This window comes from Carcharhinus amblyrhynchos, chromosome 8, assembly GCF_965287045.1.
Source record: "Carcharhinus amblyrhynchos chromosome 8, sCarAmb.v2.hapA, whole genome shotgun sequence".
In the NCBI taxonomy this organism is placed as follows: Eukaryota; Metazoa; Chordata; class Chondrichthyes; order Carcharhiniformes; family Carcharhinidae; genus Carcharhinus; species Carcharhinus amblyrhynchos.
The window spans coordinates 21,585,303-21,657,391 of NC_137331.1; the positions used below are offsets into that span (position 1 = coordinate 21,585,303).

General features: G+C 44.0%; 1 protein-coding gene across 1 annotated transcript; it reads right to left on the reverse strand.

The window, feature by feature from the left end:
* Positions 1 to 2,234: 2,234 nt before the first annotated feature.
* Positions 2,235 to 35,818, reverse strand: LOC145346467 (uncharacterized). Its single transcript, XM_080193771.1, has 8 exons — positions 35,642 to 35,818; positions 27,672 to 27,778; positions 22,455 to 22,599; positions 18,929 to 19,033; positions 13,832 to 13,976; positions 9,767 to 9,915; positions 5,426 to 5,565; positions 2,235 to 2,877 (listed from the first exon to the last, which is right to left on the reverse strand). Exons 2-8 carry the CDS (start codon positions 27,760 to 27,762, stop codon positions 2,777 to 2,779), a joined length of 876 nt encoding a protein of 291 aa, XP_080049897.1. The 5' UTR covers positions 27,763 to 27,778; positions 35,642 to 35,818; the 3' UTR covers positions 2,235 to 2,776.
* Between the last annotated feature and the right edge of the window lie 36,271 nt (positions 35,819 to 72,089).

A 72,089-nucleotide genomic window follows, 5' to 3' on the forward strand; every position in this document is an offset into this window, starting at 1 on the left:
ATTTCCGATGGCACATTCCCCTTCTGGTCTGCTTCCTCTGAGTCACACACATCTGCAATGACAGTCTGTCATTGTCAAGGTAATGTACAAAGCACGGTGCGTTGCCCGCACATGTAAAAACCAGCCACTGAGACGTTATGACACACTCACTAAGTGCAGAGTGCTGGGACCTGTTGAAGCTGCCAGGATGCTGCGATCTGCATGGCTGGGTTTTATGGAGCTTAACTTTCTGTTGTGTGGTCCCTCATTAAACAAGGTTAATTGGCAACATTAACCTCTATAGTTTCTTATGGAAGGACCATGATCTCTTCCAGAGCAACTAATCAGTTGATTAACAATTTCAATTACAGGACGGCCCTTTACATTGAGCTCGAGGTGTGATTTCCCCCCCCCTCCCAATTATCAGGGCCCACCTCCCCCTCTGATCTGATTCTGGGTTCAGAGCGGAGCCCGATGGCCAAGGATGAATGATCACACCATGGGCTTGACATAAAGGGCACCCCGCACATTGTTGATCATGCCTCTGACACCCACTGGAATGAAAGTGCACAAAGAAGAGCAGGTCTGCCCAAGTCAACGAATCTCCTGATTCAGCTACTGGCCTTGATAGTGGAATTCCGGCCCTCGGCATAAATGACATACACTGAACAACTGTCCGTGGATAGTAAGGTCTGCAGAGTGATTTGGAGGTTCCATTACAGTGCACAGTAATATCAAGATCATTAGGAGGATCTAATGAGCTCAATTTACTGAGCTAAACTACTCAGGAGACGTTTCAATTTCCCCACAAGCATCATTATTGTAATGAATGGGTTTTCCAGTAGGACTTACTGACAGTTGGACGAACAAAGGACCAATGCAATGACACCAAGCAGGCCAGGCTGCACTGGAGGAGGTCTGTGCCCACTTGCCAGCAAACGTCCATTCTTGCAACCGCTTGCTAGTTTACTTGTTATATGATCACTGTCTGCATTAGATCCTATTCTCAAAGGGAGTCTGTGAGTAACAGAATCAAGGCCACAGATATGAATTAAAGTCTGATTAACAGAGAAAGCTGTCTGGACACATTCCAATTCTGTCATGCTTTCAACGATAGTGAACAGAAGAAGTTAGGCTGGAGCGATTACCACAAACTAAACACAGAATGCCTACAATGCAGAAATCAGCCATCTGGCCCATTGACTCTCCAGAAGAGTATTCCTCCCCATTGCCTTATCCCCGTGCATTTTCCATGGCTAATTGCCTGAACCTACACATCTTTGGACACTGACAGGCAATTTAGCACGGCCAATCCACCTAACCTACATATCTTTGGATTGTGGGAGGAAACTGGAACACCCGGAGGAAACCCACACAGACAGGGGGAGAGCGTGCAAACTCCACGCAGTCACCCAAGGCTGGAACTGAACCAAGGTTTCTGGGGCTGTGAGGCAGCAGTGCTAATCACTGCCCCATTGTGCCTCACATTTACTATTCTTCGAATCATAGAATCCCTACAGTGCAGAAGGAGGCCATTTGACCCATCATGTCTGCACCCACAACAATCCCACCCGGGCCCTATCCTCTTTATGAGGATTTTGAGTTCGGTAAAGATTGTATATTACTGTATGCTACACAGCAGTGCAATCAGATACGTAAAAATATGTGAAGAATGTAAGCATTTTGATTTGGAGAGGGAAGCAATGAACTGCTGGGAACAGGAAAATCCTACCGGAAACAGGGGGAAGGGGGGTCGGTTTACCAGAGTCTGAAATGGATTGCAATTCTTAGTTCTTCTGTGCCCTTCCATTTTCTGTTTCACTTTCAGATTTCCAGGATTCATGATTTCATTTCTTTGTTTTTAATCAAAATAAAGCTATTGGTTCTGAAGGCAGATCATCCCAATACTATTTATAGCCCCAGTGAACCACAACCCCACTGAACAAATGGCCTTATGTGTTTCTGCCTTCGGAAATATGTACCCCGGGCACCAAGCAACACTCACAGGTATTTTACGGAGTGAAAATGTTGGAAGTGCGCAGCAAGACTGGCTGCATCTCTGAAAAGAGAAACAGAGTTAAAATCTTTGACCTGAAACGCTAACTCTGTTTCTCTCTCCCACGCCAGACTTAGTGGTTGGCATTTTACAGTTGCGCTCCCACCAAAGCTGGAAAATCTGACTTGAGGTCAATGCATCTTTGTACAGTCTGTGTCTCAGCCACCACAATTCCCATGGTGGCGGGTGGGGTGGGGTGGGGTGGGTGGAATTTCTACTCAATGAGTATTTCCAGCATTTAATCTTTTCATTTCAGATTTGCAGCAGCTGCCGTATTTTGCTTTTGTTTTTGCAGATGTTCATTTGGCTGCCATCAAAAGGGTTCAGTCACTGATCGGCTGCAGAGAACAATTCATTATCAACCGCCTGCAGCAAAGTGTCGGGCCCAAATGTACAAATGCCCTCAAGCTTCAATTAACCTGACTGCCAGAACTGAATTATTCCCTCTTCGTTGATGGGAACCATTTCAGTGGGTGAAGTGGGGACAAGCTATCATGGATAAAGTGAGGAGTCTGGCTGAGTATGAATGTACATCATCAGGGCCACACTGCAATGGACAGCAGGGTAAGTAGCACAAACCTTTGAATGTGTGAGTTTAAATAAGCAACGATCCTGTCACTGTCCGAACATGTTTGCCTTTAATCGGTTACTGCTTGGATTTCCTGGTGCAACTTTACTTTTTTGAAGGGAACTCTTTGTTTTCGATATGCTCATTATTGCTTTTCCAGAGGTAAAAAACCTTCAATTCTCACTCTCCTGACAGAGAGGGCGTTTGAAATGTCTCCAAGTAACTATAGCAACGCGCGCTGCAAAGGCAGTGCAGGCAGCAGCCAGGAGCACAGCTGGGAAAGAAACAAAACCATCAGGGTTAATACTTTGTATTTCAACTGCACAATGGATACAATGTCGAGCGAGGAGAACATGATTACACTACAAAGAGATCATTGTTTTAATTCTATGGCTATTCGTGTGGTGGTGGGAGACATGATAAACTCATCGTTTTTTTGGAATGTTTTCATTTGAGAATAGGATGGGCAAGTATGGAGTTGAGGTCAAAGATCAGGCATCCTCTTATTGAGTGGTGAGGAAGGCTTCAGGGGTTGCTTTCCAATTCCTTATGTTCTTTTTCGCACCAGACAAATCCTAAAAGCAAGCAGTTCATCCTAATTGACTTTTCAGAGGTTGATTTGTGTGTGTGTGTGTGTGTGTGTGTGTGCACGCACATCAGTCAGCTTTTTCCTGATCTAGAGCCAGGAAGATGAGTGGCTTCATTGACTTACTGGGCAAACTGCGTTCATGCATCTGCCACTAATGGTTTTACTAGTGTCATGTTCAGCTGCAGATCATCCTTCAGTTAACTCCTGCCGGAAATGGCCTCCAATTCTCCATTTTCTCTCTCTCTCATTTTATTTTGAGGAGATCAAAAACATCAACTCAGAGGTCTTGGAACGTGTTAATTCCATCAGCATACACTCATGCTGGGCCAACAACATTTGCGCTGGCTTGGTTACACACAAAGACTTTTGGCATGGTGATATGGCCATGATCTCTTGGGCATCCATACCTCTATCATAAGGCCACCTTCAAGCAAGATATAAAGATGGCAGACAACTGGGGGACAGTCACCGACAGCCGTGACCTCTGGAGGGTCATTGTTTGGAAGGGCATTGAAAAAGGTGAGCAGCCACAAAAAGTAGTTGAGAAGAAGGCCCAGAGAAAACAGTGAATCCATGCACCTTCTCAGACCACTGTCTTCCACTGCAGCAAATGTGGCAAAAACTGCCATATGAAGATAATAGAGATGTTGATCTAACAGTGCTTTTCATCCCTTCTTCTATCATATAACCATGGATTAGTGAGGTGGAAATGCATTTTCTTGGAACTCAGCCAAGCATTTATAATGCGGGATATCTTTTTCCTTCGTGAAAACCTGAGCAATTTTGCTAGATAGAGTCATTATGAATGCCTGCTGAGCTCCAAGAATGACTAACAGACTCAGTATGGTGGGGAGTTGTTTATACACTATTATAAAGGAGACTGCTAGTTTTGTTTGAGTAACAGTTTTATAGGCTCGTCATAAATTTATTTTTCCTTGAAGTGATTTTTCAATGCTTTGTGTGCTTCATTGTTTGAGATTAGAAGGTTTTAAGAGGATGAAACGTTTCTTCAAAGAGACTTTCACTGGCTGTGTTTGACAGTTTTATGAGAATGAAAGAATGGCGGTTTTTTTCAAAGAAAATGTTGAATGCCTGATTTCTTTTTGTAAATTCCATGAAAATTTTGAAAACTTGCCAGTGTTATTATATAGCTGATGAGTTATGAGCCGAGTACATGGGCATGGAGGATGCATGGTTGGTTATAAAGAGGCAGAGGGGATGCACGAGAGATGATGACCTAACAGCCATGAACTGAACTGGACCGATGTCCCAGTAAACAGAGGCAGCCTTCTAACCTGCTAACCTCACTATCCGCTCGCCTCCATTACTGTGTCAGGAGGCAAAAGGCCCGACCCCAGCCCTCACCCAACACTCAGAGACCAAAGTACTGGGTGAGTGGGCTGGGTTTTCAAAGTTCAGACTGTGGCATCAGGAAATCCTATGACTCGTGGTTCCTGAACTAAAGATGAAAATCCAGCCCATAAAGTCTGAGGCCTAATAATGTAAGGCATGATGGTTGTGCATGAAACCCCTGAAGAAGCACAGATTCATGCACAATTGGGCCTTGGATGTTTTTCCACTTTACCAGGAACATGAGAGGAGCACCATCTCATTTATTTAGTTTGTACTAACTGATAAAAGAGCTACAGAGGAAGAGGTTCTCCGTCTGCGAAATGTGGTGCAATTATTACACACTATTTGGCTTATAGTAGCAAAGTGGGGTGTGAGAGAAGAATACATATAAATGTTATAGTGAGGGTTTTACCAGGATGGGACTGCAAAGTAATGGTTCAAACAAGGTCCCAAAATATTTCCATCTGCTGTGAGCCAACTTGCCCTGTGCCTAATATTGGAAATAAAATTGCCTGAGGGAAATTTTTACACCGCAGCACCAAGTACTGACCTAATTTTCTCAATATTCTTGAGCAATTCTTCAGGGAAGAATATTAAACACTTGTTCCATTTCAGCTGTTGCCACTTTGGTCTGACATGATTCATACATACTGGTGACAAGAAAATGATCTCTGACTTCTTCTGTACATTATCTTTTAGGATTCTTGGATATTCTGACTGGGATAAATTCCTGCATGCAGTACTTTCCATCATTCATTTAACAAGTGGAAGTGCACACACACACAAATTTACCCGAAAGCACTAACTAGTCCAATGAAAATGGCATGCAGAAGAAAGTGAAGGCCACTTTACCAATAATTATTTTGTCCGTAACACTCACCAATGTAAATGTTGTTTCTGGTTGGAGATAAAGGATTGTAATTTTGGTCTAACGCTCCTGACAATGCAACAATGATGACTGGATAGACTGTAAGTGTGTAGCGCACATACTTATCAAGCAAAAGATTTTCTAAACAGAACCTGTGGGCAAAAATAAAAATTAATAATTTATTAGGCAATACAGCAGTGAGGTATGATACATTATATGCATTATTGCTATAGTTAATCTGACACAAGTATAGTGGCATGAAGCATGAAACAGATCAAATTATACTGTAGCTCTACTGTACCCTGTAATAAAGGAAAAGAATAGCTTTGTTCATGATACTATCTATGCAACGTTATTCTAATTGTTATCCACTATCTGTGAATCTTTTAATGCAGTTCTTCCATCTGTACACTCCCTCCCCAGCATCGGTTCCCTCCATGGTATGGGTACAGCTCACCATTTACTACCATCCCATTCTTCCAATAATAAATCAAATTAATAATAAATATATGACCCTCGGCAGTGAGTAACGATAGACTAGGCAATAGAGGCATAGAGGTTTACAGCACGGAAACAAGGCCCTTTGGCCCAACTTGTCCATGCTGCCCTTTATTTTTAAACCCCAAAATTAGTCTCAATTGCCTGCATTTGATCCATATCCCTCTATACCCATCTTACCATGTAACTGTCTAACTGCTTTTTAAAAGACAAAACTATACCTGCCTCTACTACTACCTCTGGCAGCTTGTTCCAGATACTCACCACCCTCTGTATGAAAAAATTGCCCCTCTGGACACTTTTGTATCTCTCCCCTCTCACCTTAATCCTATGTTCTCTAGCTCTAGACTTCCCTCGGCTAGTCTAGTCTAGGATAGGCTAATCTAACTCCAACATCCACATGACATGGATTACACAGAGGGTGGAAAGCAGAATTCTTGGTCAATTTCACCACCAATTGTTTTGGGTTAGTTCCAACTGATCCTTCAGCTAAAATCAGTTTGGATAAAATTGAACATTGAATAAAGATACTGGACCTGATTTTACCATTTTGATTCTAAGTGCTGAATCTGGGCCTGATTCAGATCCAGCTTGTAAACCCCGTTCTCAGGCGCTCCCATACGCACTCAACCTTAATAAAAAGCAGCGGTTTTGAATTGCGCTGCACAAGCCTGTGGGTGGGGCTTATCGCGCCCGAAACGCTGCTTCTCAGATTGGAGCCTTCAACTGCGCATGTGCAGTAAAAAATCATTTGAAAAACGCTCCCCTGCCACATCAACTGTGGGGGCCATCTGTGGCCACAAAATAACTGACCCCTATTTCTACCCAGCCTCCTGGGCTACCCAGACAAATCATGACCCCCTGCCCCACATCCCCCCCACCGATCGCCCACAGAGTGGCAGCGGACCCCCCCGTGGCCTGCCCAGCTGCCTCCCCCACCACCGGAGATCCATCTGACCCGCCTCCGTCTTCTTCCTCCCTCCACCAGAGAACGATCGGGCCTCCCTCTTCCTCCTCCCCTCCCACCAGAGAATCATCAGGCTTCCCTCCTCCTGCACCCCCCCCCTCAATCGGGTCTCTCTCATTTTCCCCACCCGTTCCCCCACCAGAGAACAATCTGACCCACCTCTCGCCTCCTTCCCCGAACCAGAGAACAATCTGACCCACCTCCCTCCTCCTCCCCCGAACCAGAGAACAATCTGACCCACCTCCCTCCTCCTCCCCCGAACCAGAGAACAATCTGACCCACCTCCCTCCTCCTCCCCCGAACCAGAGAACAATCTGACCCACCTCCCTCCTCCTCCCCCGAACCAGAGAACAATCTGACCCACCTCCCTCCTCCTTCCCCGAACCAGAGAACAACCTGACCCATCTCGCTCCTCCTCCCCCGAACCAGAGAACAATCTGACCCACCTCCCTCCTCCTCCCCCGAACCAGAGAACAATCTGACCCACCTCCCTCCTCCTCCCCCGAACCAGAGAACAATCTGACCCACCTCCCGCCTCCTCCCCCGAACCAGAGAACAATCTGACCCATCTCCCGCCTCCTCCCCCGAACCAGAGAACAATCTGACCCACCTCCCCCGAACCAGAGAACAATCTGGCCCACCTCCCTCCTCCTCCCCCGAACCAGAGAACAATCTGACCCACCTCCCTCCTCCTTCCCCGAACCAGAGAACAATCTGACCCACCTCCCTCCTCCTTCCCCGAACCAGAGAACAATCTGACCCATCTCCCTCCTCCTCCCCCGAACCAGAGAACAATCTGACCCACCTCCCCCGAACCAGAGAACAATCTGACCCACCTCCCCCGAACCAGAGAACAATCTGGCCTGCCTCCTCCCCCTCCCCACCAATGAACAATCAGACCTCTCTACCCCCCCCCACCCCCCAACTAGAGAACAATCTGGCCACTTCCACCTCCCTCCTACAACCACTACCCCAGCCCCCCCACCCCAGAGATCCATCTGGCCGGTTTCCCTCCTTGTCCTACTATCCCCGCACCCCCCCCCCCCCCCCCCCGCCACCCCACCACCGATCTGAGTTAGAGAGCCGCTGAACTTATGTCTTCAGAAGCTGGAGCACTCAAAGCAGACTTTTGCCGAGCATGTTTGTTCTGCGCTGAATCTGGATGGGGAAATACTGATAAGTTTGGGTGTCCAGCCCAGTAAGTCAATCTAAATGCACACAAATGCATTTAAATTGCCATCGCGCCTGTTTCAGGCGTGGTCCCGATTGCGTCCATTTTCAGGCCTTGGTACAGGCAGAATTGGCACAGGCGCGGATCACGTTATTTGCCTCGCGTCCGACTTTACCAGGTTTTCATGCCCGAAAACGGCCGCAACGTAATGGTAAAATCAGGCCCACTGGCTAAAATGTAGCAGTCCAGTGGCATTGGTTAAAAGAGTGAGAGCAAGGACTAAGAGTAGTACTCGAGGGATCTGTGTTGGGCCAATTACCCTGATTAATGACTTGGATTCTGGAATTCAATACAAATTGGTTAAATTTCAGGATTATACCCAAACTAGGCGGGATAGTGGAATTCAGAAGCATCTCAGAAATGAGAATGAACAGAACAAGATATGTGAATATTTGAACAGTGGCAGATTACATTTATAGCAGATATATTACACATGGCATAAAAACTGAACACACATATTTCATGAATGATGTTGAAGTAACCAAGGATGAAACTGGAAGAGACTGGAGAACCTAAGAAGACTCATTGCTGAACATGTGAAGTCAGGATAGCGCAGCAGTCAGCTAAACTGATAGGATGATGAATTATAGAACCAGACTGTAGAACATAAGCTAGAGGAAGTCATGTCCAAATTATGCAGTACTCTGGTCAGACCACATCTTAAATACTGTGCCCATTTCTCATCATCATGGAGAGTTAGGCTTTCGGTTCGGAAGAAGTGGGGCGAGATTATCTGGCCTTCCAGCCGCATGTTCCCCATTGGTGGGAGGTGGCACATTGCTTGTTCGCAGTGAGATTCCCTGGTCCCACTGCTGTCAATGGGAATTCCCGTTGATGTCACTCCATGCAGGCAGGAAACCCGCAGGTGAAGGTGCACTGCCAGCGGGACTGGAGAATCCCACCAGCGTGAACAGCCGGAGGATTCTGGCTGTGATCTTACAGATGTATAAAAAATAGTAAATGACTTGTAAACGTTTACTCCAGAATATTATTTAAAATCAAACTATGGGAATAGGTCGTGGTTCAAAACTAGTAAAGGCAATCTTAGGATGGATAACAGTTTGTTTTTCTTGCAGGGAGTGAGCAGCATGTGGAATGAGCTTCTGATGTAGCAGAGGTAAAATTTCCAGAATCGTTGATTACAGAATTACTGTAGTGATGGGGCAGGAGGGAGATTGGAGGGTTGTTCTAGATGGACAGTCAAAATGGGCTGAATGGCTTTCATTATTAGTAAGTATCTTGTGGTTTTGCAAATTGAGCAAAGGTTGCATTTTACGCAGGATGATATTGAAAATCATCTCGGCTTTGATCTAAGTGCCTGACAAAGATTAGCTAGCTAGGCCATTAGGAAAGCTCTTCACTGTTATCAAGTCATTAAAACCCAATCTTTTAAACTTCTTAAATCTCAACATTAAACTAATAGTCAAAAACCCTGCCTATATTTCCCCTCCCCATTTCAACAGCACTGAAGCTAGTAGTGTGTCCCAATGGTGATCAGTGGACATGACAGACAGAAAACCAATCCTAGGGGCCTTCGGCTTTCTCAGAGTTAGAGTCACACATTATGATCCATTCACTTACAAAAACGGAGAACTCTAGTAATGAAGGTTTTACTACCAGATAATTGATAAATAATAATCATCAAAATTGCACATACCATAAAACGACTTCAAAGGCCAGGATGGAAAGTGAAACTGTACCAGATGTTACAGTTGTAATACTTCCACTGTAAGTTAGTACAATAGCAAAGTTAAGTAGTGTCGCTATGGTTGTCCACGTTGCATAAACTGCCACTCCATTCTGTATCTACAAAATATGCAGCACAGTAGCAGTAAGGAGACAGTCTTTCTCAGTAAAGTATTTGCATTTGTACAGTAACAATTTTTTTTTGCTGCTGCTTTGCAGAATAGCAGAAGAAGCAGAAAAGCAATTTTAATATCCTGAGAAGTTAAAACGTTCCATGACACAACTGAGATTTTTGATCTGTGTGTAGATACGTCTTACATTTCCCAAGCATCATAACAGCCTAGAAATGAACTGTTGACCGTACCAGCAGAGGGGTGCTTTAGATGCATTTAAACCATCTCTCTGTCCCCTATTAAATGAGAACATCATTCAAACGAAACAGGTTAATGGTCACGTTACAGTCATGAACAGCAGGATTTCATACAGATGTGTTCAGCATTAGACCATTAATACTTGCAGCAGAAGTTAACAGGTCGTCAGAACGTCATGAAACTATTTCTTCCTTGAAGAGGACCAAGGCTGTTGCTGGAAATCCCTCGCATGAACATTAAAGCAGTTCTGTAGTTAAATTCTGTAACATATTCGGGAAATGAGTTTTCCGGATTTCCTGACCTCACAAGAGCAGTTCCTCACCCACATCCAGGCCCAGGTTTCTGTCAAGGTGTGCTCTATTTTAATGATTATTGGTCATCATTCTGTCACATGCCCCATTTTAACTATTGCTTCCAGGTTCCCGAGTCTATGCTTTAAAAATTCATATATAAAAAGGTTGTACTTTATTACCTATCATGGTCATTTTTTAAGAAGTATTTCCTTCACTATCTCCTAACTGTCCTAAGGCCCACAAAACCCCAGCTGGATATTTTAATCTTTGCTTAATATCTTAGACACTTTCACTGTTCTTAACCCCTGCCCAGTATGGAATCATAAAATAGTGACATATCCCGAAATTTAACCCACCCCCTGAATCAATTGCCCCAAATCTCTTGGATTACTCCTGGTGCACTCCCACTGTTAAAATTATTCGTTCCTGGGGTATCACTGGGCATCAGTGGGCACGCTAGCATTATTGCCCATCCCCAACAACAGTGCTGTGGAGTCACATGTAGACCAGACCAGGTAAGTATAATAGATTTCCTTTCCTGAAGAAAATTAATGAACCAGATTGATAATGGTTTCATACTCATCATTAGACATTTTTTTAATTCCAGCTTTTTACTGAATGCAAATTTCACCATCTACCTTGGTGGGATTCAACCCAGGTCCCTGGAGAACTACCCTAGCTCTCTGGATTATTATCCAGTGAAAATAGCATTACACCACTGTTTCCCCGCCTGTGACAGGAGTGATGATCAGACACCTCGAGAGCTAATACAGCCAGTGACAAAAAGCCTTTTTCTTTGGGTGGATCTCTGAAAAATCCGGCTTTGTTTTTTAAAAATACCTGCAACTCTCTTAAAAAGGGAGAGGAAGCCACAGAGTTCGCAGCTTTCCAAGGTGGAATAGTTTGGTTTACATAATACACTGAAAATGTGGAATACGAGACTCAGCTGTATCCCAGGGGATGTGGGTACCTGTGATCCACTCCTAGTGGATTGGACTTCTGCCAACATCATATAAAACAGATGCATTCCCTGTGCCCTCACATGTTCTTGCAATCAGTAAGCTTAAGGTTCATCCAAAACTCTGCTGCCTGCATCCTTACTCACACCAAGTCCCATTCATCAAGCATACTTGTGCTCCCAGACCTACATTTGGCTCTTCTAACTCTGGCCCCTTGAACATCTCTGATTTTAATTGTCCCACCAATCATTGTTGGCCATGCTTTCAGGTCCCTAGGCCCCAAGTTCTGGAAATCAATCCATTTACCTTTCCGCCAAAGTCTCTTTTCCCTTCAACTGCCTCCTTAAAACATAACTCTGACCAAGCTTTTAACCATCTGCCCTGTTATCTCCAATGTGGCACTTTCAACTGTTGCTGTATAGCATTTCTGTGAAGTGCCTCCTATGCCCATTCTCCTGAGCCTGTGGTTTACCTGGACACACCACAGAAGTTGTGGTGTGTTGCATGTGTTGTGTGATGCAATATGAATTGGGTCCTCACAAAGCCGAGACCTGGGGAAATAAGGCATGATGATGCTACTCACATCTAATTTATTTACTATTACCATCCTCACCCCTCAACCAGGTAATGGGCTCCTCTCTCCCTGCTCTACCCTGGTTCTCCTCTCTGTCAACCACTGGAAGCCCCTAATTAATTCCAAAAAAGCTTAAATGGGTGTGATAGATCCAGTTTTCCTCACTTTTGCATCCAGAGAAGAGTGTTCCCTAGGTGGACATCATTAAAAACTGACTCTTGTTATTCCACAGCACCAAGTTAAATTCCAACAGGTTTTTTTGGTAGCACAAGCTACCAGCTTTTGGAGCGCTGCTCCTTCATCAGGTGAGTGAGATTTCAGTTCACAAACACGGCATATAAAGACACAAACTCAATTTACAAAATAATGGTTGGAATGCAAGTCTTTACAGGTAATGAAGTCTTAAAGGTACAGACAATGTGAGTGGAGAAAGGGTTAAGCACAGGTTAAAGAGATGTGTATTGCCTCCAGCCCAGACAGTTAGTAAGATGTTGCAAGCCCAGGCAAGTCGTGGGGGTTACAGATAGTGTGACATGAACCCAAGATCCCGGTTGAGACTCTCAGTCTCTGCTCAGCGACTCTGCGTTGTTGAGTGTTGTGAAGGCCGCCTTGGAGAATATCAGGGGCCAAATGCCCGCGACGGCTGAAATGTTCCCCAACTGGAAGAGAATATTCTTGCCCGGTGATTGTCGAGCGGTCTTCATTCATCGGTTGCCGTTTCGTCTGCATGATCTCCCCAATGTACCATGCCTTGGGACATTCTTTCCTGCAGCGTATCAGGTAGACAACGTTGGGCGAGTTGCAAGTGAATGTACCATGTACTTGATGGATGGTGTTCTCACATGAGCTAATGGCATCTGTGTCGATAATCCGGCATGTCTTGCAGAGGTTGTTGTGACAGGGTTGTGTGGCGTTGTGGTCACTGTTCCCCTGAAGGCTGGGTAGTTTGCTGCGGACAATGGTCTGTTTGAGGTTATACGGTTGTTTGAAGGCAAGAATTGGGGGTGTGGGGATGTCCTTGGCGAGATGTTCGTCTTCATGAAGGCTCCGGAGAAGATGTTGTAGCTTCTCTGCGCTGGGAAAGTACTGGACGACGAAAGGTACTCTGTCCGCCATGTCCCGTGTTTGTCTTCTGAGGCTGGAGACAATACACGTCTCTTTAACCTGTACTTAACCCTATCTCCATTCACATTGTTTGTACCTTTAAGACTTGATTACCTGTAAAGACTCGCATTCCAACCATTATTTTGTAAATTGAGTTTATGTCTTTATAAGCCAAGTTTGTGAACTGAAATCCCACTCACCTGATGAAGGAGCAGTGCTCTGAAAGTTAGTGGCTTGTGCTACCAAATAAATCTGTTGGATTTTAACCTGGTGTTGTGAGACTTCTTACTGTGTTTACCCCGGCATCTCCACATCTTGTTATTCCCCCAGTAACATGCTAAACCAATAATAAATCTTTTTCCATCCCTTAAGCATAGAATCATAGAATCCCAACAGTGCAGGAGGAGGTCATTTAGCCCATTGAGTCTGCACCAACTACAATCCCACCCAGGCCCTATTCCCATAAGCCCACACATTTATCCTGCTAATTCCCTAACACGAGGGTCAATCTACCATGGCCAGTCAAACTAACATGCACATCTTTGGAGTGTGGGAGGAAACTGGAGCACCCGGAAGAAATCCATACAGACACAGAGAGAACATGCAAACTCCACACAGACAGTGACCCGAGGCTGGAATTGAACCCAGTTCCCTCGCATTGTGAGGTTGCGGTGTTAACCAACGTGCCATCAAGTGTTAAGCGGGACAGTTTTATGATATTCTGGAAACACTTACCAGTATTCTGACAAGCCACAAATCAACCTTTCTGTACTTTTGCATCCAGAGGTGCTGAGTATGTAGGGCACGGTAGGAAAGGAATAAAACTACGTAATTGGTGAATGCAATTAAAGCCAGAAAAATGAGTGCAGGGATAATGTATCTGAAATGAAAAAAAATTCAGATCAAACACAAGGCTGATGATAGTGGAACTCAATGGTTGTTGGGAGATCTGAATGATTGACAACAATTTTCAGGAGCAGGAACACATTTATCCTGTTCACTTACCTAGAAATACGCTTACATTTATCAGAAGCTTCCTTCTATTTACAGTTGAGTTTCATCTATCCTGCTTCATGTTGCAGAAAATAAAAGACTCTCTCTGTCTTGTCAATACGGTTGAACATTAACTTTCTGAAACCATCTAGCTATAAATAGCAATTCAATTTCAACCCATGCCATCATAATATTTAACTGAGCGATGAGTTAGAAGTATATGTGAAAAGGATGCTCAACAAAAATGAAATTTATATTAGAGTAACCTGCATTGTTTTGTGCATGCAAAATATATTAGTAGCTCACTCAGAGTTATTCCAAATTATCACAGAATCCCTACAGTGCAGAAGGAGGCTATGTGATCCATCACAGAATCCCTACAGCACAGAAAGAGGCCATTTGGATCATCGAGTTTGCACCGACCACAATCCCACCCAAGCCCTACCCCCATATATTTTACCCACTAATTCCTCTAACCTACACATCTCAGAACACTCATGGACAATTCTAGCCTGGCCAATCAACCTAACCTGCACATTTTTGGACTGTGGGAGGAAACCAGAACACCCGGAGGAAACCCATGCAGATACAAGAAGAATGTGCAAACTCCACACAGACAGTGACCCAAGCCAGGAATCGAACCCAGGTCCCTGAAGCTGTGAAGCAGCAGTGCTAACCACTGTGCTTCCCATGCCACCCATCGAGTCTGAACTGACCACAATCCCATCCAGGGTCTATCCCCATAACCCCACTTTTTTACCCTGCCAGTCCCCCGACACTACAGAGTAATTTATCATGACCAATCCACCTAACCCACACATCTTTGGACTGTGGGAGGAAACTGGAGCATCCGGAAGAAACCCACGCAGACACGGGGAGAAAGTAAATTCCACACAGCCACCCGAGGCTGGAATTCAACGCGGGTCCCTGGCACTGTGAGGCTGCAGTGCTAACCACTGTGCCACCGTGCCGCCCATTTCCTTTCTGAAGACTCTGCTCCATAATTCCACAAGATTTGTTTACCTGTTACCTCAGCTGAGGTCAGACCTCAGCTTGGGTACTGAGTCCATTTCTGGGCACTGCACATAATGAAGGAAACCTAAACCTCAGAAAGCGTGTAGGAGATATTTACTGGAATATTACCAGGGATGAGAATCTTACACAGAGAGACCAAAGCTGAGTTTAATTGTCTCTGTTCCAAGAAAGACAAAAAAAACTTAATAAGGATGTTCAACATGTTCTGGGATTTTGATCGAGTTTATGGAGACAAATGACTCCCACTGGCAAGTGGGTTGGTAACCAAAGGATTCATAAAAAGAAATTGGCAAATGAACCAGAGGGAAGAAAGATAGATTTTTTTCCTCCCCTCACTAAATTATTACTGTTAACAATCTCATCAGAAAGATGGTCACTTTCCAGTGCACTGGGATGTCAACCTTTATGTTTTTGAACTCAACCCACAACCTTCTGACTCAGAGGCAAGAGTGCTACCAAACAGCCAAAGTTAGCACACATCCAGGACAAAATAAATCAAGATAAAGGGAGTGGTGTTAGGGCATTGAACCAGAATCCCAAGTTATATTAGGAAGCCAGACCCCTACACAGAAATCTCTGCAAGACGTGCCAGATCATCAACACGGATGCCATCATCTCAAGTGAGAACACCATTCACCATGGTACGTACTCTTGCGATTCGGCCAACATTATCTACCTGATACACTGCAGGAAAGGATGTCCCGAGGCAGTGTACATTGGCGAGACCATGCAGATGCGATGACAATGGATGAATGGACATTGCTCAACAATCACTAGGGAGGAGTGCTCTCTTCCTGGCGGGGAACACTTCAGCAGTCAAGGGCATTCAGCCTCTGTTCTTCGTGTAAGCGTTCTCCAAGGTGGCCTTCACGACATATCACAATGCAGAATCGCCGAGCAAAAACTGATAACAAAGTTCTGCACACATGAGGACGGCCTCAACCGGGATCTTGGGTTCATGTTGCATTATCTGACTTGCCTGGGTTTGGAAATTCTCACTAACTGTCCTGGTTTAAGACAATTTACACCTCTTTAACCTGTGCTTAACCCTCTCTCCACTAGCATTGTTTGCACCTGTAAAGACCCGATTATCTGTTACGATTCGCATTCCACCCATTATCTTGTAAATTGAGTCTGTGCCTATATATACCCTGTTTGGGAACCTATCTCTTCACTTACTTGAAGAAGGAGCAGCACTCCGAAAGCTTGTGCTACTGAATGAACCTGTTGGGCTTTAACCTGGTATTGTGAGATTTCTTACTGTGCCTATGTCCAGTCCTATGTACTGTGTCCAATGCTAGCATCTCCACACCAAAGAGAAAAGTAAGAATTTAAAACTTGACGTATTTTAAAATCTCCAGCATCTGACCATCTGCAGGAATAAGATTGAACGGTTTAAATTGTTCCCACTTTTCAGCCAGAGATTGCTTGAATTATCATGTAGTTAAATTATAACCCATAACTTTGTGTGGTGATTTTAATGGAAAATGTGCAAATCCAGCAAGTTTGTAAACGTAATAGGGAAGCTAAGGACACGATTCTGGTTGTGTGAGGCAAACTGCATAACATAAAGTAAGCAGGAAGTTAAGGAGATTCTTGAATCATAGTGTAGCTCTTGATCTTCTGAGACTGCTGATTGAAATGTGTAATAATAAGGCTGTGTTAGTAATATGCCAATATTTATAGCAGGAACAGAATTAGCAGGGAAGTGGCTCCAATGATGAAGACAGTAACACTTGCCACAGACAGGAGTGATGAATTAAATTACAAAATAAGATTCACAGACAATCACTATGGCTGCAGATCAACAATAAGAAAGGGATTGTTATATTGGTGTGGTTGGACTTCAGAGGGAAGGTACTGCAAAAGGAAATCTATAAACATGTCTTTGGATTAATAGGACATGAAATATTAAATTCAGCCTGGACACCACATCTCACGAAGGAAATGTTCACCATTTAATTAGATCATGGTTGATCTCTATTTCAACTCCATTTACCCAGCTTAATCCAATCCCCTTGTTACCCCTGCCTAACAATAAAACTATGTCTCTCTCTCTATCTTAAACTACCCAATTGTCTGAGCATATACAGCATGTTAGGACAAAGAATTGCAGACTTCAACCACCAGTTGCGTTGATGTGGCACTTTCACAGCTGACCCACTGAATTTTCAATCTGCTACGTCAGGGAATGCTGATTATTTGCATTGGCCTTATTCCTGCAGATCAGCCAGTTGGCCAGACTAAGTTAGTGATCAGGATTTGTTGGATGAAGAGGAGACTGCAAAGGGATCAACCTGCTACAAAATACATTGGAGACATTATTTTTTCGTAGAGGATAGAGTAATTAAAAACTTCAGGCTCAATCTTGAGTCTGATCAACTATTCTGATAACGTTACTAATAGGTACGTCACATACAATTCAATTGACTTCTCTATGGGTGACTTTCTTCCCTTTTCCCAACACGAGATAAATGGGAAAAAGAAGGCAGAGGTTAACTTTCTAGAGAACACCCATACTTTGAGATGTTCCTTTGTGCTTCGACTTTTGCTTTACAGCACAGTCAATTACTTCATTTTGCTATCAAGCTTTCTGCATGTATAACTTGAGATAAGACCATAATGCATAAGAACATCAGAACTAGGAGCAGGAGTAGCCATCTGGCCCCTCGCACTTGCTCCACCATTCAATAAGATCATGGCTAATCTTTTTGTGGACTCAGCTCCACTTACCCGCCTGCTCCACCATAACACTTAATTCCTTTACTGTTCAAAAATCTATCTATCCTTGCCTTAAAAACATTCGATGAGGCAGCCTCAACTGCTTCACTGGGCAGGGAATTCCACAGATTCACAACCCTTTGTGTGAAGAAGTTCCTTCTCAACTCAATCCCAAATCTGCTTCCCGTTATTTTGAGGCAATGTCCCCTAGTTCTAGTTGCAGAATTAGGCCACTCGGCCCATCAAATCTTCTCCACCATTCAATCATGGCTGACACTTCTCTCATCCCCAATTTCCTGCCTTTTCTCCATAACCGCTGATTCCCTTATTAATCAAGAACCTATTTATCTCTGACTTAAAGACACTCAATGACCCGGCCTCCACACGCTTCTGCGGCAAAGAGTTCCACAGATTCACCACTCTCTGGCTGACAAAATTCTTCATCTCTGTTTTAAAGGATTGTCTCTTCAGTCTGAGGTTGTGCCTTCTGGTCCCAGTTTTTCATACTAGTGGAAACATCGCTCCATGTCCACTCTATCCAGGCCTCACAGTATCCTGTAAGATGCAATACGGTTCCCCCCTCATTCTTCTAAACTCCCATGAATACAGACTGAGAGATAAATAACATTGGGCGGGATTTTCTGGTCGTGCTCACTCCAATGCCGGAAAATCCTGCCCGAGGTCAACAGACCTTTGCATGAGCCGTGTCCCACCCACTACAATTCCCGTGGCGGCTGGGACAGGAACATTCCGGTCATTCTGTTTGCTTCCATTGTTAGGACCATAATATGACTCCATCATTGTTGAATGGTCTACTTTCCATTTGGGAGTAGTCTTTCCCTCACCCATCCTGATGTAAGTCTTTTGAGTGACAGCAAAGTTGTGCAGAACAAAATGCTTCAGTAGAAATGCAAGTCTTATTTCCTGAGAAGCCTGCTAAAATTGATGAAGAAAGTAATCGTGTAAGCTCAAGCATTTTGGTAGAGTACTAACATGCAATGCTGTAATCCAAGCAACCACATTTTCTGCAAGAACAATCAAGATCATCTTATTGGATTTGGTGGAATAGCTTCCTGTACTTACTCTCTATCCCAGAGGAAAATCCAACCTATGTTCAAAAGATTGTTTATAATCCAAACTAAATAAAATGAACAGGGTAGTACAGAAGGCATCCATGTGAGGGCATCCCTGTGTGAACAAACATCAAAAAGAAACAGGATATTAATGGTGCTTTACTTTGTAAAACAAGGAAATTTGTATATATTAAGGAACACATTGTATTTACATAGCACCTTATCATAACAATCACTTTGCAATGGAGACAAATATTAATTTTAGTTGGAATAAATAATTACTCAAACTTCCTTATCCAATAATCTGTTAGATAGGTTCAATTCGTTGACTTATGAACCCAATTCAACTTCGACTGAAAGGTGTAGATAAACTCTCCAGAATTATGCTTTTTTACCTCAATCCCCAGCATCTCAGCAGCCAACATCCATCAGTCATTTCTTAACATGAGCTACAGCCCCATATCAATCATCTGTCATACAGCATTATATAAGATCCTGTAAACTCCATTTCAGCCTTACTTTTGCATTACTTTTGAATGCTCCTTCCTATATTCAATGTTCCTAAAGGACTTACCAGGTTACTTTCAATATTTTCCCTCATCTTTTTAAAAGCTGTATCATTGTACAATTAAACCATTGTATCTCAATGGTTTAACACATTACTTGTTGTACAGCAGAGGTAGAATTTGGGAGCATGCTTACAGATCCAACCAGATGGTGAATTCTTGATATTAAACTGTTAGTCTTTTTGGATATTTTTGGTCCTTTTCAGAGCACTATTTTTTGTATTTTATATCACTCTGATGGGCAAACCTTAAGATCGATGGTCTGAATTTTAGGTTTGGGGTGTGCTTGAAGTCAATGCGATAGAAGCGGATCTAAAACCCACTCTTGGCCAAGAACATGTTGTAACATTATGCTGGGTGTCCAATTAAGGCCTCCCAAATGTGTAATGTGTCTACCAGCTAAGCTAAAGTGATGGAACAGGTTAGCGACAGAGCTATCAAGCAGTACCTGCTCAGTGACGCCCAGTTTGGGTTTCACCAGGGTCACTCAGTTCCTGAGTTCATTACAGCCTTGATTCAAACATGGACAAAAGAGCTGAATTCCAGAGATGAGGCTACCAGAAGGATGTGGAGGCTTTGGAGACAGTACAGAAAAGACTTAACAGGATGTTGCTGGTATGGAGGGCATTAGTTATGAGGAGGGGTTGAAGAAACTTGGTTTGTTCTCACTGGAAAGACGAAAGTTAAGGGGTGGGGGGGGTGGTCTTTCGGGTGAAAGTTAAAGGGCGACCTGATAGAAGTCTACAAGATTATGAGAGGCATGGATAAAGTGGATAGTCAGAAGCTTTTTCCCAGGGTGGAAGAGTCAATTACTAGGGGGCACAGGTTTAAGGTACGAGGGGCAAGGTCTAAAGGAAATGTACAAGGCAGATTTTTTACAAAGAGGGTGGTGGGTGCCTGGAACTCGTTGCCGGGAGTAGTGGAAACAGATACAGTAGTGACTTTTAAGAGGTGTCTTGACAAAAACATGAATAGGATAGGAATAGAGGGATATGGTCCCCAGAAGGGTAGGAGGTTTTAGTTAAGTCAGGCAGCATAGTCGCTGCAGGCTTGGAAGGCCAAAGGGCCTGTTCCTGTGCTGTAAGTTTTTTTGTTGTTTGTACTTGAAAGGGCAACTTGGAAGTGGGATCTGAATGTGTTGAGGCACAGGTTACAAATGGCCTGGACAGGGGGCAAGGATAACACAGATGCCAGTTCACTGGAAGGTGAGGTCACACACAATGTCTGGTGCAGAAGACTCAGATGAGGATTCTAATGAGGTGACAAACAGAGGAAATGTGATGGGTATGCACAATGATGGTACATATCAGACTTGTCAGATAGTCTGTATGTAACATCAAGGGTCATGGAGGAGTCTAGCAGTAACTTGGCCGAGCGGCTTGTACAGAGCTTGGAGGCCAATCTTTCAAGGGGGAGGTGATGACTAATACCATTAATACGCTTGAGGAGCCAACTGTGCTGCATTGCAAGACTGTTGATGCTTCAGTTTTCATTGCAGTGCTGGAAGCCTCAAAGTTACAGATAGTGTGATATGATCTTGGATTCATGTCACAGTATCTGCAACCCCCACAACTTGCCTGGACTTGCAAAATCTCACTAACTGTCCTGTCTGGAGACAATACACATTTCTTTAACCTGTGCTTAGTACTCTCTCCATTTACATTGTCTGTACCTTTAAGCCTTGATTAGCTGTAAAGACTTGCATTTCAATCATTGTTCTGTAAATTTGTGAACAGATCTCCCACTCACCTGACGAAGGAGCTGTGCTCCGAAAGCTAGTGGCTTTTGCTACCAAATAAACCTGTTGGATTTTAACCTGGTGTTGTGAGACTTCTTACTGTGTGAACTCCCCTGTAGCCAGTGAGGATGCAAAGATTTCTCTCAAGGCCCCAATAATTTCCTTCATTGCCTCTCTCAGCAATCTTGGGTATATCCCATCAGGCCCTGGGGATTTGTCTACCTTAATGTTTCTCAAGAGCCCCAATACCTCCTCCTTTTTGATCTCAACGTGACTCAATCTATCTACACATCCTTTCCCAGACTCATCATCTAACAAGTCCTTCTCTTTGGTGAATATTGACTCAAAATACTTATTTAATACCTCACCCATTTCCTCTGGCTCCACACATAGATTTCCTTCCTTGTTCTTGTCCTCTCCCTGGCTACCCTCTTGCACTTAGTTAGTAGTTAGAAATGAATAGATAAGCAGCTTTTTAACATTCATTCATGGGCTGTGTGTAGTAAAGGCAAGATTAGCATTTATTGTCCATCTCTAATTGTCTATAACAACTGAATGGCTTGCTAGATCATTTAGTGGGCAGTTACTAGTCATCCACATTAGTGTAGATTTGAAGCATAGTTAGAGACCAGGCCTGATAAGAATGGCAGATCTCTTTCCCCAGAGAATATTCATTAGCAAGATGGGTTTTAATGACAATCCAGTGGCTTTATGGTTAGTTGTTTTAGCCATGCATTTGATTTTGAAAGAAACACTAAGGTGAAGTTTAAACTTTGGACTCTATTGATAATACCAGCACAAATCACACTGAAAATATTCTACATTATGGAATGTGACCAGCTAGGAAATTACCATTTTTTAAAGAGATAAGTCCCTCCCCTGTCATTGGGACCTCAATTATGCCTCAAGAATAAAGATTTTACACCAACAAGAACATAGCATTTATATTTACAGTCAATCTTACTTGCTTGTCTTTCCTTTCTCTCGTTTCCATTCATTTCTTAGAAAGGTAGAGGTTGCAGGTCACTGAGTAACTTGGCAACCTACATTACGCTGAAGTAAAATAGCAGTTATAGTTCCCTCAACCTGACTTTATAGCTCAAATTGTTTGACACTCATCTATTGCATCGCTGTTCTTTTGGGCATATGTTGAACAAGAACAGATGATATTCAAAGAGTGATCTTAATTCAGCAGAATAGAGATATGTACATCACTTGTAGCACACTATTACCTTCGGCATAATCCGATGCATGCATAGAGAAGCCATACAGCTTGCCAGAAATAAATGACTCCCCAGATAGAGAAGGTCCATCCTGCAGGGGTGATTTCAGTGTTGTATTTCTTCGATATATTTCCAACAGACTGTAGAAAAGGACCTAGTAAATTGACAAATATTATTACCGTAAGCTGCGTTAACACAGTCTTGTCATCTGAAGCAATACACTGACATTTTAAATCTAAACAGAAAGAAAATTGTTACTGTGCAGAAAAGATGCCATTTGGCCCATCATGTCTGTACAGGCTCTCGGAATGGGTAAATCACCTGTGCCATTCTCTATTTTTCTCCCCATATAACCCTGTATATTTCTCCTTTTTGGAAAACAGCCTAATTGCCTCTTCAATGCCTTGATTGAACCCATTTCCACCACAATCTCAGGCAGTGCATTGCTGTGAGAAAAGGTTTCTCCTCATGTCGCTTTTGCCTGTCTTACCAATTACATTAAATCTATGCCCTGTGGTTCTCATTGCTTTCACAAGTGGGAACAGTTACTCCTTACCTACTCTGTATTCATGATTTGGAATGCATCTATCGAACCTTCCCTCAGTTTTCTGTTCTCTGCAGGGGTTACTAATACTTGAGCCAACTGGTGCAGGACTTTTGAATGGATAAAATCAACTTAATTTAATTTTAATTAAAGGAATTCAGGATATTTATTCATACTTGGGTCTTTTCACAGTCAGAATGCCAGTGCTGGCTCTAGTAGACCTTCTCATAGATTTGGGAGAATCTGAGACAAAGACTGGCAGGAGAGCAAATGTGCTATTCGACAGGACTTTATGCTTCTCAGGAACTGGCTTGGCAGCTGGACAGGGATGTAAATAATGCCATGGGTGCCATTCCCCAACACCTACACATCCACCTTTGACCTCGCTGCAATATTACGCGCACCAAGGCAGGCCATCAGGTGAGCCACCTGTTAGTGGGCTAATTGAAGCCCTCTTGTGGCCCTCTCCCTGGCCTGGCCCAATTTTTCCATAATGGATGAGACAGAGGGAGCCGGGTATGAACCCTGCCAGGTACCATGCCTGGGGGTACTGTCAGGAAAAGCTGGGGGAGGGTTGGGTTTCCTCACATGCCTACTAGGTACAGTGAGGACTTTGTCGATAGTGGAGGATATTTTCAAGTTGAAATGGTTGAGTTGAAAACTGAAACTGAGCAAGGACGGATGCTGGAACTAAGCAACGATGGTGGTGATAAGAGACCTGAACTTGGTGTGGGTGACCCTGAGATTACTCAACACTGATTCTACAACAATGGGAAGTCTCATGACATCAAATTAAACATGGCCTGCAACAGGTGGTGAGAGAACTAACACGCGGAAAAAGTGACTTGACTTCACCCTCACCAATCTAGGTGTGGCAGAGGCATCTGCCCATGAATGAGGAATTCAGGAGAGCATAGTGAATCTACAACACAGGACTACATGCACGTCAACAGCAGAAACTGCATGTGACGTACAGAACTAAGTGATCACATCAAAGCTCTGCCACATCCAGTTATAAATAGTGCTGAACAATTACATCGCTTATGGGAGGAGAAAGCACCATGAACAATCGCATCTTCAATGATGGAGAAGTACAGTGTGTCAGTACAGGTGAAGGCTGAAGCATTTGCAGCCATTTTCAGGGCCAATTTGATTCAACCCTATGCAATGTCAAGAAACAGCTTAATGTGTTGGAGCCAACAAAAGCTATTGGCGCTGGCAACATCCCAGCTATTGTACTGAAGACTTGTCCTCCAGATCTAGTGACACTCCTGGCCTAACTGTCCCAGTATAGCTGCAATTCTGACATCAACCCGAAACTGTGGGAAATTCCTCTGATATATTCTTTTCTCAAAAAGCAGGACAAATTTAATCAACCACTTACTACTTCGTCAGTCTACTCCCATTTATCGGCAATGTGATGGAAGCTGTCATTCTCAGTGCAGTTATTCAGTAATAACCAGCTTACCAATGCTCAGTTTGAGTTCTTCAGGGGCAGTTGCCTCTAGACTATATTGTTTAAATGTTAGCCAAAGAGCTGAATTCAAGAGGTGAGGTGGGAGCAACAAGGCAACATTTGACTGTCTATGGCATCAAGGAGGCCTAGCAAAGCTGAATTCAATGAGGATAGAGCGGGGTCTCACCATTGAACAGAATCTTAATTGGGCCAGCAACATAAATAACACAAACACTGTGGCTACTGGAACATGATGTAGAAATGCCGGCGTTGGACTGGGGTAAACACAGTAAAAAGTCTGACAACACCAGGTTTAAGTCCAACCGATTTATTTGATAGTAAACTCACAAACTTCGGGGTTTGTCCCTTCCATTCACCTGACGAAGGGACAAACCCCGAAAGCTTGTGAGTTTACTATCAAATAAATTGGTTGGACTTAAACCTAGTGTTGTCAGACTTTTTACTGTGCTACTAGAACAGGTCAGAGCTTGGGAAATCGTTGGAAGTGTCTCACCCCCTGACTACCCAAAGCTAGTATGATATACTCTCCACCTGGCTGCCGGATGATTGGAAAACGGCTAATGTTACGCTGTTGTTTAAGAAGGGTGCCAGGCAAAAGGAGGGGAATTATAGGCCGGTTAGTTTAACGTCTGTTGTAGGTAAAATGTTAGAATCTGTCATTAAGGAGGAAATTGCGAGGCATCTTGAAGGGAATTGCTTGATAGAGCAGACGCAGCACGGTTTCATTAAAGGGAAGTCGTGTCTGACAAATTTACTGGAGTTCTATGAGGATGTGTCTAGGGCGGTGGATAGAGGAGAGCCGGTGGATGTGGTCTTTCTAGATTTTCAGAAGGCGTTTGACAAAGTACCTCACAAGAGGTTATTGCAGAAGGTCGAGGGACATGGAGTTGGGGGTAGGGTGTTAGCGTGGATAGAGGATTGGTTGTCAAATAGGAGGCAGAGAGTGGGGGTCAACGGGTGCTATTCGGATTGGCGGATGGTGACTAGTGGAGTGCCCCAGGGGTCGGTGCTGGGGCCTCAGCTTTTTACCATTTATATAGATGATCTGGAGGAGGGAACCGAGTGTAGAGTGTCGAAGTTTGCTGATGACACCAAGATTGGTGGAACGGCAAATTGTGCGGAGGGTGCGGAGAGTCTGCAGAAGGATCTAGACAGGCTGGGCGAATGGGCCAGGAAATGGCAAATGGAATTTAATGTTGGCAAGTGTGAGGTGGTCCACTTTGGTAGGAAGAATGGTAGGAAGGACTATTACTTACGGGGCGAAAAACTGCAGCAGGCGACGGTGCAGAGGGACCTCGGGGTCCTTGTGCATGAGTCGCAAAAACCCAGCTTGCAGGTGCAGCAGGTGGTCAGGAAGGCAAATGGGATGCTGGCCTTCATAGCGAGGGGATTGAATATAAAAGTAGGGAGGTCTTGCTGCAGCTGTATAGGGCATTGGTGAGGCTGCAGCTGGAGTACTGTGTGCAGTTTTGGGCGCCGCACCTGCGCAAAGATATTTTGGCCTTGGAGGGAGTGCAGAGGAGGTTTACTAGGCTGATTCCGGAGATGAGGGGGTTGAGCTATGAGGAGAGGCTGAATAAACTGGGCTTGTACTCGTTAGAGTTTAGAAGAATGAGGGGAGATCTCTTTGAGACGTATAAGATGATGAATGGGATGGATAGGATAGAGGTGGAGAGACTCTTCCCGCTCAAAAAAGACAGTAGGACTAGGGGGCACAGCCTCAAGATAAAAGGGGGGCGGTTTAGAACGGAGTTGAGGAGGAACTTCTTCACTCAAAGGGTGGTGAATCTCTGGAATTCTCTGCCCGTTGAAGTGGTGGAGGCTGCCTCGCTAAGTATTTTTAAGACGCGGGTTGATGGGTTTTTGATAAGAGAGGCGATTAAGGGTTATGGGGAGAAAGCGGGAAAGTGGAACTGAGCAGCGACAGATCAGCCATGATCTTATTGAATGGCGGGGCAGGCTCGAAGGGCTAGATGGCCTACTCCTGCTCCTATTTCTTATGTTCTTATGTTCTTATGAGTACAACTCCAACAAAGCTCAATATCATCCAGGACAAAGCAGTCCACTTGATTAGAACCACATCCATCAGCTTAAGTATTAATTATGTCCACAATTGACACACACTAGAGGTAGTATATACCATCTACAAGATGCACTGCAGCAACTTATCAGCCTCCCTCAACAGTACCTTCCAAATCTGTGACCTCCACCAACAAGAAGAACAAGGACATGAGCATGCATCGCCTGCAAGTTCCCCTGTTAGTCACACAATATCCAGACATGCAACTATACCACCGAGTCAAAATTCAGGAATCTCCTCTTTCCCGAACAGCACTGTGAGTGTGCCGACACCACACAGATTGCAGTGGTTCAAGAGCCAGCTCACCATCACATTCTCAAGAGGACTTAGGCATGGACAATAAATGCTAGCCCTGTCAATGATGCCTTTATCCCACGAATGAATATATATTTTAAAAATCTTAATATAGATGCTATAATGGGAAAAGATTACAACAATTTATGCTTTGGGTGGTGTTAACATGTTCCCAATTTGGCTGTGGTAAAGCAAACAGGGCCTTGTTGCGTGCAACTCGTGGAAGTTTAGCTATTAAGTTTAGCTATTGCAGTTGATGTCGGGTTTATCACAAAAGATTAAGGTTTTAAGTTGCAGCGTCAATCTGCCGCCTTTGAGAAATCTGATTTTATGTCATAGAAATATTGGAACACAGTACTGAGTTCTTAAAAGAAAGGTTGGAAAAGTAGACTGCATTGGAATACCAGTGAACTTGTATAATGTTTGAAATGATACTTGAAACTTGTACATCTGATGTGCTAAGTGTAATTTTACAAGATGTAAATTTTAAATTTAAACTTTGTTAATGTCTTTGTACTCAAAAGTTCCAGCTTAATTTTTGGAGCCTCCTCAAAAATCTCCAATTGAGGACAATGGTGATTAATTTAACCTGGGGGATGCAGCCAATTGTGTGAGCAAGAACAGTTTACAGGAAGATTTTCTTTTAAAAACCAGAGCTGTTGAGTCAGTATGGGTTGTGTCAGAGAAACCAGCGCAATTGATTGGCAGCTCCAGAACAAAATGCTTTAATTCTACTAATGAAATTGCTTTAAGTGACCTCGGATGCATCTAGATCATTTGCTCAGGTGTTCTCAAGCTTCAGACACTTGAACCACTTTTTGTATTCCTTACCTGATCTTCTCCCTGCAAGACCATTCAGTACCACAGTGGCGATGTAGACAATTAAGGCAAGGACCACAAGGAAATTCTTACAGAAGCCCATCTTCGATTGGGGTATCCTAATTGAACATTTTCATTAAATGGGAAGGAAAGACAGAAATACACAAGAAAAAACATTTGTGATTAACTGTGTTCTTCTGTATTATAAAGCACCAATATAAGTTAATTTTCAAGCATAGATTACATAGTGTACTATTTATTTATTAGTCTCACAAGTAGGCTTACATTAACTCTGTAATGAAGTTACTGTGAAAATCCCCTAGTTGCCACACTCCAGCGCCTGTTCGGGTACACTGAGGGGGAATTTAGTATGGCCAGTGCACCTAACCAGCATGTCTTTAGACTGTGGGAGGAAACTGGAACATCTGGAGGAAACCCATGCACACACAGGGAGAACGTGCAGACCCTGCATAGTGACCCAAGCCAGGAATTGAATCTGGGTCAATGGCACTCTGCGGCAGCAGTGTTAACCACTGCACTACTGTGCCACCAGTATGCTGAGGCTGAAACACAATTTATTAAATAGTGATAGTTCATTCTCGTATTTTTGCCATTCTCATACGTTTTCACATTTTTGCCATGCTATTATGAGGATAGGTACTGTGCAGAGCCTTGTTATTGTATCATAGCTCTGCACAGGGAATGTCGGATTGGAAGTCACTGTTCGAGTAGGATGGTGAGCCTACCGATGCTCATCATCTTTTCTGACAATAGATTGCCTACATACTCTTTTTGCTTTGAAAATTATCCCTGATATCCTGTGAAATCACTGACTCCTGGTTATGTTAGGTTCCACACACGAAGTTTCTTTCCAGTGTTCATTATTTATGTGTGCGTTCATTAAGTACAATAATCTAGGTTTTATCTTTAGTCAATGGTCACTGACATGTAATTCCAACAAGTGCTGGTGGTTGGTGGTTGGCAGTAAGAATTTCTTCTACATTATCCAACAATCCCACCTTTTCTATCTCTAACCTGGTTAAGATCAACTAAGAGCTGATTAATTTTGGAACTTGGGACCTCAATGGCACTGCTACTCACTTAGTAAACTTACTGTATTCCATTCACTTAAACATAAAGGATGCAAAAAGGGGAAGGTAAGAAGGTATTTTAAAATGTAGTTATTAGTGCCTACAATGGCTAACTGGTTTAGTACAAAATATATTGTGCTACTTAGCGATCAAGACCAGATAAACTGGTGCTGTTGATTTTCGCTGGGTCAATGGTGAGATACTAAAATTGATCTGTGTCCCAGACTAGGAAAGGGAGAATATTTTTTAAAAATCAGTTTAGTCCCTTACTTGATAACGATGCAGTGGAACATTAATGTATCATTATGTCAGGCAAGAAGGTCCCTTTTGATTGTGACACTCTCTAGGTTGAACAGACTACCAGCGAGCGATGTTTGAACTAACACAGGAAAATTATCTCATAGTATCATGGGGCACTATCCATTTTTTTAATGTATCTACACACACGCACGCACATACACAGACCATTGAGCCATATTATTGAATGTTCCTCTCCATGGTCAACAAACCCTGGCATTGAACTTAAACCAGCAGCTTATGCTCCAGAGGTAGGGACACTACCACTACACCACAAGATCTCCTACCACCATTGCCGCCATTGCTTTCAGTGAAGGGAGAAAAGGAAATTTATTTAATTGGGAATTCCCAATTTGTGTAGAAATTCAAGGTCTTTTCTGGATGGTGGGTCAGAGTACCCAGCAGCAGCATTGGAAGATCTGTTTCCAATCCATGGTCTTAAGGCATCAGGCTTCCTTGCAGGGAATAGTGGGCTAGGTTTTATTGAAACCACACCAGTGTGTGAACAATGTACATTGTTACTGATGTGTATGTGGGCCAGCAACTTGATTAATAAAGAGGTGTTGCATGAATTGTGAAACATCACAAGTTGCTGGTTGAATTGTATTATTACCTTTGCAAAAATGGCATTTCGGGCTTCACCTCAGTTATGTTCATCAAATTCCCAAATTAGTAAATTAATTGCCCATTAAACTCATGACAGAAAGATGTCTTGTAATTAATTAGGCAAGCAAACTTTTAATGACCTGATAATAGTTAATGATTACTAATTAACTTCTCACAAGTGAACAACTGCACCCATGTATACAGCTTTATTCTCATGAACTATGATAGCAGATATTAAAATGACCATAGAATTTTAAAAAATTCTTTGTGTTTTGTTCCCTCTTTGTCTTAGCCCAATCTTTCCTTCTGTACCTGACTTAACATTGAATTCACCCACCACACCCCTTTCTCCCAACCCTTTCCTCAGTCTTTCCTCTGTCTAGGTCTCAATCCCTAAATCTCTCTGTTTAAGAGGATACACCGTCTGTCTCATTCTTCACCTAGGTTACAGATGCCCTGTCACTCAGGCTGGGCCGTTATCAGCAAATTTTTAGTCAGAATATTTTAAAGTTTAAACTTAAATGGACAAGTCTGACTAATGGGGTGTGCCATGAGATGGCCTGCTCCAGCAAAATCTACAGTAACGTTACAGAAATAAATATTTACTCCAGTGCTACCATTCACACATATTTAGTTATTTCAGCAAATATCATCATTTTGAGAAAAAAAACTATTTATTGTTCAAATTGTAAAACTAAGGACCCAAAATTTGCAATTGGTGACTCTCCCCAATTTTTACAGATGCACCAAAGAAAGCATCCTTTCCTGATGTATCACAACTTGGTATGGCTCCTGCTCCATCCAAGATCGCAAGAAACCAAAAAGGGTTGTGAACGTGGTCCAATCCATCACACAAACCAGTCTCCCATCCAGTGACATTGTCTACATTTCCCGCTTCCTTGAGAAAGCAGCCAACATAATCAAGGACCCTACAGACATAGGACATACTCTCTTCTACCTTCATTCATCATGAAGAATATACAAAAGTCTGAAGACATGTAACAACCTACTGAAGAACAGTTTCTTCCCTGTTGCCATTAGACTTTTCAATCGACCTACCATAGATTAAGCTGATCTTTCTCTACACCATATCTGTAACACTTTATTCTGTATCCTCCTTTCCTTCTCCCCTATGTACTCTATGAACAGTATGTTTTGTCTCTATAGCATGCAAGAAACAAAGCTTTTCACTGTATGCCAATACGTGACAATAATAAATCAAATATCATTCGCTATGCTTACAGGTGACCACAGACTTTGTGAATTTTTGAGTGGTAACATATGGTATTTTGAGATCATTGTCAATGTGGCACCTTTTAGAGGGAATGTGTGTGCAGGACAAGCAACAGAGTGGCTCTTCAGCCAGAGTTAAGAATCCTTACTGAGCCAATAAGAATCTAGACTGGGAAGTATGAATTGTAATAGGTCATTCCATGTAAAATCATTTATAGGAAATGAAACAGAGTGAAAACAAAACAGGACTGAGATAAGGGATAGAAAAAAATCCTTAAAAATTACATACATTTTCATTTTTTTAATAACATTTTCAAGCATAATAAGATTCTGAAAGAATGTAAATCCATATTTATGAACATAGATTTTCAGGGCCAGAGAGGTTGGCTGTAATTAAGACTTAATAAGCCATTAAAAATTTACTTACACTTGACAGCACCAACAGTGACATTTTCTGGCATGTTTTCTGGGCAAATACAGTAACTTCAACCTGTATCTTAATCTCTCAAAAGGATTTTAGGGAGGATTGTGGCAAATTGGAGAGCACTTAACTGTGCATAAGCATTGTTAACCTCATCATTACTCTTTTCATAAAACCTGGGCTAATAGGTAGATAGTCTCTGATTACTGCTTCTGGGGAAATAACAAACCTTTTAAAAATACAGGAATTCTTTTTTACATTTAGGATGTAACTAACGTCTAGTGACCAGAAGGAATCCTCACCTCCCAGACATCTTCATTTCATTAACCCATTCAATACTAGTGAAAGCATTGCTTTAGAAAAGACTAAACTCAGCCACACCACCTCACTGCTGCTTCAGGTGTACTTTATGTCTAAAAGTCCACTGTCAATGATGAACTGTAAAGACATTACATCAACGGACTGTATTAACTCTTTGGCCAGTCCCCAAGAGTTTTTTGTTCTGTTCATCTTTTGGGAAGTTTGGCAGCACAGTTAATTGCTGGGAATCACTTGTTGTGGTCAGAGGAAGAGAGTACAGATAACGAAGGTCGTTTGGACTGTCTTAAGTCAGACAACCGAAAGCAGAAAACCAAAAGTCTACAAATAAAAGTTGGTATGTCAGATGAATTAATATATATGGCATTCCTCCATTTACTGCTCTTTCATGAAAATGTTAATCTGTTATAATATAAATAAAGAGGAACATCGTCTGACAGATAAGGCATTCATTTGCTGATATTGGCAACAGTAAATCTTTCCAATTTAGTGGCCCAGTATAGCATCTAACTGACCCTTGAACCATTCCAGGGTTTTCATGCAACTTGGGAGTGTATTCCAAGTGATCATTCTTTGTGTGAAGACATGCTCCCTGACGCCAAGCTCAGATTTATCTTTTTGTGGTTTGAGTCTGTTCCCATTTCTCTGAGATATCTTCAGTATTACATATTCACAATCTCGGTTGACAGTATTTGCTTCGTGATTAAGGGATCTTCTTTGATATTGCTCATAGTAATTCAGATAATATGCTGTTTCGGAACAACTGATACGTGGAGTAATTTAAGGTCATAATGTTTAATTGTCTTGAAATAAACCCAGTTTAAGGGTACTTAATTGGTGTCTGGTCAGGAAAGCTTTGCAGCTTAGAATGGGCTTCAACCTTTCAAGAGTATTTTACATCTTCCATGCTGCTGTGATTTCTGTGCATGCTGCACTTGCTATTACTTGTTGGTTTGCCATAGTGTGATGCATAAGATATAACAGATATGCTGTTATTGCTAATTTAGTGTTAAGAGGGTGTGAGAAAGTAATGTAATACTTTTTACAACATCCCAAACAGATTTGCAGTCAATTAAGTACTTTTCAAGTGTAATCATTTCTATTAGGGGAAACCTGTTGGTGAATTTGTGACAGCAATGTGATAATGTGATAATGACCCCTATGTTTCTTCAAAACAAGTGTATGACAATCTTTTACAATCATCTAAATTGGCATATATGGGGTTCTCTGTTTGAAAGATGGCACCTCCGAATATGCCACATCTCCTAAGTAATACACCAAAATATCAGCCTGCAGTTGGTCTTTAAACTGTACTTAAATCACAAGTTTCAGACTCAGATCAGATTACTTGCACCTGATGCACTACATTGTCAAATGCAGTTTTGGGCTGTTTAGCACTGAATTAATATAACTAAGGAAGAGATTAAGTTGGATATAAATGGTTACACTGGCGTCACAAGTAGGCTTACATTAACGCTGCAATTAAGTTACTGTGAAAATCCCCTAACTGCCTCACTTCAGACCCTGTTCAGCTACACCGAGGGAGAATTTAGCATGACCAATGCACCTAGCTAGCACGTCTTTCAGACTGTGGGTGGAAACCGGAGTACCCGTAGGAAACCCAAGCAGATACAGGGAGCACGTGTAGACTCCACATAGACAGTGATCCAAGCCAGAAACTGAACCTGGGTCCTTGGTGCAGTGAGGCAGCAGTGCTAACCATTGTGCCACCATGCCACATGGGTTTTGTGCTGTTTTGCAATTAATTGATATCATTTAGGAACAGATTAAGCTGGATATCAGTGGCTTGCTTTAAGAAAATCAATTGAAAATTACTGTGTAAACTTAATGCACAAGATGGAGATGATGTACAATATAGAATACAATTTGATATGTTAGCATGCAGTGAATAGTAGCTGTCTGGGGGCCATATGTTTCCTCATACTTGATCTGCTATGCATGCTGACTGTGAGGAAGGTTTTAGTAATTTGTATTCTGTTTTTGACTTTTCTTATGAAGAAGGCAATTGTCATTTGGGTAACCATGTGATGGTGGTAAACAAAATAAGAGAGGAGCAAGTCCTGAGCCGTGATTGTAAAGCTGAAAGTTCATTGCTTAAGCCACAAATCAGCAAAGAGCTGCAACAACTTCATGTAACCTGAAATTGTTGTTCTTCATTAACACAGTGTTTACCCCAGTCCAAAGCCAGCACATCCACACTAAAACCAGGTGTTGTCAGACTTTTTACTGTTCTTCATTAAAGCAGGAACAGTGGCCCATCCTGGAAGTTAAAACAAGCAGCGAGTGGAGAATGTGGTATAGTATCAGTGTGGAGAGGACAGGCATGGGAAGGGATATACTGGTCCTGCCAGTGGCAGGGATTGTCGCAGACGGGACAGGAGAGGTATACAGGACAGGGACATACGGAGAGAAAGGTGTGCGAGCTGGCACATGCACAGTGGGGTGTCAGAAAGCAGGAGCAAGCATTGGTGAAATTGAATGCTAGAAAGAATTAAAATGAGCTTTATTCTAGAAGGAGGCAAAAATATAAATTGCAAATCTATGATTGAGTGCAAAGTATCACACAACTTCTCTAGCAATAATAAATGTTTAATTAGTTACATACAAGTTGAGAAGAAAACCATGATATCTTCACACAATCAGCAGAATTTTCCACTCTTGCTGCCTTAGCAATGCTTCCATTGTATCTCTGATTAAGATCACAATGGCATTTTCATAATTAGATTGGTAAATGCACAAGTGTGGTTTCAGCTAGACACCAGGAACCCTGTTTCATCTTAATAGGTTAACAAAGCTGTTATATTACTTATAAATGAAAGCTTGATAATAGATTGGCTTTCAACACACAAAAGGAAAAGAAGGCTCTTAAGATTTAAAAGGTCATGGATTTACATGATGACAGAGAGGACAGATCACTGGAGAAACTTGACCTGATCTCTGTGATATATTACATCCACTCAGGAAAGATCTTGTTTTTAGGTCTCATCCAAAAGACAGCATTTCCAATAGTGCAGCCTCGCTGAGATGGTGAGATAGGGAGCGGAAATGCATGAAGTAAGTTGAAAACAAGGATAAGAATTTTAAAACTGAGGCGTTACTGGGCTGGTAGTGGAATGCAAGCAGAGGTGCGATGGATGAACAGAAGGTGGTGCGAATTAGAGTATCGGCGGAACAGTTTAGGATGATTCAAGTTTACAGAGGCTGCCAGGCAACAACTCTAACAAAACTGCCTCACTATTGCACTGGTATGTCAGCCTCATTTTTGTGTGCAAGTCTTTGGAATGGGATTTGACTCAATGGCGAGTGTGTGCTACCATAGAATCATGGAATCCCTAACACTGCAGAAGGAGGCTATTCGGCCCATCTGACTCTCCACCACAGCATCTTACCTATCCCCATAACCCCACATATTTACTCCACTACTCCCCCCACCCCCGAGGACACTTAGGGTCAATTTAGCATGGCCAATTCACCTAACCTGCACATCTTTGGACCACGGGAGGAAACTGGAGCATCCGAAGGAAACCCACGCAGACATGTGGAGAACACGCAGACCCCAAACAGACGGTCACCTAAGGGTGGAATTGAACCCAGGTCCCTGGCACTGTGCTGTTCAACTGAACCACAGCCGATAGATACACTTTCTAGACGCTAAAAACAAAGATTTTTCAGGGTACAAAGGCTATTTTTATTTTGGGGACGGGGAGAAGTAAACAGCTCAAATCATGTGACTCAAATATGGTTATAATTAAAAACAACAAAAAAGAGAAATTAGATTTTCAAATGGCCAAGTTTTAGTTTGGGTGTCACCAAAACATCCTCATTGCCCGGGCTTGTATCTGCTCTGAAGGTATCAAGAAATATGCTTAATAGTCAAGATTTAATAGATTCAGAATTGCCCACCTACGGTCGTGTAAACGACAGGGGACATCTGTATTCGGCGACACAGGCTCGGTTTACAGGTTTAAAGGTTTACAGCGAAAAGTAATACTCACACAAGTAAACACTGTAACTTTTCAGTGAAATGTCCTTTGGCCAAAGATTTTGCAGAAAGTGCGAACTGTTACCCCTTTTCGCAAAGAATCTGCGGGAATTAAAAAAAATCACTGCAGACGTTGCATAAGATTTTTGGAAATAAATTACTAGGTTTTATAACAGGCGAGAGAACGCCTCCAAGTAAGTTACGCAAGTCTGAGCGGGGCGGCTTCTGCAGCCTGTAACATGACGCCCAACTTTCACAAACATCACTCATTCAGCTAAGCATAATTTCCGCCGGGTGCCACTGAGAGGAGCATCACACCACTGCGTGACAGCACAGGGCAAAGCTCCATCAATATTCAAACCATCACTCAGTCAGACAAGTCCTGTCTACCACTCCTGACCCAGGCACACTCTCCCCGTCTTGAACGCAGCAGTGTGTGCAACACCGCTCCAATCCACACCCTGGCCGTCTGTGCAGCATGCCAGCATTGTACACGCCAGGTGATGGACCTTCCCCCCCACCCCCCCCCCATCCAAAACATCACTTCAACATTGCAGCTTGTGGATTACATAATGAAGGCAAACACCCTAAAAGGCTGATGAAACTGCAGTATGAGAGAAAAGGTAAAAATAAATAATTTTTAATATGTTATAGCTAACTTTTCTTCACAATTTCAATAAATTACAATGGGCGGCGCGGTATCACAGTGGTTAGCACTGCTGCTTCACAGCTCCAGGGACCTGGGTTCGATTCCCGGCTCAGGCCGGGAGTTTGCACATTCTCCTCATGTCTGCGTGGGTTTCCTCCAGGTGCTCCGGTTTCCTCCCACGGTCCAAAGATGTGCGGGTTAGGTTGATTGGCCGTGCTAAAATTGCCCCTTAGTGTCCTGGGATGCATAGATTAGCGGATAAATGTGTAGGGATATGGGGGTAGAGCCTGGGTGGGATTGTGGTCGGTGCAGACTCGATGGGCCGAAGGACCTCCTTCTGCACTGTAAGGTTCTATGATCTACAAGCTCTTGCAATCAATAAGTCAGTGAATTCACTACTGTGCATGATGTAGCGCTCAACAAAGCAGATCAGGAAATTCCTGCGTGCCAGGTATGTGCAGCAGGGAGTTGGTTGGAAATGGATGGATTACAGTTGGTCTCAGATTTGAGAGGAAAACCAAGCCAGGATTCCTGCTCTTTTAAAAAGTCTTTACCTTGCTGTCCAGCAGTCCTAATTTAACCTGAAGTGAATCCCCAATGTACCTTTTCGAGTTCACTGTGTCTCTTGCATATATTTAAGGGCCCCCCTTAAGGCAGCAAAGTCATCCAGGGCAAAATCCCACAGCAGCAATGTGAAAATAATCAGATCATCTATTTTAGTGGTTGAGAGATACATGAAGGCCAGGATCCTGCCAGAATGCCCTTGCAGCTCCTCCAAATAGACATTTTGCCGCCACCCAAGTGAGATAGGGCGATTGGTTTAATGTCTAATCTTGTAGTAGCATGGTCCCTTTAAGGTATGGGGATTCCCTAAAGGCCATGTGATCAGCTTGGACTCTATGGTTTGTTGAGGCAGGAAACTGAGCCAATTGAGTGAGAGGGCATGTATCCTTGGCTTGGGGAGGACCATTTTTGGAGCCAGCAAGGAGTAATGTACAGTTGCATAGTTATTCTGACTGATCCTATTTGTAAATATAGTTGATTACTGGTTGGCAATAAAGCCCCTTGTTCTTTAGCCTCATCGAGTCACCCTTGATTCGTTACACTGGCGACAAGGAAAAGCTTTAGGAGAAATGTTAATGGATTGTTCAGTCTCTGGCATAAACAGCCTAATTATACAAAAAAAGTGGGCAGCACAGTGGCACAATGGATAGCACTGCTGCCTCACAGTACCAGAGACCTGGGTTCGATTTCCAACTTGGGCCACTGTGTGGCATTTACATGATCTACCCCCCGTGTCTGCGTGGGTTTCATCCAGGTGCTCTGGTTTCCCCCCACACTCCAAAGATGTGTGGGTTAGGTTGATTGGCTATGCTAAATTGACCCTAGTTACATGAGGGGGGGAGCGGGGGGAGGAGGAGGGTGGTGGTTAGCAGGGTAAATCTGTGCTGTACAGGGATAGGGCCTGGGTGGGATTGTGGTTAGTTCAGAGTTGATGAGCTGAATGGCCTCATTCTGTACTGTAGGGATTCTATGATAAACTATTCACATTTCCACAAGCTTGTTTTTTCCATATATGAGAAAATGTCAGTGACATTCCAAAACAAAAATTACTAAAACTCTCATTTTCTTTACACATGTTTGTAATTATTTGTAAGACTTACAAGACACCGCCAGAACTATAAACAGGAGAGGGTGCTGCCAAAATAAGTGAACTGTTCCACTGCCTGTAGTTTCTGCCCTTCGATTGTGATTATGGGTTCTGTGTACGGTGCATGAGGAGCAGGCTGCATGACTTTGGTCTTTTTAATGTTGATGGTGAGTCCAAAGTTGTCACAAGCCGTGGAAAATTTGTCCATACTGACTTGCATCTCTGGCTCTGAGCCAGTATACAGGGCGCAGTCATCAGCAAAGAGAAAATCTCTCAGAACAGTCTCTTTCACTTTGGTAATAGCTTGAAGTCTCCTCAGGTTGAAGAGCTTCCCATCCACTCTGTACTTGAGGCTGATTCCAGCAACACTGTCCTGGAAGGCATCATTCAACATGGCAGTAAACATCATGCTGAATAGTGTGGGTGTGAGCACACAGCCCTGTTTGACACCATTGGTGACTAGGAATGCCTCAGAGGATTCTCCACCGTCTAGTACTCTGGCCATCATGCCACCATGGAACTGTCATACCATCTGAATGAATTTGGGGGGGCAGCCGAACTTTGACATGATCTTCCTCAGGCTTTGTTGGCTTACAATGTTGAAGACTTTCGCGAGGTCAACAAAAGTTGTGTAGAGCTCGCAATTCTGCTCCTGACACTTAGCGTCACTTAACTCCTAAAGTTAGCACGTGGCAAAAATCATGTCAATAGTCCCACAACCTTTGCGGAAGCCACACTGTGGCTCTGGAAGCAGGCCCAGCTCCAGATGAGTGACCAGACGATTTAGCAGGATTCTTGCGAGGGTTTTTCCTGTGACGGAGAGCTGTGAGATTCCTCGGTGGTTGTCGCATACTTGCTGATTGCCCTTCCTCTTGTAGAGGTGTACCATGGAAGCATCTTTAAGTTCCTGAGGAATGGATCCTTGCTTCCAAAAGGACTGGAACAACTCGGTGAGCCTCTCAATAAGTACAGGACCAGCAGCTTTATAGATCTCTGCGGGTATGGCATCTGCCCCTGGGTTTCACCACTGGATAGCTGGCTGACAGCTTTCGTGACTTCAACTACTACCTGTGGATCATCCATGGCGCTGTTGATATCAACCTGGGGAATGCTGTCTATTGCCTCATCGTTAATAGGCAACGGTCGGTTGAGGATGGCTTCAAAGTGTTCAGCCCATCTCTGCAGGATCTGAGCCTTCTCTGTAATGAGAGTTGTACCATCTGTACTCAGGAGGGGTGAACTCCTGAGAGATTGAGGCCCATAGAGAGTGTTGAGGGCTTCATAGAACCATTTCAAGTCATTTCTGTCAGCATATCCCTGTATTTCATCTGCCTTGGAGCTCAGCCAGGCATCCTGCAGTTTACGCAGTTTATTCTGGACTGTCCTGCGAGCACTGGTAAAAGCGTTTTTCTTGGCAGCTGATGATGGGTCGTTCTGACAGGCCCGATGAAGACGGTGCTTTTCAACAAGAAGAGCCTGCATCTCCTCATCATTCTCATCAAACCAATCGTGCTGCTTGTGGGTGGAGGGCCCGAGCATCTTCAGCGCAGATGTATGGATGGCACCCCTGAAGCGTTCCCAGTCATCCTCAGCGCAGCCTGTGAGGTGTAGGTCAGCAAGCTTGATTTTGAAGTCTTCAGCCAGTGCTGAAGCTATGCTGGGGTTCTTTAACTTGGCCGCATTGATTCTTTTCATAACTTTGCTTCCCTGTGGTTGCCTCTTGGGTCTGATGTGGGGCCTCATTTTGGAGACAATGAGCCTGTGATCTGTCCAGCAGTCAGCACCACACATGGCCTTGGTCACTCTGACATCCTGCCTGTCTTTTCTCCTGACAGTGACATAGTCGATAAGATGTCAATGCTTAGAGTGGGGGTACACCCAGGAGATCTTGTTATGGGTAGGCAGATGGAAGGTTGTGGTGGTGATGAGGAGGTCGTGTGCTACACAGGTAAGTTTGACTGGAAGAATCTGTGTGCATCTACTCCTCCGTTCATACACTGTTTCTTCCCCATGCTGATCAGGCTTATTAGCGAGCAGCATATATGGGAGAGAAATAGGGGATAATTGTTCCGGCTTGCCACGCTGATCAATCAGCATTGCGAACTGAGAAGATTACGGGCAAAGATTAAAGTATCCTATCCTTCTGACCCTGTTTTGCTGGCGAGATTGGCAACAGAGTGCAAACATAAATATAAGCTGACTTCCCTTCTCCTGCATGATCTCCCAGAATCTTCCTCCTTGTTAGCGAGATGTTACGCTGATGGGAATCAATACTTATCTACATCAGCAGAGACCAGTTGCCATGGTCACACCAGATGGATTGGAGGCCATTGAACTCCCTAAATGGTTGTGGGCAGAGTGGGCAGTGCTCACCTGGTGGTGGCCAATTGGCACTGTCTTGTTGGGTACCATAAGTGTGCCGGGGCAGTGCCAAGAGGTCAGGACTTGAATGGGGATCAGGCTATGATGGGGCCATATACACAAAGATGCAGGGGTTTATTCATTGTGGGGGGGGGGGGGGGGGTATTGCAAGGGGGGGTATGTTGGGGGGTGGATTCAGACAAGGAGATGATAGTCACAGGGGTGTGTGTGTGAGGTGGGAGTGTCATAGAGGGACCGCTGGGGAACTTATTGGAAGGGTCTTGATACCAGCAACCTGTGTTGATGTGTAGCAGTGACAATGCTGCCACTGATGCAGGGGTGGGTCCTGTGTCCATGGGAGAGCTGACAAGAGGTCTCTTGGTTCACTGGGTGATTGGGGTGCCCTGCGCAATGGTGCCTGAACACTCTGCAGCCAGCTTCACTGGCTTTACTTAGGCCAGTGTGGAATAGTCCTGTTTTCAGACATTTTTGATGCTTAGCATTTTTTTGGGAAAGTTGCCCCCCCCATAAACTATGATTGGAGGAGCAGTGAACACCAGCAGTGGTGCGCTCGGGCCCAGAGAGCAAATGTGCTTGGGAGCAAGGCCTACTAGTGTTTGGATCAGGAGTTGAGAGAGTGTTAGTCGGTAGAGAATAAGTCCATAAGTTTAGCTCTCTCCCTGTGTCTGGTTTCTCACACCCTCATGGGCACACACGACCATGCACTCTCACAATGGGTGAGGGTGACTGAGTAAGCACCTTTAGACTAGGAATGAGTCGAGCACAGACACTCTCACCCTATTTTATTCATGTTTATTCATTACTTATTGTGTTATTTTGCTCAGCAACTTGTCTATTTTCATACTTCAGGTTGTTTTTTTTTAAAATTCATGTTGAATATTCTGCCAAACTTCATCTCCAAAATTTGATCATCTACCTCTTGAGTGAGAGAGAATTGAAAAGAGGCTCTCAACGCAAGCCCTGATTCTTCAGTTATCAATCGACAGGTTTCCTAACTATTCAACTGTGACTTCTAGATAGTTTGTCACTCTTACTTAATTTGAAAACAATGTAGATTGTTTAAATGTAATTATATGTCGAGATAATTGAACAAATTTCAGGTAATAAAGGAATTCAATAGGACTTCACTTCAGTAGGAATGTGCCTTTAATTGTAAAACAAAGTGAAATGTAAGCAATTTTGGATTAAAGTTGTTGGTCACTATTCAGTAGATTTGTAATTGGTAATGCACCACTAGTCCATTCCACAGAATCCCTACAGTGCAGAAGGAGGCCATTTGGCCCATCGAACCTGCACTGACAACAATCCCATTCAGGCCCCATCCCCATAACCGTATATATTTACCCTGCTAATCCCCCTGACACTAAGGGACATTTTTTTTAGCATGCCCAATCCACCTTACTTGTACATCTTTGGAGTGTGGGAGGAAACCGGAGCACCTGGGGGAAACCCGTGCAGACACTGGAAGAGTATGCAAACTCCAGAGAGACAGAGGCTGGATTTGAAACTGGGTCCCTGGTGCTGTGAGGAAGCAGTGCTAACCACTGTGCCACCGCGTTGCCGCTAAATGAAAGGGGAGATCCATTTTGCCTGCGTAGAAATTATTTTATGACTTTCATACCTTCCATGTTTGGTGTTACAAGGAGATTTGTGGATTTGAGTACACATCACAAAAATAGGTAGCTACAGTATCACACAGAAATGATCTTTAATCATTAACAATGACACTGAGTAAATAAAAAGATGACACATGGCTGCCTGGCTGGATAAACTAATGATCATTCAGGCATTGGAAACATGTTATTCAATTTAGAACCCTTTGTCCTAGCTAACAACGGAAAAAAAAATTAGGCATTTTATTTGTTATTTTTGTTCTTGGTATTCCAATTTCTTTTGCAATTATCCCATTCATGTTAGATCTAAGATGGCCAGGTTATTAAGGATAGAATGCTTCTACAATTTTTTTTTGATCATAACAGATCACAAACACCAACAGCTATTCTTCCAGCCAGCTCTGATATATACAGTAGCACAGTTGATTTCCCCTTAAATATCCACCACCTGGTTACAATTAACCCCAAACTGATACACAATTAGCAACACATATCTCAGTGATTGGTTTTATCAGGCCCCTGTGCCACTTGTTCATGGTTGGTTCAGTGTTTAATTGGATTGCATCTTCATGCATGTCATTATTACAGTTTAGCTAGTGTTTTGTCTCAGGACTATAACACTCCATTCTGCTAACCCCATCATGACCAAGATTTGCCCTTGGTTGCCAGTTGTCCTCATTTGATACATAATGTTTGTCTGTTCCTTTACATTCCCGATTCTCAGTTTGCAATTGAATGTAGTTTAACCATCATTAAAGATATGTATTTCAAATTTCCAGATTGTTCAGTTCTTCTTCTTGGGGATATCTTAAGGCAAATTTATCCCTTTACCTGCCAGATAGATAAGGGGCTGAATCACTAGCTTCCGATTTGTAAATAAATCCATTTAGTTTGATAATAGTGGGCAGATTGTTTCAAGTATCTGGCAGGAGAATTAATGGTGATAAATTCTGTGTATGCATTCATGGATGAGCAGTGGGGCTGATCTATCAGGTCAATTTTCAATCTCCCTCTGCAGATGGGTAAGCAATAACTGCTTAAAAATGAAAGCACACTGAGCCAGCCCAATCTGATTGCATTGACTGACAGAAATCTGTTAGAAAAATAAACATGGGAAAATGAAATCTACTCTTCTAGAACCAAATAACGCTTCCACATCAATGTCAAAGTCTGTTTGAGGACAGGATTCAGCTACAAAGATCCCTAGTACAGATTGCAAATGCATTTGTTGATTCACCATTTGTGCCTTAGTCAAATAGAAGATTTTCTTCCTTGCTTGCAGATGGTCCGATTACAGTTGATGGAACTAGGTCTCTTAATAAAACTTGTGTGCAGCTTTCAGTCAATTTGAAATTCAAAATCCATTTCTTATTTGCCATTCTGTTGGTACTAGGTTTTTGCAACGTATGTTTTGTTTGCTACTATTTCACTGATACATGTCAATCTCACCCCACCATGTAAAATTCAATCCAAGTGTGAATGGTTGCAACATCAGTTGGTTAATTTATTAGTGTCACAAGTCGGCTTGCATTAACACTGCAATGAAGTTACCGTGAAATTCCCCTAATCCGAACTGATGTAACAGAAATGAAGAAACCTTGAGAATTGAGTGGAATTGTTACAGAAATCAGAGGAAGTGTAGTGGAATTAGTTGTGAGAGTCTGTAAGTTTATAGCGAATGCCAGTTAATAGCCTATTCCTAGGAATAAACACAGAAAAGTTAAAGACGAGATGGACAATATGAAGGCAAGGGAAATTGGAAGTAAATTTGATGACATTTTCCAGTTCAAGGCACGAGAAGAAAATTACACTAATCCAGTCATCAAAGTACTGGAAACAGGTGAAGAATCCTGAGTGGGACTGGAACAAAGAATGTTTGAAGGGTTCCACAAAACGGGAGGCATAGTTACAACATGTAGAGACACCTATAGCAGCACCTTCCATTTGGAGGAAATGAGTGGAATTAAATAAAGTTGTTCAGTGTCAGAATGTTCAGTCAGGAGGAGGAGGATGTTGTTGGATGACGACTGGTTAAAACTCAAAGAACAAAGAACAAAAACAGCCTGGGAAACAGGGCCTTCGGCCCAACGAACCCACGCCGCCATTTTAACATTATCAGTCCCCCCTCCACCCATGACCCTTATCTATTTTTTTATGGCATTCCTCATTGAGGGAAACTAATTCAGGGACAATTTATTACCTCCAATCAGCCTAACAGCACATCTTTGGGGTGTGGGAGGAAACCGGAGCACCCAGACAAAACTCACGCAAGCACGGGGTGAATGCGCAAACTCCCACAGACACTGGCCCAAATCCATGTGTCTGCACAGCAAACAGTGATAGTCACTGAGCTGTCGTGTTGCCCAGTATCTGGTCCAGTTTAAGCACACACTAACGACATGAAGCACTAGGCTACTCTCGAACATTCAAGAGCAGCCCTAGTACGACCCATCGCGTGTATGCCCCTCGTTGGACAACAAGGCGGACCGACTTAAAACCTGTGAATTCCGTTCAAGGAAGAAGCAAAGAGCCCTTGGACACTTCTGGTGGTGGACATCGATTGAATGTTCACAGTGAAAAGGAGAATGTTAGGATGAGGACAACTGTTTAGACGGTATCAGAAAAGTCATAGATATAGGTAGGAAGAGACTGGACAAGAAGAGGAAAAAGTAGAATTGAGATAGGAAGAAATTGTTGAGTAAAGCAAGATTATTACGTAAGGGCAATAACTTTTCATGATTCTGCCATTCACCCTTCCTGTAAACACTTTATTTTCTTGCTTTCCTTGTTCTTTTTCTGACCTTTCCTTCTTTCACTTGCTTAAAACATGGTATATATCTTAACTTTTCCCAGCTCTGATCAAAGGTCACCTATCTGAAACTTTGGGCCAGATTTTCATACGCCAGTGGGGTTGGGAGCTGGTGTGGGTGTAAATTCAAAAATCCAAGTCCTCAAGGTTGTTTCAGGATCCCAATACTTCCAGGAAAGTTTGGAATTTTCAAATGGCTAACGTTATGGCGTGAGGGGGAAACCTTCATTAATGGGTCATTAAGAAAGTTGTTAATGTGACTCTCTGGTGGAGAATATTATTTTTAACAGTTATTTTGGCAAACAGTCTGCTGTAAGTTACTGCCCAGCCATTGAGTTCATCATCAGGACATCAGGAAATCCTCCTACATTTCAGTAAGAACTGTACTTCTCATGAACCCATTTGCACTGGTTGAAGAGCTGAACTTTCATTTTGCCTGCGTAGACCCTTTCATCCACACTAAACCTAAGGCCCTCTGAGGGGTTGCATGCTTCAATCGGCAAGTCACAGCAGGCTCCAACATGGCTGCCATTTGTCTTTGCTCCTGGCACCAGGCGTGTGGCCCCCACCTCCCTGGAGGCATCTGTGGCCACAGATTGGGTGTCGAGCTTGTCTCCTGTCCAATTAGTGCGCTTGAATTTAAAAATAGCATTCTGAGAGTGACACAGTTCAGATGCAGGGTCGGGACCAGAATTCATCGGGTTCTCAACCCTACTTTGAAAATATGGCACACTTGTTTCTGCCTCCATAGATGCTGCCAGGTTTGATGAGTATTTCCAGAATTTTCTGTTTTTGCCCTCTTATCCTTTTTAGTGATCATCTGTTGGGGGTAGGGGGGGAGCAGGAACCTCACCATGTTGTGATCTCTGTCGAGACCGATAAACTTTAATGAGGAATGTGATCTTTCAGTTAACAGCTAACACTTCAAGATTTCAAATGTTAAAACTATTCATGATGTATATACTATTATATTTATATTTATATGAAAGCCAAACTCGTCCCACATGAGTGCAACTGTAGTAGTCCAACTTACGTCAGACCAATAGTTACATCATTATATATATATATATTATTAAATATATTATTATAATATATATAAATTAATAAATTTATTAATTATTATAATAATTATTAAAATTATTCAGGCTCAAAGGGCTAGATGGCCTACTCCTGCTCCTATTTCTTATGTTCTTTTTTTTAAACTTGTACTGTATCAAATGACTAAAAACATTCTTGACTAAATATTGTTTTCTTCTCCAAGCCGCGTGGATTTTAAATTGTGGAAATAAATGATTCCAAAGTACTCTCTATGGAATTACAGTTCATATTGCAAGCAGTTCACAACTGCTTTCAGCTTTGAATAGGTTACTTCCTTTTTATTTTCCCAGTGGGGAAACCTCTAACCCCTGAATTGTTTCTCAGTGTGAGAATTACACTATAAACTTCTTCCTCCAGCTTAAATCTTCCTGCCTTCTTTGACTCCTCACAAACTCTTCAGCCTTCAATCTGAGCTCCCACCAGCATTCTGTGTGGGCAATAGTAGCTTCAGTATTTCCTCTAGTGCAGGCCTGACTGGTTCGATGTCTTGCTCTCTACTTCTCATTTGGCAACACACCACACAGGACAAAATTGCAATTGCTGTCTGTGTGTGACATTCCTGTGTATAGGGGAAACCTATAATCTGATCTCAAAACCTCAATTCCGTTCCTCGTGGCAATTGGAAACGCATTAGCATCGTATGTATCTAAAATGTTAATTAGTTATCCTTGATCATAGAATCTACAGTGCAGAAGGAGGCCATTTGGCCCATCGAGCCTGCACCTACAATAATCCCAGCCAGGTTCTATCCCTGTAATCCCGCATATTTACCCTCCTAGTCCCCCTGACACTAAGTGGCAAGTTATTATGGCCAATCAACCTAACCTACTCTTTGAAATGTGGGAGGAAACCGGAGTACCCAGAGGAAACCCATTGCAGACACGGGGAGAACATGAAAACTCCACACAGATAGTGACCTGAGGCCGGAATCGAACCCAGGTCCCTGACGCTCTGAGGTAACAATGCTAACCAACTTCCCTTCATTTTTATAGTGAAGTTTGCAGCACAACTGTTTGTAATTTAATATCGGAAACACCTTTCTGGGACTCTGGGAGATTTGGGGTGGGATTTGTTTGTCCCCACAGGGGTGGCCCCTGCTGCAGTGGATGTGGTGAGCCAGCCAAAACTGTTGACTTCAGTGGCAGCCGAGACCAGAAGACTGTGCCATCAGGGTCTCCTCCTCCTGTAGACATGGAAACTGCTGTCATTACCCCCAAATATCAATACTTTGCACCTCCTTCTTAATAAAATAATCTGAATTTTGCTGACAATTAAACCACCCAGACTTACTCCTAAAGCAGATTCCATTGCAGGTCAAATGACCCTATATTTAAAGCTACAGCTCAAAATATGGAAATCTTATAAACCAAAAGATATAATCTTAAAACATAAACTGTAACACTTAACTTCAGACTTTCGGTTGCTCATGATGAATGAATAGAATACGCTTAGCCACTGATGAATAACAATTGTTAATTCATAATTCCCCTACACTGATGGGATGGCAGATGTTCCCCCTTCACTGCGGCCTCACTTCCCAAGGCTGCATTCCTGCCGTAGTTTTTCAAACTTTGACATGAGCGTATTGAGTTATAAGAACATGAGAAATAGGAGCAGGAGTAGGCCATCTAGCCCTTCGAGCCTGCCCCGCCATTTAATAAGATCATGGCTGATCTGTCATGGCTCAGTTCCACATTCCCGCCCTCTCCCCATAACCCTTAATCCCCTCGCTTATCAAAAACCCATCAACCCGTGTCTTAAAAATATTTAGCGAGGCAGCCTCCACCACCTCAACGGGCAGAGAATTCCAGAGATTCACCACCCTTTGAGTGAAGAAGTTCCTCCTCAACTCCGTTCTAAACCGCCCCCCCCTTATCTTGAGGCTGTGCCCCCTAGTCCTACTGTCCTTTCTGAGCGGGAAGAGCCTCTCCACCTCTATCCTATCCATCCCATTCATCATCTTATACGTCTCAATGAAATCTCCCCTCATTCTTCTAAACTCTAACGAGTACAAGCCTAGTTTATTCAGCCTCTCCTCATTGCTCAACCCCCTCAACTCCGGTATCAGCCTAGTAAACCTCCTCTGCACTCCCTCCAAGGCCAAAATATCCTTGCATAAGTACGGTTATGCCTATCTCTTTCACAGCATACAATTAAAACTCTGACTTTTTTTGATTTTGATTTATTATTGTCACATGTATTAACATACAGTGAAAAGTATTGTTTTTTACACGCTATACAGACAAAGCATACCATTCACTGAGAAGGAAATGAGAGAGTGCAAAATATAGTGTTATAGTTACAGCCAGTGTGTGGAGAAAGATCAACTTATTGCAAGGTAGGTCCATTCAAAAGTCTGACAGCAACAGGAAGAAGCTATTCTTGAATTGGTTGGTACATGACCTCAGACTTTTGTACCTTTTTCCCAAAGGAAGAAGGTGGAAGAGAGAATGTCTGGGGTGCGTGGGGTGCTTACTTGTGCTGGCTGCTTTGCTGAGGCAGCGGGAAGTGTAGATAGAGTCAATGGATGGGAGGTTGCTTTGTGTGATGGGTTGGGCTTGCTCTTGCTTCCAAGGCAGTGGGTGCTGAGCCCTGTCTTATTGAGCTGGGTCCTGTCCACTGTAGCAGCATCGACAAGTGAGCATGAGTCCCAAGAAGGAGCTCCAGAGTCCAGCTTTATCATACCCCTCCCAGGCAGAATTGATCACGCTTGTGATTTTGGAAGATGCCATTTTACCGGTGTCGAAATGTTGGGGCTGCCAGGACAGAGTTTGGCCCTCCCTCCCTCACTGTTTGTGTGCCTCCAATTTACCTGGAGCTCCGTGATGTGCTGGAAGAATTGCCACCTGTTTTCTCTAGACTCCCACTAATACCAAGCGGATCCTGTTGTTGTGGTGGTGGAGGACACTGATACACTTCCTGCTGGAATCTATCACCTGTGAGGTCCTCATGCCTCATGTGGACCTGTACTCATCCCATCTGGATGCTGTGTGCACACTTACCTACAGGCTGTAAGTGCCTTTTGACCATTACCATTCCCTCTGCAGCTCAGTACAGAGCTGGCTACACCCAGAAACATTGATTGTAGGATAGCCCAGTACACCAAGCTGTGTGTTTTTCCTTTGAACCGTCCTTGCCCCTCCTGCAGCTGGGGTACACCAGGTTTCCAATGACTGTTCCTGCTGCATGGTCACTGCTCTTCTGCACTGTCTCCTGTCTCTGATATCAGACTGTGCGATCCATATAACTCCTGGACTGCCTGTCATCTACAACTCCTTTCCATTTCACAGCAGTGAACAGATCCTACTGTGTAGAAGGAGGCCATTCAGCCCATCAAGTGTGCATCAACTCTCCAATAGAACATCTTACCTAGACCCTATTCCCGTTACTCCACATATTTACCCTGCTAATTCCCCCTAACCTACACATCTTTGGACCATGGGAGAAAACTGGAGCACCTGGAGAATTCCACACACAAATCTAACATGAATATGGAAATTGGAATTCAGCTTCAGGCTTTCTCTGGAACTGAGATTATTCCCCATCAGACATTAGGTAATCTATAACTAACAAATCATCAACAGAAGTCTTGGGGTTTTTCATTTACTCTGAATTATTTTTTAATGGCCACATTACTCTTTTTTTCAATAGTTTAAAATGGCACAGTCATACACATCAGCAGAAACTCCATCATTGTCCACTTTGGTAGGAATAATGGTAAGAAGGACTATTACTTACGTGGCGAAGAACTGCAGCATGCAACAGTGCAGAGGGACCTCGGGGTCCTTGTGCATGAGTCGCAAAAACCCAGCCTGCAGGTGCAGCAGGTGGTCAGGAAGGCGAATGGGATGCTGGCCTTCATAGCGAGGGGGATTGAATATAAAAGTAGGGAGGTCTTGCTGCAGCTGTATAGGGCATTGGTGAGGCCGCAGCTGGAGTACTGTGTGCAGTTTTGATTGCCGCACTTACGCAAGGATATTTTGGCCTTGGAGGGAGTGCAGAGGAGGTTTACTAGGCTGATTCCGGAGTTGAGGGGGTTGAGCAATGAGGAGAGGCTGAATAAACTAGGCTTGTACTCGTTAGAGTTTAGAAGAATGAGGGGAGATCTCATTGAGACGTATAAGATGATGAATGGGATGGATAGGATAGAGGTGGAGAGACTCTTCCCGCTCAAAAAAGACAGTAGGACTAGGGGGCACAGCCTCAAGATAAAGGGGGGGCGGTTTAGAACGGAGTTGAGGAGGAACTTCTTCACTCAAAGGGTGGTGAATCTCTGGAATTCTCTGCCCGTTGAAGTGGTGGAGGCTGCCTCGCTAAATATTTTTAAGACGCGGGTTGATGGGTTTTTGATAGGCAAGGGGATTAAGGGTTATGGGGAGAGGGCGGGAATGTGGAACTGAGCAGCGACAGATCAGCCATGATCTTATTGAAAGGCGGGGCAGGCTCGAGGGGCTAGATGGCCTACTCCTGCTCCTATTTCTTATGTTCTTATGTTCATCATCCAGATGGACAGGAAGCTGTCGAGATTGACTTCATGCCTCTAATGAGTAGAATACACACAATGCAGAAACTGCAACAAGTTACAGAGATCAAACATCCAGCTCCGAAAATCAGTGGGATTTTCCCATCCCACCGCACTAATTTTTTAGCGTGGCAGGCCAGGAGAATTGTGTGTCGGCTGATTCACAGGATTCACACATGTGTTCCTGATGCATGCACATCTTCCAGCGACAGATATCCGACGCAGTCAGGACTATGCTGGAAATCAGCAGGAACAGCACGTAAGTCATTTAAATCTAATTATAATCTCGTATCTCCCATCCCACCAGTACAATTTCACTCAGCCGGCATTCAGACGAGCTCCATACTTTCAGGGAACTAGCAGCCTGACCCTGCTAGAGTGAAGGGGAGGCAGTCAAAGCCCCAGGGGGGTCGGGTGGTGGGGGGTGTTGTCCCCTGCGCATCGGCACCCTGGCAGTGCCAGCCTGTGCTCCCTGGCACTGCCCAGGGACAAAGTGCCTATACCTGGGGGAGATTGCCACTGCAGGGGGCGGTGGGGTGCTGGAGATTGGGGCGCTCCTAGATGTGGGTGGTCAGGGCTTGCCCAAGAATGCTCATTGCCATCAGGCCAAGGGGAGGGGTGGGGGCTGGAGGGGCAGCACTTTGGGGATCCTGGGCTGGCCAGCGATCAGGAGAATGACAGTCTGGGGCCACTGCACATGCGCAGAACCCCAGAACTATCAGCCTTCCAGTTGTGAATAGGCCCCGCCACCCCCAAGCTTTTAATTATATTCCCGATTGTGACCTCTGCACTTCAGAGTGTGGGAGATTCTAGCGTGAACTCCCACTGAAAAACAATCATGATTTATTCCAGTTCCTACGCAATCAGCACTTAGAACATTTTTGGGAGAATTGCCCCCAGTGTGTCAATGGTATTGTAACTGTTGTGGGGCCCCGAATAGTCTGGAACTGTAAAATAAACAATGTGGATCATCACTAGATATCATACGGTCAGAAATTATTCAGCCCAGGTATATCTGATAGGAGGAGCCTCAGACCCCTGAGAAATCCAGAAAGCGAAATCCAATTTCCACAGTCATGTTAGATTTCAATCATTGTGTGCTGAGATCCTGCATGCAAATGGAGGAAAGGAAGTTTATTTTTATAAGGTAAGTATGATATTTCTTAGCTATAATGATCAAAAGTTCATCTTGTAGAATCCCACAATGCAGAAGAAGGCCATTCTGCCCATTGAGTGTGCACCAACAACAATCCCATCCTACCCCCGTATTTACCCTGCTAATTCCCCTGACGCCAAGGGACAATTTAGACAAGTAGACATGTCCAAACTACGCTGAGGTAGAATTCAAATGCAGGTATCAGTTACAGCACACTGCTGGATACGTCACCTGCTGTGAATAACTGTCCACTTTCAAGGACAGCATGGTGGCACAATTGTTAGCATTGCCACCTCACAGCACCAATTTAGCATGGCCAATCCATCTAACCTGCACATCTTTGAAGTGTGGGAGGAAACTGGAGCACCCAGAAGAAACCCACACAGGCATGGGGACAATGTGCAAACTCCACACACACAGTCCCCCAAGTGAGCTTCTTTGATTGTCCATCAGTGAGGCAATAGCTCTAAGACAGAGCTCTCCAAAATCTGCAAAGTTCAAAGAAAACAAACTACTAAATGATACAAATGTGAATGGGGCTGAGTCGCCGTAGCTTTGAAGGTTGGATTGCCAGAATATTTATGGTTCCAGATTGGAGAATTCCATCCCGAGTCCCTGGTGCTGTGAGGTGGCAATGCTAACAATTGTGCCACCATGCTGTCCTTGAAAGTGGACAGTTATTCACAGCAGGTGACGTATCCAGCAGTGTGCTGTAACTGATACCTGCATTTGAATTCTACCTCAGCGTAGTTTGGACATGTCTACTTTTCTCATTACAGAGGCTGAGTAGTTTCATTTTAAATCGTGTGTGCTGGAACAGGAGCAGAGTGTTCCCACTCAAAGGCCACAGCAACACTACTTGCCAAAGTACACACACACATATATATATATATATATTCAGTCCATGAGTGTAAGAAAACATTACTCATCAGTCGTGATTAACTGGGCTGAAAAATAAGTTGAAAATGTACAAAATCAAACAATATTTTTAAAAAATTAATTAAAGCTGAGTACATCCCTGTAAAGATGAAGGAATGAGCCACAAATTTGTGTCAGGCTGTTTTTGTTTTAATCTGCCTGACAATAAATTATTTTAAAGAAACAATTTAAATCTATTCCACATGAAACAATGGATAACCAAACTACAGCCAAATTTTTGACTGCAAGTTGGTAGCACTCTGCTTCCTTCCTGCATGTTTCCTGCTGGCTGTTGGAAACAGCAGCTTAATGTGGGAACATGATTGAAATGAGGCAGAATCCTTCTTGAAATAAACAGAATGTATCGGATGATGTCAGCAAGTGACTCCATTATTTTCGCGGCCCAATCCCCCCCACCGCACCGCCCCCCCCCCCCCCCCCCCCCCCCCACCCCCCAACCTCTACGTATTTCCTTCCATGGTCTTGCTTACTCCAGTTAAAATTCAAGCCAACTCATTACTAAGCCAACAAGTCTGAAAAAAAAACAGAAGTCTTACTTTGTGTATCCTGGCTCTCTTCATGCACCCTCTGGGATGGAATTCTCCAACCTGGAACCATAAATATTCTGATAATCCAACCTTCAAAGCTAAGGTGACTCAGCCCCATTCATATTTGTATCATTTAGTCGTTTGTTTTCTTTGAACTTTGCAGATTTGCAGAATTGGAGAGGTCTGTCCAAGAGCTAATGCCTCACTGATGGACAATCAAAGAAGCTCATTGCAAAGAAAGAGGCCATTTCGTCTGTCATGTCTCTGTTGGTTCTTAAAAAAGACCTCTGCTCCAGACCATTGTTTTTTGCACATTGTAAATTAGTCAGTTTAAGAGTAATTATCCAACTCCTTTGAAAGTTGTTTATGCAATCAAATTCCACCACATTTTCAGATAGTTAGTTCCAGATCCTTACAACTTTCTAAGTAGAGTTGCTTTTTTCCCTTTCCCCTTTAGATCTTCTGATAAAAGTTAACATATTCCTTCTCTTAGGTGAAGGAGCTCCATGTGAAAGCCTATAACTAAAAAAAAGAAAATAATTCTTTTCACATTCATAGACTCATAGGATCCCTACAGTGCTGAAGGAGGCCATTTGGCCTATCTGCACCAGCAATATTCCCACCCAGGACCTATCATCGTAACCACATATATTTACCTTCCTCGTCTTCCTGACACTCAGGAGCAATTTAGCATGGACAATCAACCTAACTCGCACAACTTTGGCATGAGAGAGAAAACCAGAGCACCCGGAGGAAACCCACGCAGACAAGGGGAGAACATGCAAACTCCACACAGTCACCTGAGGCTGGAATTGAATCTGGGTTCCTGGCAATATGAGGCAGTAGTGCTAACCACTGTGCCACCGTGCCACCGAGTTTGTTTCGCTTTCTTGTTGTCTAACGGGGGGCATGCACACGGTGGGTCGTGCGTGGGCTGCTCTTGGATGTTTTGAGAGTGGCCTAGTACTTCGCATCGTTGTGTGTGCTTAAAACTGGACCAGCAGATGGGCACCACGACAGCTCAGTGACTATCACTGCTAGCTGTGCAGATACATGGATTTGGGCCAGTGTCTGTGGGAATTTGCACATTCTCCCTGTGGTTGCGTGGGTTTCCTCCGGGTGCTCCGGTTTCCTCCCACACCCCAAAGATGTGCTCTTAGGCTGATTGGTGTAACAAATTGTCCCTAAATTATTCTCCCCTGAATCTGGTTTCCAATGGGGGTACCATACGCATACACACGGGTCAAGGTAGGTGTAGGAAAATGCTTTGTTAAGATGGCGGCGCGGGCTCGTTAGGCCAAAGGGCCTGTTTCCCGTGCTGTGTTGTTCTTTGTTCTTTGTTCTTTAGAGAGTGTGGGTATTGTTAATGAAGCCAGTGTTTGTTGCTTATCATCAATCAATGCTAGGCAAAGGAATCATGGACCCCTGTGCTTCTCCTATTTCCAGACCTCTCTCCCTTAACCCTTTCCTCAACATGCACAATATGTTTTCCTCTTTTAAGATTCACTAAGCAATTCACCAAACAATCATAGCGAGATAACACCCATTGTTGACACCTGGTTACAAATATCACCCAATATCTGTGCATGAATGGATCATTAATATTATCAGCAGCAATGATATAATGCAACGTTAGTTGTGTGTGCCCTAGAGATGATCTCGGCATGGCAATACAAAGAAATACAAATTTTACCTTAACAATATTGTACAATGTTATTAATTCGACAGGAAAATATTCCCTTGTTATCTATAACATTGTGCAGATGGTGACACTGATTTCGGAGACAGCCTCAGCCCTCATGAACATGTTGTATACTGCAACATACGGAGATGATGACAGTAAATTAATATTTAAGGGAAAAATTCAATACTCGCAATCCAGATAAAGTGCACAATTTGTTTTAATTCTCTAGAACATGCAGAAGACTTTCCCTTGCTTGGGTGCATATTATTCAATATAATTATTTAATACAGGGGACATAATTGGATTCCGTTTTATCAGTAATTTCACAGGGTAGAAGGATCAGGTGACTCCTGAGCAACAAAGTGGCAAATATAGGTCTTCAGTCAGTGACATGTGTTGAAGCCCTCTGGTGTCTTGGTGTGACCAAACTTTTAAGAAGCCAGAACACACAGATGAAATAGTTTATAATTCTATCTGGGTTTTCTTGAGCAGCAAGTCTGAAGACTCTGCTCTTTCTCACTACAATATAATTTCAATAATTGCTATGCAACATAACATTATCTGAATATTTAATACCTCAAAAAACTTATAAAAGCACCAGGATAGAGTGGTATAATAGGTAAGCAGATTAAGGTGAAGATTGGAGTCAATGGAAAAAACTCTTGGGAATCATATGCAGTGTAAAACAGGTTACTGATTCACTATGAGCTCATTATGCGCTCTATCCTGGCAATTTCACAGCATGCTCACCGTAAACTTCTATTAGCAACAAAATAAACAGAACTGAAGTCATGTTTCCACCTGCTGTCCACAAGGTAATTATGGATGGCAAAGGCCATCGAGCCCAGTTAATCTCATCCATCTACACTTAATAGGAGTAAGCCATTCAGCCTGCTGAGTACGGTGGCTCAGTCATTAGCACTGCTGCCTCACAGCACCAGGAACCCAGTTCAGTATCTGGCTTTGGTCACTATTTGTGTGGAGTTTGCACATTCTATTTTCACATATCTGGGTGGGTTTCCTCCAGGTGCTCAAGTTTCCTCCCACAGCCCAAAGACGAGCAGGTTAAATGAATTGGCCATGCTAAATTATCCCTCGATGTACCCAAACAGATGCCAGAGTGTGGCGACTCGGGGATTTTCACAGTTACTTCATGAATATAAGCCTACTTGTGACAAATAAATAGAACATAATACTAGTGACTATTATAGTTCAAAAGTACTGTTTTGGCTGTAAGATGATTTGTCACATTGTGAAAGGTGCTGTATAAAAGTAGGTCTGGCCTTCCTTTCATTGTACCTGTGTGCAGTAAGCAGAGTGATTGTCGCAGTGGCGAAATTGGAAGCCCAGTGCTGATTCTCTCAGGATAATTAATCACAGAGCAATCAACTCATGTTTGGAAAGTGGCTTCAAAGAAATCACTACATTTATAAAACAGTTCAACTCTGTAGCTAATGCAACTTATCATTCTGACTTCTCTGGCCTCAACCCACAATATATCATAAATAGCATCTGTTGCTTTTACATTAATGACATTATTCCCAGGATTTGCCAAACAAACATCTACAATAGCTCATGAAAAATATAGATTGAATTGTTGATCTCAATTTTTCAGGAAAGTGTGATACATGGTAGAAATATTCAGTGCAGCTGTGATGATTCTGTGCTACTGAAATATTTTGGGGGCGATTCTCCCCAAAAAATTCTAAGTGCCCAAATCGCATAAAAACTGGAGTAACTGCTGCTGGTTTTTAAAGTGGGATTTTGAAAATGAATCTCCTCATTCTGTGCACTGCAGAGTGCCCTAGCAAGATTCACACTGAAAATCTGGGGATGGGGCTTATTCCCGCTGGGGCGACCAGCAGTATAGCACTGAGCGGACCACTGCCTATGCACCGATCTGTCAGAGAGGAGATCAGTACCCACACACAGCCAGCCTCCTGATTGCTGGCCACAGCCCCATGACCCACCCCCCCCCCGCAACGACATCCCCACTCCAACCCTCCACCTCTCTCCCACCTGATCACTTCCCTCCCAGATCTATCCGGCTGACTCCAATATCCTCCCCCAATCTGATGGCCAACCCCAATCAGCCCCGTTGATCCTGACTGCAGACTGGCAGTGAGACCACCCCCCCCCCCCACCCGTTCCAATCGCTCCCCTCATAGACTCTACCCCCTTGGCACTGCCTGATGCTCAGTGGGCATTGCCACTTTGCTTCTTGGGCAGTGCTAAGAGGCGAGGTTGGCAATGCCCAGGCAAACCCCACCTTACTTCCAAGCTCCTGGGGCGGGGGAGGGCCTTCCCTTCACTCCAGCGCAACTAGCCACCAGCTTCCAATTAATGGGGAGCTGTTGTAAATGCTGCTGGAGTGAACCACTTTGAGTGGGGGAGGGTGAGAGACAGACCAGCAGGTCCGGAGACTGCAAGCCTGGGGCCGCTAATGATATTAAAATTGCGATTTAATATTTAAATCAGCTGTGTACCAAATTCCGACATGGAGCTGATGATGCCAGAAATCCTGGCCCCGAAGACACACGAAAGCTGTGGCATCGAGTGAGAAGCCCGTTAAATGGCTTCTGCTGACGTCTCCCAGCCTGATGCATTGCTAGAGCACTGCAGTGGGCCGGGAGAATTACCCCCTTTATGTTTGAGGGGGACTGCTTTAAGATTCAGTATTTTTCTACAAGCAAGCAATTTGTCAGGAGGGAAGGCAGCAGATGCTGAGAAAGCATGATAATAACTCATTCTAGCTAGGAATATGTTACCCTGTAGACTTAATGCACTTTTGTTGACTTAATTTCTCCTAGGGATTCAGACTAGGTTGACAAACTCATGTGAAACTAGAGATGAGAGGAGCTCGTTTTGTAACAGAGAAAAAGAGGTCGTTATTCAGTTGGTGACTGAAGATGTTAAAAAGAAGAGGCTCTCTCTTAAGGTTCTAAAGCTGTTACACAATTCAGATCAGGTATATCTGTGTTTTGCTAACTATATTTAAAGTGGGATTTAAGTCTGTAAGTGGGGTTTAAGTCTACGTTGCTTAATTAAAACTGAAACAGTAGTAAGTTAGAAATTAAGAGTTGTTTATTTTCAAGTTTAAAGGTTGTCCAGTGGTTGAGAGTTAAACTGTTTCATTTTGTTAGAGGTACATTTAAACTGTGTTACGAATAAAGTTTAAAAAAGTTCCTAGTTTGACAGTGGAGTTACTCTTGAGGCGAGGCATCCTTTCCTCACATTTATGCCAAGACAGAAAAGTTTTTGGGATCTAGCCTGGCTTCATAACTTACGATGTGGGTATGCCGGCGTTGGACTGGCGTAAACACAGTAAAAAGTCTGACAACACCAGGTTTTAGTCCAACCTATTTATTTGATAATATACTCACTAGCTTTCGGGGTTACCCCCTTCGTCAGGTGAATGGAGAGTTCTGGCCTCAGACAGAGCATATAAAGCACAGACAGTTTAGAGATTACTGATTAAAATGCGAATCCTTACACCTAACCTGCTGTTCAAGACCTGAAGTGGCTGATAATGTGAGTGGAAGGAGCACTGATCACAGTTTAAAGAGATGTGTATTGTCTCCAGACAGTACAGTAAGTGAGGTTTTGCAAACCCAGGCAAGTCATGGGGGTTACAGATAGTGCGACATGAACCCAAGATCCCTGTTGAGACCGTCCTCATGTGTGCGGAACTTGGCTATCGCTCGACAGTCACCAGGCAAGACTGTTCCCTTCCTGTTGGCGAACACTTCAGTGGTCACGGGCATTCAGCCTCTGACCTTCGGGTAAGCATTCTCCAAGGCGGCCTTCACGACACACGACAGCGCAGAGTCGCTGAGCAGAGACTGATAGCCAAGTTCCGCACACATGAGGACGGCATCAACAGGGATCTTGGGTTCATGTCGCACTATCTGTAACCCCCATGACTTGCCTGGGTTTGCAAAACCTCATTTACTGTACTGTCTGGAGACAATACACATCTCTTTAAACTGTGATCAGTGCTCCTTCCACTCACATTATCAGCCACTTCAGGTCTTGAACAGCAGGTTAGGTGTAAGGATTCGCATTTTAATCAGTAATCTCTAAACTGTCTGTGCTTTATATGCTCTGTCTGAGGCCAGAACTCTCCATTCACCTGACGAAGGGGGTAACCCCGAAAGCTAGTGAGTATATTATCAAATAAATAGGTTGGACTAAAACCTGGTGTTGTCAGACTTTTTACTTCATAACTTACCTCAGGGTTCTGGCCTGGCACCCTAACACGGCCAGGAACTGTATTGTTATCTCTCAAAAGTTGATGAAATAAAGAAAAATATGGATAAATGGATCTTTTCCTGGTTGGCAAGATGTAACTCATGGGGTGCCACAGGGTTCTGTCCAACTATTTACAAGCAATATGAAAGACATGGATGCAGGGATAGGATGTACTGTAGCCATATTTGCAGATGATACTAAAATAGGTGGGATAGGAAGTTGCGATAATGGATGAGTGGGCCAAATTGTGGCAGATGGAGTTTAACGTTGATAAGTGAGAGGTTATCCATTTTGATCAGAAAAATAGAAAGGCAATTTATTATCTAAGTGGAGAGAAACTTCAGTGTGTTCAGTGCAGAGGGATCTGGGTATCTCTGTGCATGAATTGTGGAAAATCAATGTGCAGGTACAGTAGGTTATAAGGAAGGCAAGTGGAATTTGGGCATTTATTGCTAAAGGAATAGAGTATAAAAGTTGGGAAGTATTGCTACAACTGTACAAGGCATTAGTGAGACCACACCTGGAGTATTGTGCTCAGTTTTGGTCTGTGTACTTAAGGAAGAATGTAGGTGCATTGGAGATAGTTCAGAGTGGGTTCATAGAACATAGAACATAGAACATTACAGCGCAGAACAGGCCCTTCGGCCCACGATGTTGCGCCGACCAGTTACAAAAACAATGACCCACTAGCCTATACCAATCCCTTTTCGTCCATAAACCTATCCAGAGATCTCTTAAACGCCCCCAAACTAGACGCATTTACAACTGCAGCAGGCAGGGCATTCCAATCCCTCACCACCCGCTGGGTAAAGAACCTACCCCTGACATCCGTCCTGTAGCTACCCCCCCTTAATTTAAAGCCATGCCCCCTCGTGCTAGCTTTCTCCATCCGAGGAAAAAGGCTATCACTATCCACCCTATCTAAACCTCTAATCATCTTATATGTTTCAATAAGATCCCCTCTTAGCCGCCTTCTTTCCAACGAAAACAACCCTAGATCCCTCAGTCTCTCCTCATAGGACCTCCCCACCATACCAGGCAACATCCTAGTAAACCTCCTCTGCACCCTCTCCAACGCCTCCACATCCTTCTTGTAATGCGGGGACCAGAACTGCACACAGTACTCCAAGTGCGGCCGCACTAGAGTAGTGTACAGTTGCAACATTACACTGCGACTCCTAAATTCAATCCCCCTACCAATAAACGCCAAGACACCGTACGCCTTCTTGACAACCTTATCTACTTGATTCCCAACTTTCAGGGATCTATGTACACACACACCTAGATCCCTCTGTTCATCCACACTATTCAAAGTCCTCCCGTTAGCCCTATACTCGACACATCTGTTGCTCCTACCAAAGTGAATTACCTCACACTTCTCCGCATTAAATTCCATCCGCCACCTCTCGGCCCAGCTCTGCAACCTATCTAAGTCTCCCTGCAGACTATGACACCCTTCCTCACAATCTACCACACCTCCAACTTTGGTGTCATCAGCAAATTTACTAATCCACCCAACTATACCCTCATCCAGATCATTAATAAAAATTACAAACAACAGTGGCCCCAAAACAGATCCCTGAGGCACACCACTCGTAACTGCACTCCATGATGAATATTTACCATCCACCACCACCCTCTGTCTCCTATCTGATAGCCAATTCCTGATCCAACTTCCTAGATTACCCACAATCCCATACATCTGCATTTTCTGCAGAAGCCTACCATGGTGAACCTTATCAAACGCCTTACTAAAATCCATGTATACCACGTCAACTGCCTTACCCCCATCCACCTCTTTGGTCACCTTCTCAAAAAACTCAATAAGGTTAGTAAGGCACGACCTACCTGCTACAAAACCATGCTGACTATTTCTAATCAATTCATTACACTCCAAATAACTATAAATCCTATCCCTAATAATTTTTTCTAAAACCTTGCCCACAACAGAAGTAAGACTCACCGGTCTATAATTCCCGGCAAAGTCTCTGTTCCCCTTCTTAAACAATGGGACAACATTCGCTATCCTCCAATCCTCCGGGACTACACCAGAGACCAATGACGACCTGAAGATCTGAGCCAGAGGCTCTGCAATCACCTCTCTAGCCTCCCAGAGAATCCTAGGGTAGATCCCATCCGGACCAGGGGACTTATCTATTTTCAGCCCCTCAAGAATTTCCAGCACATCCTCTTTATCAACCGTAATACTGTCTATTTTACACCCCTGCAACCCAATGTCCTCCTCAGCTATATTCATGTCCCCCTGCGTGAACACCGAAGAGAAATATTGGTTCAATACTTCTCCAATCTCCTCCGGTTCCACACACAACTTCCCCCTGCTGTCTGTAACTGGCCCTAATCTTGCCCTGACCAACCTTCTGTTCTTGACATACTTATAGAACGCCTTAGGATTCTCCTTAATCCTATCAGCCAAAGTCTTCTCATGTCCTCTTTTAGCCCTTCTCAACTCACTCTTCAACTCCCTCCTAGCCAACCTAAAGCTTTCTAGTGCACTATCTGAGCCCTCCAATCTCATCCGAACATAAGCCTCCTTTTTCTTTTTAACCATCGACTCAACTCTTTTAGTGCACCACGGTTCCCTAGATCTACCAAATCCACCATGCCTGACAGGGACATACCTATCAAGGACTCGCAGTAGCTGCTCCTTGAAAAAATTCCACATTTCAGATGTTCCCAGTCCCTGTAATCCCCTAATCCAATCCATGCTTCCTAATTCACCCCTGATAGCCTCATAATCGCCCTTACCCCAGCTAAAATTGCTGACCCGAGGTTCACGCCTATCTCTTCCCATCACTAAGGTGAACGTAACCGAATTGTGGTCACTATCACCAAAATGCACACCAACTTCCAAGTCTAGCACCTGGTCTGGCTCATTTCCCAGCACCAAATCCAATATAGCCTCACCTCTAGTTGGCCTGTCTACATACTGAGACAAAAAACCTTCCTGCACGCTTTGTACAAACACTGACCCCTCTAGCGAGCTAGAACTATAGCAACTCCAATCAATATTCGTAAAGTTAAAGTCCCCCATAACAATTACCCTATTACTTTCACTCCTAACCAGGATTGTCTCCGCAATCCTTTCCTCAACCTCTCTAGAACTTTTAGGAGGTCTATAAAAGACTCCCAACAGGGTGACCTCTCCTCTCCTATTTCTAATCTCCGCCCATACTACCTCAACTGACAAGTCCTCATCAAACTTTCTCTCCGACACTGTGATACAGTCCTTGACTAGCAATGCTACTCCACCCCCCCTTCTACCTTCTTCTCTACTCCGACTAAAGCATTTGTACCCCGGAACCTGCAACATCCATTCCTGACCCTGCTCTATCCATGTCTCAGAAATGGCCACAACATCAAAGTCCCAGGTACTGATCCACGCTGCAAGTTCATCCACTTTATTGCGAATACTCCTCGCATTAAAGTACACGCATTTCAAACCCTGCTCCGCCCCACCCCCACTATGCCGTGCCTTGCATTCCCCAACTATGCCCCCCTCACCTTCACCCCCTTTCCTCACTATCCCTCCCCCCCTCCGAATCAGTTTAAACCTTCCTGCATCGCTTTTGCAAATTTACCCCCCAGGATATTGATTCCCCTCTGGTTCAGGTGTAGACCATCCCTCTTATAGAGGTCCCACCTTCCCCAGAATGAGCCCCAATTGCTCAAGTACCTGAACCCCTCCCTCCTGCACCATCCCCTCAGCCACGAGTTCAAACTTTCCCTCTCCCTATTCCTCTCTAAACTATCCCGTGGCACAGGCAAGAGTCCAGATATAACTACTCTTTCTGACTTCGCCTTTAGTTTCCACCCCAACTCCATAAATCTTTGCTTAATATCCCCTTCCCTTAATCTCCCTATGTCATGTGTCCCCACATGAACTATAACTTGGGGTTGATCTCCCTCTCCCCTAAGAGTCCTGAATACTCTGTCCGATACATCCTGGACCCCAGCCCCTGGTAGGCAACACACCAGCCCAGAGTCCCTACCCTTACCTCCAACTCTCCTATCCGTCCCCATAACTGTGGAGTCCCCAATCACGAGGCCCACTCTCTTACCCCCAACCACCTGAGGCTTGCCAATAGGCTCACCCCCAGAGACCTGCTCCCTTTGGCTATCCCCAGTTGATTTCTCCTCAACTGTAGCCTCCAGGACCGAGAACCTATTTTGGAGGGGAACAGCCCCAGGGGATTGTCCCCCCAACTGCTTTTTGCCCCTCTTCCTGGCAGTGACCCAAGACTTATTCCTAGGAGTGACTATCTCCTTATAACTCCTTTCTATGTCTGCCTCCACTTCCCGAATTATACGGAGCTCCTCTAATTCCCCTTCCAGCTCCTTTACACGCTCCTCCAGAAACTGCAATCTAACACACTTCCCACAAGTAAAATCACCTGAAACACTGTGGGAGTCCCTCACTACATACATCCCACAGGAGATGCAGCTTACAGCCTGAACTGCCATCCCTGAATCAATTACCAGCAGAAAAGTAAAAATATAAAAAAAAACTTCCCTCACACTTATAATTAGGTTAGAGGAGGTGGAAGGGTGGGATTCTCTACCAGTGTAGAGAATCGGGAATCCTCTCTGCACTAATTTATAGTGTTAGGGGCACGAGAAAAAAAAAACTACAACTACCGGTAAGCGTCCTAGTGATTCCGGAGATGATGGATTTGTCTTATGAAGAGAGAGTGAGCAGTTTAAGCCTATACTTTCTAGAGTTTGGAAGAATGAGAGGGGATCTAATTGAGGTATGTAAGATGATAAATGGGATTGACAAGGTAGAGAGGAGCTTTCCTCTTGTGGGACAGTCTAGAATGAAAGGTCACAGTTTTAGGATAAGCAGGGTAGCAGATTTAAAACAGATGAGTGGAAATTACTTCTTTCAAAGGTTGCAAGTCTGTGGAATTCACTAACCCTACAGTGTGGTGGATGCTGGGGCAGTGAGTAAATTTAAGGAAGATGCGGACAGATTTTTTAATTAATGAGGATTTTAAAGGGCTGTGGTGAACGGGCAGGAAAATGGAGTTGAGGCCAAGACAAAATCAGCCATGACCATACTGAACAGCAGAACAGGCTCGAGGGCTGAATTGCCTATTCCTGCTCCTAGTTCTTCAGTTATTAAACATGACCGGGGTTGTAACCTCTTTACTGATTAGTGTCTTTTGCTTGTTCAACTCCTCCACTCTTGTTAAATTATCAAACGTTTATCTGCCATCCAGTACATCAGTAGAAATTTCCACCAATTAAATTTTCCTCTCTCTGGCAACAGTCTGTTAAGATTAAGCTAGTCCATTTGAAAACTCAGTGTCGTTTTTCACCCTGAGATGAACTTCCGATCTCCTGTTCACCCCATCACTAAGACCACCTATTTCCACCTTCACACTATTACCAAATTTCACCCCTGTCACATCTCCTTTGTTGCTGACACCCTCATTCATGTCTTTGTAACCTCCAGACTTCACAATTCCAATGCATTCTTTGCTTCAATGCATTCCCTCTGTAAATTTGATATCATGTAACATGTAACCACACCTCTTAACTTGCATCAAATTCCATTTCTCTCTTGGCCCTGTGCTTGCTGACTCATTTTGGCTCCCAGTCAGAGTTTAAACTCTGCATCCTTCTTTTCCATTCATGGCCACACCTATATCCATCCCCATCTCTGCGAGCTCCTCCAGACCCACAACCTTCTGAGATATCTGCGCCTCCTTGAACATTCCTAATTTTAAACAGTCCTAAGCTCTGTGAGGTCATGTCGCAACTGTACAAAACTCTGGTGCGGCCGCACTGGGAGTATGGCGTACAGTTCTGGTTGCCGCATTATAAGAAAGATGTGGAGGCATTGGAAAGGGTGCAGAGGAGGTTTACCAGGATGTTGCCTGGTATGGTGGGAAGGTCTTATGAGGAAAGGCTGAGGGACTTGAGGTTATTTTCGTTAGAAAGAAGAAAGTTAAGAGGTGACCAAATTGAGGCATACAAGATGATCAGAGGGTTAGATAGGGTGGACAGTGAGAGCCTTTTTCCTCGGATGGTGATGGCTAACACGAGGGGACATAGCTTTAAATTAAGGGGTGGTAATTATAGGATGGATGTCAGAGGTAGGCTCTTTACTCAGAGGGTAGTAAGGGCGTGGAATGCCCTGCCTGCAGCAGTTGTGGACTTGCCAACTTTAAGGGCGTTCAAATGGTCAGTAGATAGGCATATGGATAACATTGGAATAGTTTAGGTTAGAGGGTCATTAGATTGGTTCCACTGGTCGGCGCAACATCGAGGGCCGAAGGGCCTGTACTGCACTGTAATGTTCTATGTTCTATGATCTATCTCTGAGTCTCCACTTTGCTGTCGTCCTCTTTCATTGAATCATAGATTCCCTGTCATGCAGAAGGAAGTTATTTGGCTCATTGAGCCTGCACTGACAATACAACACACCCAACTGTCCACCCAACTGGATTGTCCTCCCACCCTACCTGACTCTCTCCCCCACCCCCTCCCACCAACATAATCCAATTAACCCTTTCCTAATTCAATGTCCCCATCTGACTCAAAGACTTGGGGGAGGGGATGGATGGGAATGTCAGCACTGAGGCCCTCCCCACTACCGAGCTGAAAGTGTTGTCTCTGCTTAAGGAAGTCCTGCTTCTCTCCAGTCACCTCTCGGCCTGACTGAACTCAGTGATCACCCCCTGCACCGCCCATCTCAACTTCTTCTCGGGCCTCCACTGTTGGCTGTTGCTGCAGTTCCAGCAGATTCCCGGTGGCCCTGCTGGTGATCAGCAGCTCGAGAAGACGAGACCAATGCTTTCAAAGGCCTGGGAACCCTGATCGCAGGGAGCAGACTGCCTGATAGGCATTTAATCACACTGGAATTCCTGGAAAAGGCTGCGGCGGAGTTGCTTTCCGATGGAACCATTTCCACAGCCATTAAATTGTGTCAGTAAACATGATACAACATTGTGATTGCCTGCACTTCCTGTAATACTGCCAACAGTGTGTGCATTGCTATTTTTAATAGCCTCTCACTTTATTTTTAAGCATCTCTTTACACTCCTGTTCTATTATTGCCTGGCCATTTATGTCCTCCCTTAATTTATAGTCTGCCATCTGTTCCCCTTTTCCCTTTAAGCTTGTCTCATTTTTGTAGATTCCATCCCCCATCTTACTCACTTAAATTAGTAATCTAGTGACTTACATTTGCTAACTTAAAAATATTTCTTCCATTAGTTGGTTGAAGAATTTCTGTAAATGAGCTGCATTAATCCAACATTCGCTTGTAATCACGTGCCCTCAGAAACGGCATATCTGGTTAATTGTGGGATGAAGCCAAAGAAACATTGTGAGAAATGACGTAACTCTGTCAGACTCATTTATTTTCTGCCAAGTTGCACACAGAAAGCCAACGGCAAGAGTGTTCAGGTGACGCATGATGGGAGGAAGTGGGGGAAAGGTTAGAGTCAAAGATATGCAGGTTGGGCGGATTGGCATGCTAAAATTGCCCTTTGGTGTCCCAAGATGTGTAGTTTAGATGGATTAGCCGTGGTAAATGTGTGGAGTCACAGGAATAGGTTGGGTCAGAGAGCCTGGGAAAGGTACACTGTCAGAGTCAGTGCAGATTCAATGAGCCGAATGGTGTCCTGGGCAACCTGGACGTGGTCTCTGAACACCTCACCAGCCTTTCCCTGCCAAGGTCCCACAGCCTCTGCTATTCCCTTAGGCGCGACCCTCTCCATTCCAGGCTGAGGTCTGAGCCTCCACCAGCCCCTGCAGGGGGCCTCCACAACTGCACCCCTTCCCCGAAGTTGGACTTACCCCCCACCTCTCCCCCCGCCCACCCCCCCCTGCCCACCGCATGACATGGACAACTTTGATGCATCTGCCCCTCTTGACCTGTCCTCGCCTCCACCTAACTGCATTCCCTCCCCACCCCCGCGTCCCTCAACCCTCCTTCCCAGGTTCAATCTCCTTCCCTCCCCACCCCGAGATCCAAAGCTGTGCAGCCTCCTCCCCCACTCCGAGGTCTGATGTCCCTCCATCCCATCCAAGCTCTGACCCCCTTTCATCCGCCCCAAGGTTCAACCCTCTTGAGATCCAAGCTCTCTCCTAAGTGACCAGTTGCGTGTCTGTACCTGTTGACCTTCACAGATACCTCAGCCATTTTAAGAAGGTGAATTTTTGGCCACTTGCCATGCTGGCGAACGCTCTGGGAGTGGGTGCGTAGCAGCTTTTCTGTGCTGCTGGGGAAATACTCGTGCTTTTCTTAGCTCCACAGGATCAAATCTTTAAAAATAGAATAATATCTGGGTGGCTGTCAGTGCTCAGGTTACAGTGACCGCTGAAGAATCTATTTGAATCCAGTTTCACAGAGTGTGGGCCTGAAGCAGTCATTAGACACTCCATTGACACGTATAAGGAGCATGGCAATCAGGATTATCGGAAAATATAGCCCAATTCAGCATCAGGTCAAACATCTTTCAGAGTTATTCCTGAAGGGAATTTGAGGATTTCCTTATTTCAGGAGGAGACACAAGACATTCGTGCCTGAAATTGATCATTTAATAATTCTTTGAAAAACAGATGCAATGAAGTCTGATTTCAGCTCACAAAGGGAATATTGGATTGCTCCTGTTTCTCGGGATGGGGAGTTCACATTTCTCAATGAGTCAGCACCCCACCCTGTTGCAGAAGCAAACGTGGCGCTGCTTCCTCATTTCAAGGATTTCAGAGTGCAGTCCAACATGGAATGCAGTGATGGCTGTGGCTGCATGCTTGACATGGCTTGCGTGGCTTGCTTGCACTCGCTCTCACAGGAAGCCTGAACTTCTTAAAGAGAATCATAGAATCATACAGTGCTGAAGAGGCCCTCCCGCCCATTGACTCTGCATTGACACATGTGAAACACTTGACCTCCCACCTCATCCCATTTACCAGCACTTGGCCTATAGCCTTGACTGTTACGATGTGTCAAGTGTTCATCCAAGTGCTTTTTAAAGGCTGTGAGGCAACTCGTCTCTACCGCCCTCCCTAGCAGTGCATTCCAGGCCATCACCACCCTTTGGGGTAAAAAAAATTTTCTCCACATCTCCCCTAAACATCCTGCCCCTCACCTTGAACCTAACAGTCTTGTGACTGACCCTCTAACTCCTTATCCACCCTGTCCATGTCTCTCATAATCTTGTGAAGCTTGATCAGATCACCCCTCAGTCTTCTCTGCTCCAACGAAAACAACCCAAGCCTACCCAACCTCTCTTCATAAATGTTTCACCCCAGGCAGCATCCCAGTGAATCTCCTCTGCACCCCCTCCAGTGCATCACATCCTTTGGATAATGTGGCCACCAGAACTTCACACAGTACTCGAGCTGTGGCCTCACCAAAGTTCTACACAACTCCAACATGACTTCCCTCCTTTTGTAATCTATGCCTCGATTGATAAAGGCAACTGTCTCCCCCCCACGCCCCCGCCGCCATATTTTTACCACCCCACTTCCTTCTCTTCCTCCTTCAGCGATCTGTGGACAAACACACCAAGGTCCTTTTGTTCCACAGAACTTCCTAGTACCCTACCATTCATTGAATACTCCCTTGTCAAATTACTCCTTCCAAAGTGTATCACCTCACATTCCAAATTCCACCTACCATTTATCAGCCCATTTGACCATTCTGTTTATATCTTCTCGTAGCCTGGGGCATTCCACCTCAGCGTTAATCACCCGTCCAATCTTTGTGTCATCCGCAAACTTACTCATCCTAGTTTCCCCCACAAAGTCATCAGTGTCATTTATATAAATGACGAATAATAGGTGACCCAATACAGAACCCTGTGGTATGCCATTGGATACTTCCAGCCTTCTGTCATCACTCTCAGCCTCCTACCCCTAAAGGCAATTTTGAATCCACTTTATCAAATTAACCTGTATCCCGTGTGCATTTACAGAAGCTGCATTTATTACACATATTCTGCTGCTGGCTGTATCTGCAGTAATTCAGGAAAAAGTCTGACAACACCAGGTAATTCAGGAGCAGGGAAGTATCCACATGGAGCAGCAGGGAAGAGGGAGGGCTCCCAGGTTTTCTGATGCGGCGCTGAAGACAAGAGGTGGGAAGGAGAAGCAGAGCAATGATCCCTGATGGCAGCAGGATGGGTAGATAAAGTGATAAAAAAGACTTATGGGACACTTGCTTTTATTAGCCGAGGCATAGATTTGATTTGTTTGCAAATGTTGTGCAGAATGCAGCACATCACTACTATTCTCGATACCCTTGCTGGGGAGATTGGAAAGTTCCATCATGCTCAAAGTTATTGGTGGTGACGACATGGCTGCTGTCTTAGTTACACTCTGTGGGATCCTAATGGGGGTTATTATAATTTCATAAGGGATAGGTAGCCCTTGTCCTCTGGAAGCCAATCATGATGTGTACATGGGACTTAATAGGATTGAGGGTTATAGGTAAGCCTAGTAGGTAGGGATATGATCGGCGCAACTTGTTGGCTGAAGGGTCTGTTTGTGCTGTAATTTTTCTATGTTCCATAAATTTGCATTTGTGGCTGAAATAATTGAGGGAGTTGGGAAATTCATTGTACAAAGGAATGGTAGCAGCTGCCAGGGAACCTTGTCCACACATGAAGAGAAGACCTTGTGGTGGTCACAAACCACACTGAGTGAGTGGAAGGACTTTCTCGCCAAGAGTGTCTGAATGTTGAGTTGGAGCCTAAAGAGCAACATAGGTGCAATCAATATCACACTGCACCTGAGAATAGCCTGCGAACAGGGGAAAGCTGTATGCTGCTGACTGCAATATACCTGACAGATCTCCTGGCTGATCCCTTGAAAAATCATGAGGCATTGAAATTGAGAGTGATGGTCATTGAAGTTGAGAGTGATGGTTACTTTCAAAGTTACTGGCAGGGTACGAGAGTCAATGGATTGTGGCCTGAATTACTCCTGGACCATGTGACAATGTCTGTCACCACCTCACGGCTTAGCCCCAATCGCCTTCACCACTGCTTCTCCATAACATTGAGGTAGGATATAGAACATAGAACCTTACAGTGCAGAAACAGGCCCTTCGGCCCATCGAGTCTGCACCAACCATAATCCCATCCCGGCCCGATCCCCATATCCCGACACATTTACCCTCTAATCCCTTTAACCTACACATCCCAGGACACTACGGAGCAATTTTAGCATGGCCAATCAACCTAACCCGCACATCTTTGGACTGTGGGAGGAAACCGGAGCACCCGGAGGAAACCCACGCAGACACGAGGAGAATGTGCAAACTCCACACAGACAGTGACCTGAGCTGGGAATCGAACCCAGGTCCCTGGAGCTGTGAAGCAGCAGTGCTAACCACTGTGCGACCATGCCATCTGATATCTTGGGTCTCTACACCTTCCCACTGGTTCCCTGCCTCCCCTACTCCCCTGGTGCATGTGCAGCAATGTCTTTCTTCTGCTCTCCCTCTGGCCTCTGGATGCTCATAATGGCTGGCTTCTGTGGCAAGAGCACCATGCCCATTTTCAATGTTGCTTTGCCCAAAGCCCTATGCATCCTTCTTCAGCAAACATTTCTTCCTGGCATCTAAGCACATGAGGCAGTATGAATAACAAATTATTACCCTGTGAATCCAGGAGCCTCACCATCCTACTCCCTTTGTGTTAAGGGAAGAAGTTTGGAATTTGTTTCGTGTTGCTCCTGGGACAGTGAATAAAATTTTAAGACAAATTAAGGGATACCGTACCTCTCCAAAGAGATCCCTTGGCTTCCCAAAAAATCACACCAAGCTCAGACCTGCTCTTACCAGGTCTGCTTTGCAAACATCAGCTTTCACACTCCTAGACTACTAAAATCTAACTTGAGTGGAGAAGCTGATGATTTCAATGATTAGCTGTCTCCATAACATGTACATGCCTGAAATGTGTCCTGCCCCACAAAACTGGAAATAGAGGCGAGACTTACCATTTTCTGGCAATTCAGCTATTTTTGCCACAATGGAAAGGCTCTCCACCAAGCGGAAAATCTAGGCCAGTGAATAGTAAAGGCCCGAAACTCACTTAAAATGTAGTGTGCCTAGAGGTTACGTAATGTAGATGGCTGTTTTTGCACTTTGTACTCACCATAAAATTGTGTGACACCTGGCCTCTGCGGTTCTGTAAAAGCCAACATTGAAAAAGACACACCACCACATCACCTGCAAGTATAACAGGTACTTGAGTTTTTTTTTAATGCAAACAGGGTTGTATATGTAAGGATAATGGTCTCTTTCTGTTAGCTGTAGGGTCTTGCATGAAATTAATTTGGGCAATTTCAAAGCAGTTTTAATCAGATGTGTATAAAGAAGAACAACACTCGCTCAATGCCTATTGGTATAGGAGATGAAAACACGATACCGGTGTAGATGAAATACTTTTCTGAACTTAGGGCAAAAATTGAATGTTGTGAAAGCATAAAGGGAGATTTAAATTTCTGTCAGTTCATCATGCTGATTAAATGTTTGATGCTCACATTGACTACCTTACATGGGAAGTATTTTGCTCCTTAATGCTCATATTCATTGCTGTAAAGACAAGTGACATTAAAAGAGCATGGTCCTGGACAAGACAAAAGTATTCTGCTCCCTAATACTAAGGAAACCAATGCACTAGGGGGTTTGCACAGAAAAGTGTGGATGAGTATGTCATCTTCCGATACAAAGTTTACTTCACACTCAATATACAGTTGAAATACACGGTTGGAAGCGTTTTTAAAATAATTCAGTACAACCTATGCAATTCTTTCTGTAGTGTTACATTTCCTCAGAAATGTTGCAGACAGCCTGCCCCAGAAACTGGACTTGTGTAAGAGCTCCTTAATGAGGTCTCTGAAGCTGACTCGGAGAAGCAGGAAGTATGTTATGGAGTTCATCATGCGTCTGTCTGAGCTCCATTCCCCAAGGATCTCTGATAATTTAGAAAAGCCATACAGTTCAATCTGTCAAGTGCCTCTCACTCGATATTACAATCACTTATTTTATTGATGCCACTTTTTCAGATCATAAATGCCACTCCTACCACTTCCCTGATATTGACAACTTTTATTAAGCAGTTTTATTAACAGTTTTACACTGTTCTAGCTGCATTTGTGGAATAAGAATAAATTAAAATTGCAGCAAAAAAATTAGGAC

What these genes read in the sequence shown, in the direction of transcription:
- LOC145346467 (XM_080193771.1), bottom strand. Translation starts at nt 27,762, where the DNA reads ATGGGCTTCTGTAAGAATTTCCTTGTGGTCCTTGCCTTAATTGTCTAC. An exon ending in TCTTGCAGGGAGAAGATCAG is followed by an intron (nt 22,600 to 27,671) that starts GTAAGGAATACA and finishes TCAATTTACTAG; the next exon opens with GTCCTTTTCTACAGTCTGTT. An exon ending in ATTTTCCTCTGGGATAGAGA is followed by an intron (nt 13,977 to 18,928) that starts GTAAGTACAGGA and finishes TTTTCATTTCAG; the next exon opens with ATACATTATCCCTGCACTCA.